The 65,297-nt window shown below is 43.1% G+C and overlaps 1 protein-coding gene, 4 non-coding genes and 1 pseudogene across 5 annotated transcripts; 4 read left to right on the forward strand and 2 right to left on the reverse strand.

The window, feature by feature from the left end:
• The first annotated feature begins 18,708 nt into the window (after nucleotides 1-18,708).
• On the forward strand, nucleotides 18,709-18,894 carry LOC114669687 (U2 spliceosomal RNA). Its single transcript, XR_003719105.1, has one exon. It is a non-coding gene; the product is annotated as a U2 spliceosomal RNA (small nuclear RNA).
• Nucleotides 18,895-25,344: 6,450 nt separating this feature from the next.
• Nucleotides 25,345-27,802, reverse strand: LOC114664919 (neurofascin-like). The gene is given in 5 exon segments (XM_028819276.2): nucleotides 25,345-25,902; nucleotides 25,904-26,301; nucleotides 26,304-27,097; nucleotides 27,099-27,227; nucleotides 27,229-27,802. Coding segments are annotated over 5 exon segments (2,229 nt in total). The 5' UTR covers nucleotides 27,579-27,802.
• A 4,572-nt stretch (nucleotides 27,803-32,374) lies between these two features.
• On the reverse strand, nucleotides 32,375-32,557 carry LOC114669615 (U2 spliceosomal RNA). Its single transcript, XR_003719086.2, has one exon. It is a non-coding gene; the product is annotated as a U2 spliceosomal RNA (small nuclear RNA).
• Nucleotides 32,558-43,960: 11,403 nt separating this feature from the next.
• Nucleotides 43,961-44,169, forward strand: LOC114669669 (uncharacterized; annotated as a pseudogene).
• An 11,207-nt stretch (nucleotides 44,170-55,376) lies between these two features.
• On the forward strand, nucleotides 55,377-55,573 carry LOC114669646 (U2 spliceosomal RNA). The gene has a single exon (XR_003719092.1). It is a non-coding gene; the product is annotated as a U2 spliceosomal RNA (small nuclear RNA).
• Nucleotides 55,574-61,705: 6,132 nt separating this feature from the next.
• On the forward strand, nucleotides 61,706-61,888 carry LOC114669676 (U2 spliceosomal RNA). The gene has a single exon (XR_003719101.2). It is a non-coding gene; the product is annotated as a U2 spliceosomal RNA (small nuclear RNA).
• The last annotated feature ends 3,409 nt before the right edge of the window (nucleotides 61,889-65,297 follow it).

The following is a 65,297-nucleotide window of genomic DNA, read 5'->3' on the forward strand; positions in this document are numbered from 1 at the left end:
CTTCATCAGAGGATATCAGAATGTAGTTTATAACACTCCTTAGTGCCGTTTCTGTACTATGACCAGTGCAGAAGCCAGACAGGAATTTCTTGAATTGTGATGCATACGGTGTGACTGAAGCTGATTGGTGAATTGGTAAAGTTTGATAAGAGTCAATAAGTGTATGTGGGTCTGGGTCTGACTTTAAGTAATGATTTGATGACTGACACTTTTAGTGCATCAGGTACTGTGTCATACAATAACTATTGAAAATGTTTAGAATAAGAATAGGCGCTGCAAGAACATCCATTGTACTGTTTTTACTAGTTTTATTGACACTGGATCTAGGGAACAAGTAGGTTTCATTTAAAAAATTAAAGACTTCCTGTTCTGTTACAGGATTAAAATTTCTAAAGAGTTGAATGAAATGCGAGACAGGGTCTGCCATGCTAGTATGTGGTTTGCACTGTGATGCTGAGATCTGGGGTCTTATTTTTAATTTTCTCCTTAAGTCTGTACTGCTAATATACTGTACTGTTGGTATTTTGCACTATAGATCTGAATTCCCATTTGTTAAATTAGCCACAGTTATAAACAGTACTGAGGATTATTCTGTTATTTTAGTCTGAGCGAGCTTTAGAGAGCTTTTTTTTTTTTTTTAAATATATTTAACACTCTCTTGGGCGGAGGTCAACCGAATGGTTTGAGCCATTCTTAACAATCTTTTAGGTTTCACTTGTGGTGATGACGCTTGGTTCAGAATGGGTTGTCCTGTCAAGAACAAATATGTCCTCAGGACTCCTGTGGGGAAACAAACACAAGAACATGTCCTTTAGTGGGAGGTGGAGTGCAGTGAAATTTCCATAATGAAAACGAGAACTAAAAATATTGTTTTTCATTTAACAAGAATGAGAACTGAAATTAAGGCAAACAAACTAAAACTCAAACTAAATAAAAACTCGAAACAAGAATGAAAATTGAGTAAAAATGAAAAAAAAAAAAAGCAATAGCATGTTTGTTCAATCAGGTTCAGTCGTGCAGAGCGGTTGTTTGTCGGTCGCCCTGAACGTTCAGTTACGTTGTGCTGTTCACTATGCGGTGATCTTGTAACTTGGGCTTACTAGAGTCACGTGGCGAAACTTCAGTAAAGGACTGTTGTTTGTTTGTTTGTTGAGCACATTTGGCTCATCGGGTTGAAGCAGTAAGCACATGTGGTTGACGATGGCGAGTTTTGCAGATATTTGCAGGTAGAAATCGTGTAAGTAGTGTGTAAAAATACTTTAATTACAGTGCAGATGGTAATAAAAGCAAGCGTTTATGAAGAAGAAAAGAGTCTTGGAGTTTCAGTGCAGGACCAGCTGGGTATACTTAGTGGAGGTCCAGTACTTCTCTAGCACCGTAACTGCACATCATGGCAACAGAGTGAAGCTGCAGACCGCAATACCTCTGACGTCAAAAAAAACCAAAACTAATAATGATAAAATGTGTCCACTGCTCTGTTCTATAAATTTGATTTCTGTATGATTCCAATAATTTTGATCATTTTTGTCAAAATCGCTGAATTGACGTATTTACTGTTCAAATACAGGGGAGAAACGTGAGATGTGGCACCTTCGAGCCTCACCTCAGCTGGGACTGCGCTCTCCCTCACGCTCTGCGTTGATGCATGTAGTTGGTGCATGCCTGTTGCTGTCTCTCTGTATGTCACCAATATAATGTTTGCAGACACATTTATTATACACCCTGACATTCCACAGTCTGGCTAATATCTTTAATGAATGTGTGTGACATATCTAGTCTTGCTTGATCAGCCATTAAAACCACAGTGAAAAGGCACCAGGCGAGGCAGATGGTACAGTGCCGCATTGTAAGGGGCGCATGTGAGCCCAACAGGTGCTTGTTGCTGCTGTTGTTCTACACAGAGGCTCTAGGTGGCAATAAGTTCAGAAAGTCAAGAGCACTGCAGCGGTCCGTTTTATTTTTATTTTTTATTCTGACTGACTGACAAAATGGAAGATTAAGACTTTTAAAAGTAAAGGAAAACAAGAAGGACTTTTATAAGAAAGTGATGGAGATTGTCATGGAGAAGGATAGGCTCATGGAATCCATCTACAAATAAAGGCAAGACCATAAACGATTTTCAATTTTATAAAAATTGGGATCAAACTAAGAAAAAAAAAATCCAATAATTAAAAACTAAATTTTGACTTTAAAATATTCTTTAGTTGTTATCCTTTTATTGAACAGTGTGTGTTAAATTGATTAAAGCATCAGAATTAAAAGCTTTTAAAAACAACTAAATATTTCAATTAAGGTCAAAATTGAAATCTGTGTTTTTTTTGTTCACCACTCTGTACTTTTATTTGTATTGAATGAGCATTAATTGAGGAATTGCAACGGCAAATTTAGAACACATGGAGGGTGCAGAACAAATGCATCTCTCCGCTTTCTCTCGCTGCTATAAATGTAACGTGCTTTCTTAGCCAAATATGTACCTTACCTATCTGTGTGTAAAGAATGCTGATGAAACATAAACAGTAGTCAATGTGCATGCTTCCAGCTGAATAGCTATCTTTTGGGTTCTTATATTTGTATATCTGACTCTGAACAAGTCCGTGCCTCACCAGCTTCAGTACTGGCAGCAGAAATCGTCAACATAGTCTGCTAGTGCCAGGACGTCGTCTGTGCACATGCATTACAGGCGTTAGTCACACAGTGAAAATACTCGCTCGACTATCTGCGCAACAGACGTCGTTGCAACATTAAGAAATCTCTCGAAATGCATGCTTCTTTAAAGCTTAATAGTAACGTGCTTACACAGACTGGTTTCTTGGGATGAAACATTTGATCTTGTTGACTGTACACATTAGGCCACTTAATCTGTTTGCTCATTGATAGTCAAGTTGTGTTTAACGGCATTTTGAACTGTGAGTGCATTTTGTTGACAGAAACATAACTTGCATTGAAATGTGTAGGCTGGTTTGTTGTGGTCTTGCAACAGAAAAAAAATAAAAATAAAATTGTACTAATATTATGTAAAGACCAGAAATAAATAAAATAAAAACTAAAATTTTAAACACAGAAATAAAAAAAATAAAAAAATTTTGACTCCACTAAAAACTAGAATGAAATAAAAATTTTATAAAATAAAAAAAACTAAAACTATAATATCAGAACTGAAATATCACTGGTGGGGTGTTGCTGGAAGTGGGATCTTTGGGTTGTGCTGGACGGCCGTATGAAACAGTAAATGCTGTAAACCTCTTGTCTTGAGCACCAAGGAACACTTTTTTTTTTTTTTTTCCCCCAATATGGTTTGATCAGTCTGGTAAAATTCACTTCATGGGAGTTTCAAAAAACAAAGTTTGGATCAGTAAAAACAAAGACAGAGTACATCATGTAAAGACCATTTTAATTGAGCAAATTAAGAGGGGTATAGAAAGGTATACCTTTGCAGCTAAAGATGGAAAACAGTAATTGATTTTAAGAACATGGTGTAATTATGGTTATTTCACAGTGAGAGAATTTGACAATTTTATGCAAACTTTGTAATACTCTAATTTACTCTACTAAATGAAGGTAGACATATGCATTTTATTTTTTTTTACTATATCCATCCATTATCCAACCCGCTATATCCTAACTACAGGGTCACGGGGTCTGCTGGAGCCAGTCCTAGCCAAAACAGGGCACAAGGTAGGAAACAAACCCCAGGCAGTGTGCCAACCCACTGCATAGCGCATGCACACACACACACACACACACACACACCAAGCACACACTAGGGACAATTTAGAATCCCCAATGTACCTAACCTGCATGTCTTTGGACTGCGGGAGGAAACCAGAGTACCAGGAGGAAAGCCACTCAGACACAGGGAGAACTGCGCCACTGTGCTGCCTTGTTACTATATGCTTACATTTATTTTTTGTTTAAACTTTATTTTTGCTAATCCCTGTCGTTGTGGGGCATCTTATACATTTAGTCTTGATGCAAACCTTAAATTACTTGATAACCAAAAAAATAAGGTGTATAATTAGACCAAGCAATAAAACCAGACTCTCCATCAGGGGCACCTGTAATAGTAACTTCGTTCAAATTAAAATCAAAAAAATATATCACCAGTTCAGAAAGAACTAATGCAGTTTTTACTTACTGAACATTTGCTCTTTTGGCAATAAAGCTGTTTTGGTAAATGATATTATATTAAGTACAAAATCTGATCTGTGTCTTCTCACTGAAACTTGGCTTAGTAAATGTGACACTGTTCCCCTAGCTGAGGCGTCACCAGATGGATACTCGTTCCTTCATAAGTCTAGAGATTCTGGTCGAGGAGGAGGCCTTGGAATAATTCATTGTAACAAAATGCAAATCATTTCTAAAAATTTAGGAGACTTTACATCCTTTTGAGGCATTCATTTTAAATATTAAAACTGATTCCAACACAATTATAGTGCTAGTCTACAGACCACCAGGGCCATATTCATTGTTCATGACTGAATTTAGCAATCTTTTATCTGATTTGGCTATACATTTTGATCACGTAGTATTGATGGGGGATTTTAATGTACACATCGATGTGGAAAACTAACACTTTTAGCAAATTTTTTACTTGTTAAATTCAGTAGGACTTTGTCAGATAATAAAAGAGAATTATTGGACTAAAATTGAAACTAAGGGGAGAGGAATACGAAATTTTAAATACAGTATATATGCTCCAAGCGGAAAACATGAAAGATTTGATTTACTCCAGAAGCTTAACCTGATAATTGCAAAGAAAGCAGGTGTAATAATAGTCAGGGACTTCAACTGTGTAGTAGATGAGCACCAAAGGAAGAGATTCGATAAAACCTACAGGTTATTGAGGCGAATCATGCAGGACCATCAATTAAAGCACAGTTTTAAGGAAGGAGATGGGAAAGGTGCGGAATATATGTGGAAAGGAGGAAGTGGGGGGGAGGGAGGGGTGTCCCATACAGACTACATATTGAAACCTTTTTTTTTGGCCCATCGCTGTATAACAGCACAGCTGGAAAGGGGGGAAAAGAAAGAGAGGGAAAGGCTATTGGAAATTTAAATAGAGTTGTTAAAAGACCTCAAAATACAAGAAGAGTTTAAGGTGGCCTATCAAGAATGGGCTTAAAGATTGTTTTAAAACAAATAGCAAATGGTGGGACTTAATGAAGGAAAAAACTAAACTTTTTCCAGAGGAAAAGGAGGCAAAGAATGGAAAAGCAACAAGAAAAAATGGTACAACTGCAGGAAGAATTAGAAAAAAGGTATAAGCAAAGGGGTAAGGAGGAATAAGTAAAAAAGATAAAACAGCAAATAGAGAAGCTTTACAAGCAAAAAGAACAAATTTCAAAGTACAGTGCAGGAGAAAGAAGAAAACAAAAAGCGTTCACGATTCTTCTTTTAGAAATGAAAAGACCAAAAGGTGAAGGGCTACATCAAAGTATTAAAGGATAAGAAAGATAAAGAATACAAAAAAGGAGAAAAGAGAGCAATTATTGAGACCTTTTATGGTGAACTTTATGGGAGGAGAAAGAGTACAAAAAGGATGGAAGTTTTTGAGAGGTATGAAGGTGAAGGAAAACCTAAGATGAAAAAAGAGGAAATAAGGCTGAAAGAAGTAGAGGAGGCTTTAAAAGACAGCCCCAAAAATAAAACACCTGGGATAGATTGTCTTCCTGCAGAATTCTATGTACAGTTTTGGGAACAAAAACTAGACCTATTCGAGGTCATTAAAGAAGTAAGCAAAGAAGGAAAAGGCCTAGAATCGTGGAAGAAATGATTTTTAACTTTACTCCCTACAAAGGGAGACCTCAGAGGTCAAAAACTGGAGACCAATCTCCCTACTGTCTGTTGATTATAAGCGCTGGAGTAGAATATTGGCAAAAAGATTGAGAAACCTGCTGGGTGATGTAATACAAGACCAAGTCTGTGCATTGCCAGGGAGGCAGATAACGGACAATCTCCTGCTGTTGAGAGAAGTGCAGAGGATAGAGGTATCCCTAGGACAGTTTTAAATATAGACTTAGAAAAAGCCATATGACGTTCTGGGCCACCAGTATATCTGGGAGGTCATGGAAAAGATGAATGTACCAGAGCAGTTAAGAAGGTGGATCAAGAGCTGTTAAGAAAAAGTGACAAGTCAGATAATAAGTGGGAATCTCTCTAAGGAAACAGAAATTAAAAGAGGAGTCAAACAAGGTTGTCCGATGTCTGACAGTCTGTTTGTCTTGTCTATAGAACCATTGTTGGAAAGTCATAGGTTGGAAACTGCAACAGAAGGTTTTAAAATACTTGGAAGTCAAGGAAAGGAGGCAAAGGTTATCGGATATATGGACGATGTTACGATCATGCACAGAAATACCACCTCAGTCCAAAAAGCGATTGAATGTGTAAATGATTTCTGCGGGGCATCAGGTTTAAACATGAATTTTAATAAAAACGGATTGTTTGATAAAAGGTAACTGGAGAGACATTGAGGAAATAGAAATAGTAGGAGTAAGTATTAAAAGGACGGAAATAAAAGTATTGGGAATGTCTTTTGGAAGGAAAAAAAAGGAGAAAGGGAAGATTGGAAAGAAGTAATAAAGAAAATCAAACAATTCGTCAGATTATTGAGGGGGAGAAACTTGATTTATGAGGGAAAGATACTACTTATTAAAGTGATCTTAATACCAAAACTGTTGTATCTGGCAATTATCCATCCACCAGAGAGAAAAATGTTAACACAGATAAAAAGATGGATCTTTTATTTCTTTTGGGGTTCATTGAATGGAAAATTGATGCGAGAAAAGGTAAAGAAAGCAAATAGAAAAGGGGGCAAAGGACTACCAAACATAAGGGCACTAATACCATTACAATTGATGGCACACATAGTAGTTCTAATAAAAAAGAGCCAAACGAAAGTAGCAGATATGATGAGATACAAGTTAGGGCAAGCGTGTAGAAAGTTTGGAATCTTTGAGCCACCCAAGACCAAGCCCACTGCATTAAAGACAAGCCAGACATCTAAGAACAGTGGTTGCTTGCCTAACAGAATGCAACTTTGCAAGAGATGAAAATGAAATTTGACTGAATTGGAAGCATTTAAAAAAGAATATTGAGGAGAAGCAAAAATGTATCAGGATAAAAGGAATATCCAAAATAGAATCAGAAAAAGCATGGGATATGGTGAAGAAAAAAGAACTGCCAAATCATTTAACACAGTGTTTCTCAACCTTTAAGTATTTGCAACCCGAGTTTCATAAGTTTTAATCGCGCCCCCCATAACATGTTTTTGAAAGGAGCCCACTAATACCAATTTGTTCTTTAATGATATATCCATCCATTTTCCAACCCGCTGAATCCGAACACAGGGTCACGGGGGGTCTGCTGGAGCCAATCCCAGCCAACACAGGGCACAAGGCAGGAACCAATCCTGGGCAGGGTGCCAACCCACCGTAGGGCACACACAAACACACGCACACACTAGGGCCAATTTAGAATCACCAATCCACCTAACCTGCATGTCTTTGGACTGTGGGAGGAAACCGGAGCGCCCGGAGGAAACCCACGCAGACACGGGGAGAACATGCAGACTCCACGCAGGGAGGACCCAGGAAGCGAACCCAGGTCCCCAGGTCTCCCAACTGCGAGGCAGCAGCACTACCCTCTGCGCCACCGTGCCGCCCTAATGATATATCATAGATGAATATTTTATTATACCTACTTAACTTTTATCGACATTTATCTAACTCTATATTTATTTTTCTAGTATCAGAATATACTTTAAGTTAATTTGTTTTGGTTTCAATAGATGTATTTTTCATATTTGATTCTTGTTTTCTTTTTTTCACATCTTTGCACCCCCCTTTTTGTTACTTCGCGCCCCACAGATTGAGAACTGCCACTAGAGGCAGTTTTATGCACAATTTACATAACATTTCTATTATTATTAAGCAGTTCGCATACGTTTGCACCCCGAGATTTTTCTTCTTTTTTTGCATATAACAAAGACATATGCTTTGCATTTGCCATTCCAACAGATTGCACATCACAAACATTAACACTGTTATCGTTTTTTTCGTGTCTGCCGTTTCTATAGGAGGGTGACAATGAGTTAAATTCCAATGGATGTTTTTCAAATGTTGACAAGCAATAAGCAAAAGGTATCACTGAAAACCACAGAAAACAAAAACAGCAACAAAAAAAAACAGTACGAGGAAAGTTCGAAGAAAGAATTTTTTTTTACAATGTTTCTGTTTGGGGATCGTTGTGCAAACGTGCACATCTGAGCTGCGACCACAGATCTAACTGCTCTGTGGATGATTCATTCAAGGCATTTCAAGGTCACTTCGTTGTAATGAAAGCATCTGCTGAATGTACTTCGTAGTAACGCGATTTCTATAGACTCGTGTCATATTGGGAAACTATCGGGACCATAGCAATACTTTGTTGTAATACTCTCTCCTCTCTCTGCGCCGCTGCAAACACCCGCCCGCCAAGCGTTCTGAAAAGTCTGAGTGAGTCTCCGTTGCCAGCAGTTCTCTCGCGGCCCTGTCTGTCAGACGGCTGCAGCCCGGTAGTAGGTCGCGGACCGGTGGTTGGGGACCCCTGATCTACCCCACCCGGAAGTGCGATTGGGAACAGGTGAGCAAGCATCAGGAGCACTCCTGGGAGGACCATAAAAGTAGCCACCAACCACCACTCTGGGCCAGAATCGGAAAGAGGGGCTGCCGCCGGAAGGATTGCTGTAGCAATAGTAAGGTGCTTTGGGACTGTGTTATAACTGTGGGGTTCACGGGGAAGACGTGCCCCACAGGGGAACAGTGTTTGGGCTGTGTTTAAGTGCTTGGGACTGTGTTGGGCCTGTGGGACACGGGGAAGACGTGCCCCACGGCTGAAGAGAAAATAAGATTTCTGTTCAATTGCCACGTGCCTCAGTGTGAATCTGTGCCGGGTCGGGCGCTTATAGAGCACCTTATTCACAGCTTGTACGCCGCTTTTGCTTGTAGTACTTCCTGCATTCCAACAGATGTCAGGCGAGGCTCGGAATTAGACAGCTGCTGCTGTGCGGTGAGTGCAGTAGTGTTGGACGCCCAAGCCTTTAACGCCAGCAGGAAGCCTTATTAAGCTCCCAGGAGCCACGAAGCAGTCCTGCAGGCTGTCTGATGTCGCTGCAGCACCCTCTGTGTTCGAGGCCTTGTTCACACAGGCAGGCTTGGATGTATGAGGGGCCAAACAGGCCAAAAATCATATATTTTTGTACGTAAAGTATTGGTTTACGCATGAACATTATTGGTTTATGGATGATTACTATCGGTTTGCGTGCATACTTAATTGGTTTGCGTGCGAACAATACTGGTTTCATTCATATGAACCATATTGGTTCGTGTCCGTATATTATCGGTTTGTGCGTGAACTATATCCGTTTGTATATGCATAGCACTGGTTTGCATATGAACTATATTGATTTGAACTTTATTACTGGTTCACGTGCGTTTGCTATCGGTTTGTGAGGGAATTGCATTGGTTTGCGTGCGTATGCAATCGGTTTGCGTATCAACTATATTGGTTTGTGTTCGTATACTACTGGTTTGCTTACGTATAGCACTGGTTTTTCATATGCAATATACTGGTTTCACGTGGGTAATATATCGGTTTCGCATATGAACGCTATTGGTTTTGTGTATGTACTACATTGCGTCCTTGTCAGTCTTCTACCGGTTTTATGTGTGCGTACTATGTCGGCTTTGTGAAAGTAACATGCTGGATTTATGTGTGTACTATATCGGTTTTGCGTATGAAACATACTGGTTTGCGAACGCACACTATCGGAATGTTGTGTATGAACTATATTGGTTCTGCGTGCGAACTATATTGGTTGTTCACGTGATCTTCAGCGGAAATGGGCGGGGCAATAAACAGGAACTCAGGGGCCGGTAGTGTCATGGAGCGTGTAGAGAAGCTGACTGGAGACGGATCTGGGTTTACTTTAAACAGCGCCGTATTTTTTTCCACACGATAGGTTTGGGAAAGGACTTGGTGGTAATTCTTACTATTTAATAGAATCAGCCATTGAGTGTGTAATGAACACAAAGCTGAAGTTAAGTACGTATTTGGTCCTCTTTTTATTCGCTTCCAGCTGCATGCTCGCTTGCAACCCGCGACTGTACTTTTTCACACAGCTTTTGCAAACTAGTTACTTATTCTAAAGGCAAAATATTCTACATTTACGACTGACGCCTTTATCCAGTATAACATTTAGTTTACTACTGGTTACATTTATGATGCCCAGCGATCCCGCACCGTGCCGCCTAGACAGGTGAAGTGACATGCTCATGGTCACACAGTGTCACTATCAGGACTTGAACCGACAAATGTAGGGTTTAGAGGACAAAGCCCTAACCACAATGCCCCACTGCTTGCACATCTGCAACGTGCATATTATTTGACATGATATGATCGTGTCCATTCTTTGAAAAGCTAGATGTTCCATATTTAGGACCAGTATATGTGAGTTACATCATATTGGGCCACCTTACCTTTCACAGTTTTGTGACAAGGCATATGCTTTTTTTAAGATGCAGCCGATTTTTGCCCTGCCAGATACGAGTACCTGTGTATTTCCACTCCAATATCTGATAAATACGATTTACTGTGCTATCATGGGCACTGTAAAGTGTTAAATCACGTTCAGCCACTTTAATTTTCACAGTTTTGTGACAAGACAGATTCCTTTGTTAAATTAAAGTTGTGTTTAACATTTTTGACCTGTGCAGAACCAAAATGTGGAATATTTATTTTTTCAAATAATTGATCAGTTTGTAATGATTCTGATTAATGTACATGCTGTAGAATATTTTGCCATGCTGTTAGAATAAGAAGCTGGTGTGCAAAAGCTGTATGAATAAGTAGCTGACTGCAAGCATATACTGGATGTAGCTAGGATTGAATAAAAAGCCAGCAGAATGTGCACCTCACGTCAGCCCCGTGAATATTTCAGAATTACGGGAAAATACTGTTAAAAATAATAACCACCAAGCCCTTTCAGAAACAAACAGTGACATGCAAAAGTATTCATTCACTTTAAAAGTCATCCTAATTTTCTGTATGACAAAAGATTTTTCCACGTTTATTCATTCTTTTTAATGTGAACTCTTGTGCTGTAACAATACATTTCTAAATAAACCATTTTCTGTAGATATTTAACTGAAGAAGAAAAACTCCAAAGTTGATGTTTGCATTAAGTATTCAAGCCCAACACATTCATACTTTGTCAAGAACCCTTTTGCTGCCGTAACAGCTTTCGTTCTTTTGTAAGTAGGCCCCAGTTCTGCACACTGCTCAGGAGTGATTCTGCCCCTTTCTTCTTGGCAGGATTTCTAGAGACCCTCTATGTCGGTGAGATGGCACCTCTGAACAGCAGTTTTCAAACAGTGCCACAGATTCTCAACAGGGTTAAGCTTAGGGCTTTGACTTGGCCACTTCAAAACATTCACCTTTCTGTTTTTGAGCTATTAAAGTGTCACATTGTCCTAATGCTTAAGGTCATTATCATGTTGAAAGATGAAGCTTCTCCTGAGCTTTCATAGAAGACTGGAACAAGTTCTCTTGCAAAATTGTGCAGTATATGTGTCCATCCATTGTCCCTTCAACTCTGACAAGATTCTCAGACCCAGCACATGAAAAACATCCCCATAGCATGAGACTGCTACCACCATATTCCACTGTAGGGATGTTGTTTCTTGAGGCCTGGGCAATGTTAGTGTTACACTTCACATACCTCTTGCGTCTGTCCAAAAACTTCTATTTTGGTCTCATATGACCATAAAACCTTCTCCCACATTTTAACTGGGTCTTTTTAATGCTTTGTGGCAAACGCCATACATTGTTTTATGTGGACCTTCTTAAGGAATGGCTTCTTTCATGCTACTCTCCCATAGAAGCCTGTTTTATGGAGAACTCTTGAAATTGTGGACCCCTGCACCTTTACTCCAGCTAAAGATCGTCGCAGACATCTGAGAGTGACAGTTGGATTTCTAGTCGCCTCTCTCACCAGTTGATGTCTCACTCTGATGTTGAGTTTTGAGGGACAGCCTGTTCTAGTCAGAGTCTGTGTACTTTGATGAACCTTCCACTTTCTGGTGATGAATGCAACAGTGCGCAATGGGACATTCAAACTCTTTTGATATTTTTATAGTCATTCCCAGTCTTGTGCATTTCAATAACTTTGTTTCTCACATAATAATAATAATTCTTTGCATTTATATAGCGCTTTTCTCACTACTCAAAGCGCTCAGCAATTGCAGGTTAAGGGCCTTGCTCAAGGGCCCAACAGAGCAGAGTCCCTATTGGCATTTACAGGATTCGAACCGGCAACCTTCTGATTGCCAGTGCAGATCACTAGCCTCAGTACCAGTACAATGCTTCTTTGTTTTCATTTTTGCAGTGACTGTCCACCAAAGATTACGGCCCTTACAAAGGGGGCTGTTTATATCCAGAGAGACAGAAAGGACTCACAAGTAGCACCTCATCATGTTTAATTATGACTGTTAAACGACTGTCACCTTTGTAATTAATTTGTCATTGGTGTAATGATGGAGCTTCCAAAGCACAGAGGTTTAAATACCTATGCAAACATTAACTTTGGAGTTTTTCTTCTTCAGTTAAACGTCTACAGAAAATGGTTTATTTTGTCTTTGGAAATGTTTTGTCACAGCATAAGAAAAATACTGAATGAATAAATGTGTATACATCTTTTGTCTTGCAGAAAATTATGACTTTCAAGGGGATTGAATACTTTTGTATGCCACTTAATGTTTGTGAAAGGGCTTGGTGATGATTAACGTTTAACATTTGAAATGATCACGGGACTTAAGTTAGGTACACATTCAGGTGGCTTTTTATTCACTCCTAGCTACACATATGCTTGTAGTCAGCTACTTATTCACAAACCAGCTTCTTCTTCAATGTTAAGTGCATGGTAAAATATTATACAGCGTGTACATTAATCTGCAAACTGATACATTATTTGAAAGAATAAATATCCCAGATTTAGCTCTTGAACGGGTTAAAAATGTTACACTCAACTTTAACAAAGGAATCTGTCCTGGACAAGATTATATTATGTCAAATAATATACACATTGCAGATGTGCAAGCATTGGGGCATTGTGGTAAGGGCTTTGCCCTCTAAATCCTACATTTCTCGGTTACAGTCCTGATAGTGACACTGTGTGACCATGAGCATGTCACTTCACCTGAATAGGCGGCACGGTGCGGGATCGCTGGGCATCAGAAATGTAACCAGTAGTAACTAAATGTTATACTGGATAAAGGCGTCAGTAGTAAATGTAGAATATTTTGCCTGTAGAATAAGTAACTAGCTTGCAAAAGCTGTGTGAAAAAGTACAGTCGCGGGTTGCAAGCGAGCATGTAGCTGGAAGCGAATAAAAAGACGACCAAATACGTACTTAACTTCAGCTTTGTGTTCATTATACACTCAATGGCAGATTCTATTAAATAGTAATAATTACCACCAAGTCCTTTCCCAAACCTATTGTGTGGAAAAAAATACTGCACTGTTTAAAGTAAACCCAGATCTGTCTCCTGTCAGCTTCTCTACACGTTCCATGACACTACCGGCCCCTGAGTTCCTGTTTCTTGCCCCGCCCATTTTCACTGAAGATCACGTGAACAACCAATATAGTTCGTACGCAGAACCGATATAGTTCATACACAGAGTTGCAATAGTGTTCGTTCACAAACCAGTATGTTTCGTACGAGAAACCGACATGGAACACACATACAACCAATAGAGTTCAAGCGCAAAACCGATATGTTACCCACATGAAACCAGTATAAGACGTGCATGAAACCAATATAGTGCATACACAAAATCATCGTTAGACCGGCACAGAACGCAAGCCAATATAGTTCATACGCAAACCGATAACATACAACCGAAAACCAATGCAGTTCACTCACAAACCAATAACAAACGTACTGGAACCACTAATATACACACGCGAATCAATATAGTTCATATGCAAACCAGTGCTATGCATATACAAACGGATATAGTTCACGCACAAACCGATAATATACGGACACGAACCAATATAGTTCATATGAATGAAACCAGTATTATACGCACGCAAACCAATTAAGTATGCACGCAAACCGATAGTAAATATTCATAAACCAATAGTGTTGATACGTAAACCAATAGATTACACACAGAAATATATGATTTATGGCCTGTTTGGCCCCTCATATGGATGTGCCTTTTCATCTTCCATCTCGAACAGGTGTGAATGTGGTGTCTCAAGGGATATCTATATTGTAAGAAGTGCGATCTTTGCGGAGTAGGAGGAGGCCATCTGTTCAGCGCCTGCCCATCCCGCTTTGCTGATTGGGGTGGTGTGAGTGCTAACGAGGGTGGAGGAGGTGTGAAGGATGTTGCAACGATTGCAGACGCTGTGGAGGGGACTACTCCTTCTGGTGGGGTTTTGGATTGTCACTGAAGTTGGAAGCTCTGGTCGTGCCGAATCATTGGGAAGCCTTCCGGGAGCTGAGATGGTTGAGCTTCGCGACGAGCAGTGGAAGTTGCGAGTAAAATGAAACCCAAAGGAGGAGCCGGAAAGAGCGCCAAAATGGTGGATTCTAGAGAGGAGAAGAGCGGTGTGACCAACGTGAAGGCCCGAAGCCAGGTAGACTCGGATGGGGGGGATGGGGGATTTAACCCAAGGAGGTTTGGTGGTGCCTGAGTCACCTCTGGGTGGGTGGGAGTAGGTTGATGCAGGCCAGGGAGTTTTGGCCTCAAGTTCTGGCGGGGGGGGGGGGGGGGCGCAATGGAGTTGGTCATAGAACGGGGGCTTTTTGGGTTTTCTGAAACTGGTTTGGAGTTGGAAGAGGGTGGGGAGGGTTGATTGGTTTAGTGGGGTTCATTTTTCATTTTCAATTTGTTCTGTGTGACGATAAATGTGAGGGGGTTGCGGGGAGGGATAAGAGGCATGCTGTTTTTTTTGGTTGAGCTCCTTGCCTTTCCAGGTCTGTTTTGTCCAAGAAGCGCATGTTCTGGATGTGGCGGAGGGGAAGAAGTTTAGCGAAGAGTGGAAGTGGGGCCCATCTCTGGGGGGTGGGGTGTGGGAAGTGCGCATTCAGCAGGGGTGGGAATTCTGTTTAAAGGAGATCAGTGGGCGATAACTGAGGTGGTGGTGGAGGGTCGGGTCATCATGGTTGATGGGGAATGGGCTGGGAGGAGGTATCGTTTTATTAATGTTTATGTTCCAACAGACATGAAGTATAGAGGGGAAGTCTTCGATGCACTACGCAATGTTTTGGTAACATAGGGATGTGGTTCTGGGTGGGGATTTCGATGTGGATATGGAAAAAACTGGTTTTGGATTATACGAGGGTGGCTTTGGGACACCTCATTAGTAAGTTTGGACTGCGATGTGTACCGCAAAACAGTGGTGGGGACGACAGGACATACGGAGTAATACTGGAGGGGCGTCTAGTAGATTGGATTATTTTTTTTGTTGCGTCTACTTTGGCAGTGATGACTTGTTTGTGTCTTGTGTGGTTCTCGGACCACTCTGTTTCCGTGCATTTTGCAAGGGGGAGGGCTGGTTTTTAGAAGGGGGTTCTGGAAGTTGAACACTGCATCTGCAGGAGAGACAGTTTAGACTAGACTAGACTTGAGTGTGCTGCTGAAGGGTTGGATTACTGAGAGTCATCGGGGTAGGTACATTTTGGATTGGTAGGAGAAATTGAAATTGAAAGTGGGTTTGGTGGCGAGGGGCTATGGGATTAGTAGGTCTCGGAGGGAAAGGGGGGTGGTTGTTTGCCTCCAGAAATGTTTGTGTAAGAAATATGGGGACTTGCATAGGGGAGGGGGTTTGGACTGCGAAGTAGTGGGGCAGGTTAAATGGGAGCTGGGAGAAATAGTGAAGGGGAGGGCTTTCAGGTTTTTTTCTAGGTTAATTGGGGAAATATTGCAGGGGGAGGTTTACAGGGGGTCTGGTTTCTTTCGGGCAATTAGAGCAGCAAAATTAAGGAAGGTGGTGGGTGGTTTTAGAACAGCTGATGGGGTTATTTGTAGGGACAAGGAGGGGGTATTGGAGGTGGCGTGGCAGTTTTACACTAAGCTCTTCTTGCCCAGGGAGGGTGTGGTGCAGGAGTTTTTGGCATCAGTGCAAGTGTCTGTCCGGGAGGTGGATGTGGCCGCTTTGGAAGAGGGGGTGACGCAGGGGGAGCTAACTGAAGCTTTGAAGTCTATGAAGAGGGGTAAGGTGCCTGGGAAGGACGGGTTGCCTGAGAAATTCTACAAGACCACCTTGGATTTGCTGGGTCCGCTTTTGGTAGAAATTTATAAGGCAATTTTTGATGAGGGACAGTTGCCGGAATCGATGGCGACGGGGGTTGTCTCCCTGCTTTATAAGAAGGGAGACGAGTTTGATTTGCGGAATTGGAGACCGACTACCTTGCTTGGTTTTGATTATAAGTTACTAACCAAGGTCCTTGCAAGGAGTTTGAGGAAGGTTTTGGTGGATATAATTGGGGCTGATCAGACCTGTGGCGTGCCGGGTCAATCCATTTGGTGGAATCTAGCTTTGGTGAGGGATTCGATTGCGTGGGCTGAAGAGAGGAACAAGCCGTTAATTGTAGTTTGCCTGGATCAGGACAATGCTTTTGATAAGCCCAAAACGTTCCAAAACTCGAAACAAAGGCATGGTTCACCCTAAGTTTGACATAGTTGAGGGTTTTTTTATAAGGGGGTTGGAAACGTGATTAATGTGAATAGGTGGTTGAGTGTACCGGTGGCACAGGGGGCTGGGGTGAGACAGGGTTGCCCTTTACCTCCTTTGCTGTACATCATGTATTTGGAACCTGTGGCGGTGCGGATTAGGGAGGAGCAGGCTTTTTTGGGTTTGGTGTGACCTGGGAGTGGTGGTGTAGCTGCTAAATTTGCTCTTTATGCGAATGATGTGACTTTGTTTGCTGCCGGGTGGGTGATGTGCTGAAGGGATTGGTCATTTTAGCCGATTTTCAGAAAGCTACAGGTTTCCAGTGAACTGGAACAAGTTGTGCATGATATATTTTGGGAAGTGGAGAGAGAGAGAACGGAGAGTTAATGTGGTATGAACTTGGGTAGTGACTCTTGCTATTTTGGGGGGTTCATTTCTTTAGGCAGGAGAGTGGTCAAAGGAATTGGGACAAGCGGCTGCAGATGGTGACTCGTAAGCTGGGTCTGTGGACAGCTAGATCGCTATCCTTGGTGGGGAAAGCGCCTGTTGTGAAGACAAATTCTGCCATGTTGCTTGTATTTGGGGTTAGTATTTCCCATGTCTAATAGGGTGGGTAGAGCTGTGAGGGAAAAGGTGTTTCATTTTGGGGGGGGGGGGGGGGGGGGGGGATATGTAGGGGTAAGAAGGGTTGATATGGAGAGGACGATGGGGGTAGGGGGATTGTGAATATCCCTTTGAAGGTGGACTGCATGTTTTTTGCTTTTTTGTGTAGGGCTTTGAGTATTTTGTAAGTTTGTGATTGGCTGCTTGGATGTGGGGGTTGGGGGGCTGGAACAATGCTGTGCCACATGCAGAGTGCTTACCGTGGCATTATCAAAGGGCTGTGGATATGTTGGGTTGTTATCAGTTTTTCAAAGACACTGCAGTTTGCAGGAATCCTAGGGAGTTGTATCGATTAGTGAGGGCGGTGGTGGAGAGGGACGCAGGCTGGCCAGGTGTGTTCGGGAGGGAGGTTTGGGTGAGGGTGCAGCCAAGGAACCTGGAGAATAGATTAAAGGACCTTAATTGGTTGACAGATATGGGGGCGTTTGACGTGTGTCCACATGTGGGATGTGGTTCGGTGGAGACAGTCCCTCGTGTTTTGGGATTGCTCTTGGGCTCAGCAGGTTTGGTGGGAGGTGCAGAGGATGTTGAGGATGGCTGGAGGCCCTGTTATGTTGTCATACGAGATGGTTCAGAGAGGGGTTGGTTTAGAAGTGTGGGCAAGCTGTTTTTTTGTCTGATATGGAAGGTGATGAGTTTGACCAAACAGGGTATTTGGGATGTGAGGAGACCGCTGGTGGGGAAGTGCAAATTGTTCGGTACAAGGAGTGTGAGATATGGCATAGAGGGCGCTATAGCTGTTCGGGTTAAGAGGGATGTGGAAAGATGGGGTTTTGCAGCAGCAAAGGAGAGGTGGAAGGGTCTGTTTTGGTTGGGTCTGTTCGGAGGGGGGCTTTCTGAGGTTTTCTGGTTTGAATAGCTTCTGTTTTGTATTTGCTCGGGAGGGTGGGGACTGTCTTCCGGAGTCGGCGGTGCAGGCGGATTTGGAGGGCACCATCCAGTGCATGACGACGTCCGACTTTGCAATTGTCCCGGCAAGAGTATCAGAAGGAGCAGTGTGGTTCGATCTCCGCAGCGCCCATGATGGGATAGTTCCGGCTAGGGGAAGGTCATTTGTATGGACGGACATTTGCCCGAGTCTGCCAAGTGGGTGTTATGGCAGGATTGCCCCGAGATCCAGATTGGCAGCAAAATGGTTTTTGGATGTGGGGGCAGGGGTGATTAACGGGGTTTTGTTTAACTTTGGTAAAGAGGGGGGGATAGGGTGGCTCAGTTAATTTGTGAAAGGATTTTAGTTCCATCTGTTATGCTGTGTGACTCTTTGGGTGATTGTTAGGGGGATGGGTGGTTTTGGGTCTGTGGAAGTGTGAATGGTTTGTAAAATTCTTGTGTCTGTTTTTGATTAAAAATAAAAAAAAAAAAACTGTTCTTTAATATCTGATACGTCCCCTATCTGGGGACCATATATTAAATTGATTTTTGGAACAGGGAGATGGAATAGGGGCTTGCTCCGTCCACTCCACGCATCGACCTGGTATTGCAGTACTTCCAGGAGCGGTGCACTTTCTCCTTTATTGGTCTAAAATCGGAAAAGCAGCCTTGGCTGGGGGTTAGTCACTATGGGGGAAAGGACAGAAACTCTCGCCAGAGCAGGATTGATTGGATAAATCAATTAGATAAAATCAATTATTTAATTAATCAATGTGTGCCTGTACGCCGCTTTTGCCTGTACTACTTACTGCATTCCAACAGATGTCAGGCGAGGCTCGGAATTAGACAGCTGCTGCTGTGCGGTGAGTGCAGTAGTGTCGGACGCCCAAGCCTTTAACGCTAGCAGGAAGCCTTATTAAGCTCCCAGAAACCACGAAGCAGTCTTGCAGGCTGTCTGATGTCGCTGCAGCGCCCTCTGTGTTCGAGGCCTTGTTCACACAGGCAGGCCTGGATGTGCCTTCTCCTTTTCATCTTCCATCTCTTACAGGTGTGAATGTGGTGTCTCGAGGGATATCTAGATTGTCACCACCCTTCGCTGACGTCTCCTTTGTTTTGTGGGCATCTGGGGGGGGGGGATGTGGGGGGGTTGTGGTGGTTTTAAGTTGTCCTCTTCCTTGCCTGGTCCCCGCCGACACACACACGCAAGCACCCCCGAAGGGACTGACTGTCTGTTCCCCTCCCATACTTCCAGGCCTACTACGATCTATAGCGACTACCTCGTTTCTGCAAAAGTTCGAAAGGTTTTTTCGCTGTTGTGGCAACCCTTGGGCTTTGTATTAGGCCTTGGCTCCAAGGTGGGCCGCTTGGTCACGAGGACGTGGAATGTCACATGGGTTCCTGTCTCTGTGCTTGCGTTAGGGTGGCTGTTTCCTTCTGCCAAGTGGATGCTTACCATGCAGTTGACGCATGGGCAAGACGGTGGGGCTGGCTGGCCTGGGAAATTGTGTTGCATCGCTTCTCGGTCTTTTTGGCTAAGATTAAATGTAGTATTTTTAGTCACGGACTTCAGGGAGTCAAGCCGGACCTGTGGAAGCCGAAGACACGATGGAGACTATCGGAACCCAACCATCCGCGACAGCCACGGTGGTCTGGGAGAACATAGCCTCCAAGGAACTGACAAACAGGCACAGGGACCTGGCGTGGATGGCCATATGGTGGGGACTGCCTCTCCGCTCATTCATGCACGCCAGGAATCTGTGCAAATGCAGACCTTGTACGTGGTGCATCCTGCGGGAAGAAGACTCACTGCACCTCTTCTGGGAATGCCCAGTGGCACAGTCACTCCTTGACGCCGTAGAAGAGGAATTGGAAGAGTTTGTACCCAGAGACAATCTTTCGCACCATTCGGTTCTCTATGGACTTTTCCCGGGTACCCACTCACTGGAAGCCACCGAGGAGGCATGGCATCATGTGCTGCGTGAAGGACACTGTGTCGCCAGGAACCGCCTCGTCCTCAGGAGGGAAAGGATGACAATCCAGGACTGCTGCAGATACATCCGCAGCCTCCTCAGAGACTATTCTATCCTGGACTCCTTAAAGAACTGAGGATATGCAAAGCCACCTCTCCCTCCAAGAGGTGTTGTAGCTGCGTTTTCTCAAAGTTTCCAAAATTCCGCAGCTCCAACTCAAAAAATGGGATTCAGCAAAGGCCTGACGCGCAGAAATGATTCCACAGACAAAATATCTTTGTTTTTAAAAGTTTAGTTGAGTTTCAAGGTAAAAACAGTTCACACAAAAAAGAAAATTAAAATAGCAAAACAAAGGAAAAATTTATAATAAGAATTCAGTTCTAAGCTTATATTGTTGCATCTTTAATCGTTACTAATCACTTATAATTTCTGAACCATTTCAAAGTGGTCAGAAAACTGTATGCTTATCCCATTTCTAACTGAAAATGGGTTTTTCAAGTCCCTGTTTACTGGGACCTGTTCTAAACACAACTGAGTTTGTCACACTGTTTCTCAGTTATAGCAAGAAGGTTCTATCTCTTACTAACTTATAGGGGGAAAAGACCATACCATTGTCTATGACTATGTTAGATATTGTATTCTATTCAAATAAAGTAAACATTTAATATGAGTTTAACTCAACTTTAACTTTCTATGATTGGCTCTTACATTTCCAGCCCCTAATTGGCTATGCAGGAGCGGCGACAATTACTATACTTCAATATGAGCCAGTTAACTTTATATTAACTATTGTTTTCAAATCGGTAGCAATAACACTGCAAACAAACATTTAAAAAATTTCTAATTTTAAACATTGACTGTTTCTTGAAGCAGGCACAGTTTATTCATGGGTCTGTCCAGTGTGCTGGTTTTGGTTTGCACACAAACTCTTCTAAATGCACCTTTGGCATCTGGCATTGTCTTGAAGACTCGACCCATTACCCAGGAATTGCGAGGCGTTTAGCTTCTTTTGGCATTGCAGCTTTGCAGAGTCTTCCTCCAACTCTCAGTAGTCCATCTTGTATGATTGGGTCAAGTTTAAAGAAAAAGACTTGTTTAAAAGAACAGTCAAATCTATAAAGTCTTTAGTTCTTCTGGAAATTCTTGTTGTTGACTGAGGCGGATAAGCTCTGTTTCGGCTTTAAAAACAAAACCAATTTCACTAGACGATTTAGTCAGTTTATACCTTTTCATGTGCTTTGCAATGAGTTTTTTTTTTTTTTTTTTTTTGTCCTTCTGGATTACTTTTAGTCTGACTTCTAGTTGGAATGTTTTTCTTTTATTAAGTTCAGCATTAAGTCTTTAAACTTGAGGAACCAAGCCACTGCTTTCTTCAAGCGATGCCAATCTGAAAAATAGGTGATTAGTTTGTTGATGGGCTCGGTTGCTTCCTCTATTTTTGTCATGTTGACTGCACAAGTTTTAACTTCTTGATCATCTTCAGTGAGTAAATCGTTTGGTTGATCTGGTCTTTTTGGCCACTCCCTTTCAGGCTTCAATAAGAAACTTGGACCTTGTGACCATGTGGTGCTTTTGAGAAAGTTTTCTATGCGTAGCCCTCTGGATGCTTGATCAGCCGGGTTAAGGGCAGATGTGACATACCTCCACTGTGAAGGTTGTGAATGATCTCTGATCAGAGATTCTGTTAGCAACAAAAGTCTTGAATCGAGTGCTTTCATTTGAAATGTATTTTAGCACACTGTGGTGCTGTCAGTCCAAAATGTAGATTCTTTTAAGGGCATTTGATGCTCACCTTTAAGCATTTTGTCCATTTTTACTGCCACAACGGCTGCTGTCGGCTCCGATCTTGGAATAGTGACCTGTGTCGATGGTACAACTCTTGACTTGCCCATCAGGAATGAACAATGCTTTTTGCCCTCTTCATTGGTTAAGACAAGTGACAGTGCCATATCCATCTTCACTAGCATCTGCAAAATGGTGCATTTGTGCTGTCTTTATGGTTCCAAACCTGATGGGTTTGAAGCATCTGTTCACTTTATAGTCTGAGTAACTGCAGATCCTCCATCCACTTTTTTCATTTCTGAATGTGTTTGACTTCTACTTCTTCATCCCACCCAAATTTTTCTTTGCATAAGTCTCTTAGAATAAGCTTTGATGGCAGTAAGGCGGGTGCTAGAAAACCAAGTGGATCATAAACTGAGCTAACAACAGATAGAATACCACGCCTTGTAGTGGGCTTGTTTTGTAACTTTAATCTGAAATTTGAAACTGTCCATTTCTGTGCACCACTGGATACCCAGGGCACGCTCTGTGGGAAGGAGACTGTGGCTCAAGTCGAAGTCCTTTTGTTCATGAGCTCTGTCGTCTTCAGTCATAGACAATAAAACTTCTCTGTTGTTACTCACCCACTTAGTCAAATGAAATCCCCCTTTGAGGCATAGATCTTGGAGGTCCTTTGCCAGCTTTATTGCTTGTTCTTCTGATGTCACTGACCTTAAATGGTCATCCACGTAGAAGTTGAGAACGGTGTTAACAGCTTCCTCAGGAAATGTATCTCTGGCATCTTCGGCTGTTCTACGCAAAGCATAAGAAGCACAACTGGGTGAAGAAGTAGCACCAAAAAGATGTACTGTCATTTTGAGTTCTTCAAGGTCTTTACTTGGATTACCTTCAGGCCACCATAAAAAAAAAAAAAACACATAAAAGATCAGTGTCTTTATGTGGTACTTTAACTTGGTAGAACATTGACTTAATGTCTGCCATTAATGCTACTGGCTCCTTTCTGAATCTTGCAAGGACGCCAATGAGTATGTTAGGTCGGGACCTTTTAATAATTGCTCATTAAGTGAGATTCCCTGGTAGGTGGCTGTGCAGTCAAAGACCACACAAATCTTATTCTTCTTTAGAAGATACACACCGTGATGTGGAATGTACCACACTCTGCTTTCATTGCAATTTAGGTTTTCTTTGGGTACCTTGACAGCGTAACCCTTGTCTATAATGCAGGGGTGTGCAAAGTCATTCCTGGAGGGCCGCAGTGGCCGCGGGTTTTTGTTCCAACCCAGTTGTTTAATTAGAAAACAATCCTTGCCAATAATTACATTTCATGGCTTGTTAGTGCTTTAACTCTATGTCAAGTCATTCTCAAATCCTAGATTTTTTTTCCCATTCTAAAGATATCATCCAAATATTTTGAAGTGTAAAACAGATGGGTAATTCTCAATCCTTCACTTTTTTCTCTTCTCTTTCCTTCCAAGTATTTAATTAAACCAAATAGTGCCTGATAAATACACACAGGCGTAAAGGGTAACAAGCAAAATGGATAACTGCTGGTTTCTTTTGTCATTTGCATCTTATTGCTAATAAGGAGCAATTACAAACCAAGAATGCAGCTGTTTAAGACTTAAATAAGCAATAAGGGTTCAAAATCTTATCGAGGGAGATAACTAAAATGAAGCAGAAGTGTTTCTAGAGCAATTAGTGCTTCTTATTAAGCAATTGGGTTGGAACAAAAACCTGCAGCCACTGCGGCCCTCCAGGAATGACTTTGCACACCCCTGCTATAATGGTCTTTCATGAAGGCTTTGAAGTCTCCATGGAAACCTGCATTTTTGCTCAGTTTTCTTCTGAGTCCAATAGCACGTTGTTCAGCAATACAGCGATTGTTTGGCATTTTCAGTGTTTCATCCTTCAAAGGCAAATTTAAAGAATAGTGGCCACCTCCCAGTCTCGCAGATTCTGAGGCTATGGGCATGAACTTGATGTCCTCCTGTGACATCTCCTCCTTTTCTTCACAGCTGCGTTCTGGAAAATTTGTGTTATACTGTTGCAGCAACATATCCACAATCTCTGTTATGGACACACAATTGGTTGAATGTTTGGACATCTTACCACGTTTTGTGAGGTCATCTATCTTTGTATGGTCCGCCAACCACCCATCCAAGTGCAATCTTCGTAGCATAGGGTCCACCTCCTTGACTAGGTATGATTCGTGATTGCTCGAAGATTTCTGGATAGTTGATTCCTATTAAAAGATCAACTTCAGAGTCGATATGAGTTCGACGTACCTCTAAGATATGCCCACTTATTGATATCTTCTTGTAGTGGAATATTTTCTCTGTCCACTGGAATAGACCTGCGTAAAGACCTTTGGCAAATCAAAATATTTATCATCATTTAGACCACAGACTTGTAAATCTGATAAGACAGAACTTTGAGTTAGCACTTTTGAATCATCATCATAGTTTTGAGAAATACTTGAGTTCTCTTCCCTTGAAGGTTTAATTGTCTCTGGATCCTTTCTGTGCAAATTGTTACTGTACTGCCTTGGTCTATAAAAGCATTTTTCTACATACCTTTCACTTTTCTTAGATTTTACCTTTTACAGGAACTACTTGCAGTGCACACTCTTCTCCGGCCCCAGTAAATGCACAAGTTCCAGTCTCTGTTTCCTTTTCAGTAGGTGTTACCACATTGGCTGCAACTTTAGATGTTGCTCCACTGTCTTTTTTGATGTGCAGGATGTCTGGGTGCTGAAAAGAACATGTCTGACATTTCATTCTTTACAGTTCTTACCAAGGTGCCCCTGTTTGAGACAGTGAGAACATAAACCTTTAGATTTCAAAGTCAATTCTTTCTTTATGTGGCAGTTCTTTGATTTTACTACATTCAGCAAGAGTATGCTGGCCCATGAAGGATTTTTTTTTTTTTTTCATCCTCTTCCACATACTTAACTGTTGCACCATCTTTAAATGTTTATTTTTTATGAACACTTCCAAATTTTGTTTAAAACAAAAAAAATGCATAAAGGGAAAATGTTTGTCAGCTGCTGAATGTGCTATTAGGGCAGCGTCATCATTACATCCAACAAAACTGCTTTGCAATCTAGTTCTTGTTAAAAACGGCAAGTAAAAGTGAAGATAATTTGCTTTTTTTTCCTCTTTCATTTTCTGGATTTTTTTGTTTTCCTCAGGCCTCGGAGTTGTGATTTACTTTCTTCCAATTTTTTACTTCATGTGTTCCCATTTCTTTTTCTCCTGTTTTCCAGCTTCCTTGTTTGTCGGAGGAATGACTGTAGTTGGAGTTTCAACTGTTGTAGGCACTGCTGAAGGAGTCATTTCAACAGGGGTTGCTGAATCTACCAGAACCGTTGCAGTGGTTATCAATGGAACTGTCATCATCTTGGAAATGTTTGAGTTGCACAGATCTGAGTTGCAATAACAAATTGCGTAGTTGAGGGGTTTCAGACTGGTGAAGACAACTTGCAACTCCCAACAAGTTATCAACTTCAGTGCAGGCTTGCATAACAGGTATGACATGGCCATCCAGCAGTTGAAATGCCCCATAGCAGCACTTTGTCCTCAGGCAGTGCTGGACAGAGCCAATGATATTTCCATTCTGAAGTGTTGGGAGCTCTGCTGGAGGTTCCAAATAGGCACACCTTCTACCTTTCATGGGACTGTGGTTGTCTTCTCCTGGAACCCAGGTAGGTCGCACACTCCTTTCTGAGGGGTCTGTGAGCTCTAGATCTGTAGGGGGCTCTGGACGGTCTTTAATTTCAGGCACAATGCGAGAAGTTGGATCATCCTGGACAGTAAGGCGGGCTTTGGCAGAATCTGAATCAAGTTCAGTGCTCACAATACAGGTATAAACTCCCTCATCTTGCTCGTTGACATTTGGTAACTGTCAATGACTCATCTTTCTTCATCCTCCAGCCAGACAGGGGGTTGTCATCTTTGAGCCAGGTAACAGTTAAGCGAAGAGAGAGGTCATATGAGATTCGACAGTTAAACCGAGCATTCTCCCCACGTTTTATGACCAAGTTCTCTGGGGCTCTCACAATGCGTGTTGGGTCTTTTACTTCAAGCCGGACTTGCTTCTCAGCCTTGCCCAAAATGTTTGGTGCCACACATGTGTAAGTGCCCTGGTCCTCTTTCCGTGCCCGTTTGATTTCTAGTGTTCCATTGTCATAGGTGCGGTACTGTCCTCCATCTAAGTTACTGCCCTGACCATTCTTAAACCAATGTAACATGGGCAAGGAAGAGCCAAAAAATGGGCAGTCCAAATGAGTCCGACCTTGCTCTGTGGAGCTAGCATGCGGGGCTGAACATCTAGGATATTGACGAAAGCATTAGCTAACAAGTACCCATGTTCATTTGAAGCATTGCACTGATAAACCACACTACTACCAATCTGAACAGAGCAGAAAATGATGGTGTCGCCTGCAACACGACAGCTTGGATTTGGAGGAGCACTTTCTATAGGATCTCCATTGATAAGCCATGTAATCTCCGGTTTACGCAGTCCATTTGCTCGACAAATAAGATTTCCATCTTCCTCCGGAGCAAGGATCAGATTTTTCGGTTCAGACAGCCAGTATGGTGAAGCTTTGTACCTAACTGAGATGGTGTGACGAATGCTGCCCATTTTGTTACTGGCCAGGCAGGAGTAGTCGCCTGCATTAGCTTCAGACACCCCAACTATGCGTAATGTCTTGAAGTTTTCAAACTTAACCTTCTTGCTGGGAGGGTCTCCTCCTTTCTTGTACCAGGTAATGCTAGGAGTAGGTACTCCTGCTGCAATGCACTCCAGAAGCAGTTCATCACCACGCAGAACAGTCTTAGAACTAGATGTTCCAGTAGGGGAAAGAAATGTCAGTGTGGTCTCTGTGATGCCTCGTGTGGTCAATACTTTCAGAGTGAATGGATTCTTTTGCTGAATGGTATGTGCGAAATGGAAATGGACATTACAGCTGTAGTCTGTTTCAGCATCCTTGGCTAGAACATTGGAGAAGTACAAGTCTCCATTCAGCCCCATCGAGACTCGTCGATCCTGAGTGATGGGTAACATGGCACTATTCATCCAAAAGGTGAGGTGGTGGGAGGCCAGGCGGTGGATTACATGTCAGAATGGCATGAGAGCCTTCATTGACAACTGCTGGCTCCAGATACGCTTTGGACCAAAGTGGCGATTTTGAAACACGGAGCAATATTTTGTTAGAGTGCAGTCCCAAATTCATTCTTAGCAAAACATTGATACTCTCCCCCATATTCATCAGGACGCCCTCCACTTCGGAAACCAATCTCTAGTGTACCAGAATTACGTCTCATTGTTACACGAGGATCCTTTGCCACATTGAAGAACTTTCTGTTATGTGTCCATGTGTAGCTGGGAAGGGGGTTTCCTTTAGCTTCACACTCAATTATGATGTTATCCCTGGGGTCGACAATGTAGTCTTTAGGTGACTGCTTTGTGATTGTTGGAGGTTGCTTGAGCTCTTGTTGAATCTTTGGATTGAGGGGGAACCTCAATGCTTCCCAGCAGAGCAAGAGGAAGATTGCCACTCTGCACATCTGACATCATCCTTATGATTCACTCAAAAGAAGCTCTTTGTGCCAGTGATTGACTGTCCCGACCTCTGACCACAGCTCTTGGTTAAGTATTCTGTTTTTCTTCTATGGCTTATGAATCTTCCATCATGTTTTTCTTCAGTGATCCTTTTTTATTTCTACTGGACAATACAGATGAAGGGATTCCCTGAGGTCATGCAGCTCTGTCTGGTTTGACACTTTTCCTTTTTCTCTTTGCTGCCGTAAATATGATGCATAAATATCTTAGCCTGTTTATGTAAAAATAGTTAAATCGTGAATTTCTATCTTTTTTTCTTCAATTTCATAAGCTATGTCTCCCCACTTATTTTGTAAAGGATATGGGAGCTTGGAAAGTGTAGTATGGATATTTTCATTGCTATTAAATGCTGCTCGGTTTTTAGCTTTAGTCATGGAGTCCATACAGTTATCGAGAGAGGTTGCATAGTCTCAAGGCCTCCCCATCTTTTTGTTTTATTTGAGGCCACTTTGATGCTTTACTAATGTATGCATCTACTACAAACGCTTGGTTGCCATAGTAACTTTCAAGCTGCTCTCTAGCCTTTTTATAACCTTCATCTGATGGCAATGTACAACCATTAATCATTTCTTGAGCTGATCCTCTTGTATATTGAATCAAATAATCTAATTTATGTTGTGGGTATGTTAGTACGTTACCTATGTCGTGATCGAAGGCTCTGATAAATTTCGTATTAGTCATTGGGTCACCTGAAAATAAAGGGACCTGTCTGTGTGGTACAACATGCTGAGCTGGAGGTGGTGGAGTAGTAGCTGTGTTTTGTTGAGTTAGCGATTTAGCCATTTCAATGATTGCTTTCTGATATTCAGCTTGATTCTGTCGTTCCTGCCTTTCCGACTCAAGTTAATCCAACTTTCGTAGGATTCTATCGAGTGTCGATTGTTCAACCAAAACTGCTGTAGAAGGTGATGATGCTGCTGCAGCGCCTTTCTGGGCTAAGGAGTCACATTTAATATCTAAAGCGCGCTTTAACTGCGAAGTAGCCTTTCGCTCCTTTGACTTTGAGCATTTCCGTTCTTGCAATTGCATCTCTTCGAATTGGTTAACTAGCTGTTTGTCGGATTTATGTGATAAGTCTATTTGCATCTTTCAGCCATAGCTTTGTAACATTAATAAATTCGTTCCAATTCTTAGAGCTTTCAGCGAATGTCCTTTTCTGTTTCTTAATCACGCCTTCTTTACTCAGCATTGATATTAGCCTTTGATGTAACTCTTCTAATTCATTGTGCGTATCGCAAAAATTTTCAAGTCTTTCAGCTACTTCTGAATGATTTTCTGGAGTATCTTTAAGACTTTCTATTTCAGCTATAAGCAAAAAATTTCTTTCCTCTAACTTATGTGACCTTTAAGATCTCCAATTACATTCTCTGGCTTCGAATCTGTACTCAAATCGCTACTAATTTCACTGGAGTTACGCTTAGACATTGCCATAACTGACAGCTGGTTCTCTTGACAGCAACAAACGTCACAATAGGAACGTTCCAACAAAGCAGATACTTCCTTATAGCAAGGCTTCAAAAACTCTGGCAAAAGCGATCATCCACAAAGTCTTTATAATATCAGTCTCTTAAAATCTTAAGTTCAGGTGCGGCAACCTTGCATTCATTACGATAACGCAGAGATAGAAGGTAAGAGCACAGTACCTCAGAGTGACTTCGTTGACGAGTTCAGGAGCAGAAGTGTCCTCAGTCCTCAGATGGTAGATTCCAGTTTCAAGGCCTTAAGACGGCAAGTTTTCTGACGAAAATGTAGCTGCGTTTTCCCAAAGTTTCCAAAATACCGCAGCTCCAACTCAAAAAATGGGATTCAGCAAAGGCCTGACGCGCAGAAATGATTCCACAGACAAAATATCTTTGTTTTTAAAAGTTTAGTTGAGTTTCAAGGTAAAAACAGTTCACACAAAGAAAATTTAAAATAGCAAAAAAAAGGAAAAATTTATAATTCAGTTCTAAGCTTATCTTGTTGCATCTTAAATCGTTACTAATCACTTATAATTTCTGAACCATTTCAAAGCGGTCAGAAAACTGTATGCTTATCCCATTTCTAACTGAAAATGGGTCTTTCAAGTCCCTGTTTACTGGGACCTGTTCTAAACACAACTGAATTTATTGACACACTGTCATCAGTTATAGCAAGAAGGTTCTATCTCTTACTAACTTATAGGGGGGAAAGACTATACCATTGTCTATGACTATGGAAGATATTGTGTTCTATTCAAATAAAGCAAACATTAATATGTATTTAACTCAAAACTTTAACTTTCTATGATTGGCTCTTACAGGTGTATTAATGTGACGTTTGTTTTTACTGCAGCCCTTGGCAAAGCCCCCTCCTTGAGGACAGGCCTTCAAGGACGGGGACCAAGTCGAGACTGCAATAACTTTTGAAAAGTAATAGAATGTAGAACACTATATTGAATGTAGCAAATACCAAATGTTATCATGGCTTATAAGATTGTAAAGGTTTTTTCTTTTTTTTTTTTTTTTTTTTCATATATATGAGCAATGTATATGTAAATAAGGAGTAGTAGGAATGGGGTAGAGTAAGACTGTAGTAGACTATAGCTGAATACAGTCATTTCTATTTGAATTAGTAGACCGTTTATAGATTGTAATTGCACTAGATTGTGTTTTATATACAGGTGCTGGTCATAAAATTAGAATACCATGACAGTTGATTTATTTCAGTAATTCCATTCAAAAAGTGAAACTTGTATATTAGATTCATTCATTTACACACAGACTGATGTATTTCAAATGTTTGTTTCTTTCATTAGTTGTCAGTTATAAAAAAAAAAAAAAAAGTCCCAAATTCAGTATCACGGAAAATTAGAATATCAAGACCAATGCAAAAATTTTTTAAAAATGTTGGCCAACTGAAAGTTATGAACATGAAAAGTATGAGCATGTACAGCACTCCATATTTAGTTGGGGCTCCTTTGGCCTGGATTACTGCAGCAATGCGGCGTGGCGTGGAGTCGATCAGTCTGTGGCACTGCTCAGGTGTTATGAGAGCCCATGTTGCTCTGATAGTGGCCTTCAGCTCTTCTGAATTGTTGGGTCTGGCGTATTGCATCTTCCTCTTCACAATACCCCATAGATTTTCTATGGGGTTAAGGTCCGGCGAGTTTGCTGGCCAATCAAGAACCGGGATACCATGGTCCTTAAACCAGGTACTGGTAGCTTTGGCACTGTGTGCAGGTGTCAGGTCCTGTTGGAAAATGAAATCTGCATCTCCATAAAGTTTGTCAGCAGCAGGAAGCATGAAGTGCTCTAAAACTTCCTGGTAGATGGCTGTGTTGACCTTGGACCTCAGAAATCACAATGGACCAACACCAGCAGATGACATGGCACCTCAAACCTGTGGAAACTTTACACTGGACCTCAAGCAACGTGGATTCTGAGCCTCTCCTCTCTTCCTCCAGACTCTGGGACCTTGATTTCCTAAGGAAATGCAAAATTTACTTTCATCAGAGGACATAACTTTGGACCACTCAGCAGCAGTCCAAAAGCAAAATGCTTCTGACGCTGTCTCTTGTTCAAGAGTGGCTTGACACAAGGTATGTGACAGCTGAAACCCACGTCTTGCATACGTCTGTGTGTGGTGGTTCTTGAAGCACTGATTCCAGCTGCAGTCCACTCTTTGTGAATCTCCCCCACATTTTTTGAATGGGTTTTGTTTCACAATCCTCTCCAGGGTGCGGTTATCCCTATTGCTTGTACACTTTTTTCTACCACATCTTGTCCTTCTCTTCACCTCTCTATTAATGTGCTTGGACAGAGAGCTCTGTGAACAGCCAGCCTCTTTAGCAATGACCTTTTGTGTCTTGCCCTCCTTGTGCAAGGTGTCAATGGTCGTCTTTTGGACAACTGTCAAGTCAGCAGTCTTCCCCATGATTGTGTAGCCTACAGAACTAGACTGAGAGACCATTTAAAGGCTTTTGCAGGTGTTTTGAGTTAATTAGCTGATCAGAGTGTGGCACCAGGTGTCTTCAATATTGAACCTTTTCACAATATTCTAATTTTCTGAGATACTGAATTTGGGACTTTCATTAGTTGTCAGTTATAATCATCAACATTAAAAGAAATAAACATTTGAAATACATCAGTCTGTCTGTAATGAATGAATCTAATATACAAGTTTCACTTTTTGAATGGAATTGCTGAAATAAATCAACTTTGTCATGATAGTCTAATTTTATGACCAGTACCTGTATATCACCCAAACATGTATGTAAAGTATATTTTTTCAAAACAAATTTAGTCATTTGAGTTGCGCAACCTTGCTCTTAGAAGACATGGCTCACCCTGCTTATAGGCAAAATCCTCCACTACCTGTTATGGGATGGAAAAATACAGTTCGTTCTTGGTGGATAGATGAAAAGGGAGGAGAGATCTTAATGAACAGAAAAGAATTCATGGATATGGTTCTATTCGAACAACTACAAGTAAATACAGAGGATATTTTCTGTTCACGACTCTTTATTTAAATTTGTGGATGTTACTTTTGCTCCTGGTGATTTTTTTTTTTTTTTTTTTTTTTTTTTTCTCCAATCAATCTGGGTGAAGATTCTGGCTCAGCAGGATACTTACCGCAAAAGCGGCATACAGGCACACATTGATTAATCAATCAATCACTTAATTAAATCAATCAATCCTGCTTTGGCGAGAGTTTCTGTCCTTTCCCCCATAGTGACCAACCCCCAGCCAAGGCTGCTTTTCTGATTTTAGACCAATAAAGGAGAAAGTGCACCGCTCCTGGAAGTACTGCAATACCAGGTCGATGCGTGGAGTGGACGGAGCAAGCCCCTATTCCATCTCCCTGTTCCAAAAATCAATTTAATATATGGTCCCCAGATAGGGGACGTAGCAGATATTAAACTGATAAGAACAGATATATTTTTTTCAAAAAAAAAACAACTTATTTACATATATGTTTGGGTGATTTATATATAAAACACAATCAAGTACAATTACAATATATAACTGTCTACTAATTCAAATAGAAACAACTGTATTCCGCTATAGTCTGATAGTCTTACACTTCTCCATTACTACTACACCTTATTTACATATACATTGCTCAAATATATGAACACAAAAAAACAAAAAAAAACCTATACAATCTTACAAGCCATGATAAGATTTGGTTTACAAATTGGATAACATTTAACACTACATTCAATATACTGTTCCACATTGTATTGCTTTTTACAGGATATTGCAGTCTTGACTTGGTCCCCGTCCTCGAAGGCTTGTCCTCAAAGACGGGGCTTTGCCAATGGCTGCAGTAAAACAAAAGTCACATTAATACACCTCTTGGAGGGAGAGGTGCCTTTGCATATCCTCAGTTCTTCAAGGAGTCCAGGAAAGAATAGTCTCTGAGGAGGCTGCGGATGTATCTGCAGCAGTCCTGGATTGTCCTCCTTTCCCTCCTGAGGACGAGGCGGTTCCTGGCGACCCATAGAGCGTCCTTCACGCAGCACATGAGTTGCCATGCCGCCTCCGGTGGCTTCCAGCGAGTGGGTACCCGGGAAAAGTCCATGGAGCACCGAATGGTGCGAAAGATTCTCTGGGTGCCGACTCTTCCAATTCCTCTTCTAGGGCGTCAAGGAGTGACTGTGCCACTGGGCATTCCCAGAAGAGGTGCAGTGCGTCGTCTTCCCGCACGATGCACCATGGACAATGTCTGTACTTGCAGATTCCTGGCGTGCATGAACGAGCGGAGGGACAGTCCCCCAACGCACAGCCATCCACGCCAGATCCCTGTGCCTGTTTGTCATTTCCTTGGAGGCTATGTTCTCCCAGACCACCGTGGCTGTCGCGGATGGTAGAGTTCCGATAGTCTCCGTCGTGTCTTTGGCTCTGATGAGCTTGTAGATGGTCTTTGGCTTCCACAGGTCCGGCTTGACTCCCTGAAGGCAGTGTTCCCTTACGAAGCGGACGACATCCGTGTAGGACCATGGAGTGTCCCAGTTGTAAGGGTAGGAGCTGTCCCACTTGTCCCAGCCGAGCCTCTTCCAGACTGGCAGGAGAAAGAGGCGGGACATGGAGTTTCCAGATGATCCGCTGCTGTACTCCGTCAGTGTCCTGCGGATGCAGTTGCAGGCAAAGGCCCTGAGCAGGGTGGGGATGTCGGGGATGCCTTTCCCACCCTTTTGGGGTTCCTTGTACATGACTGCCTGCTTGACTCTATCCATCTTGGAGCCCCAGATGAAGTGGAAGACTGCTCTGGTGATGGCTCTGCAGACAGTGGCAAGGGGTGGCCACGCCTGGGCCGGGTACTGCAGGACCGGGAGGATCTCGTTCCATAGCACCAGCGCTTTGCCGTCCAAGGTGAGGTCCCTGAGGCTCCACAGCCCGATCTTCTGCCTGACTTTGGCCAGTCTCTCGTCCCACGTCTTCAGGGCCGCTCCGTGTCCGCCGAACCAGCTGCCCAGGATCTTGATGGAGTCCCGTCTGATGGTGAAGGGGAGGGGGGTGGAGGGCGTCAGGTGCCATTCCCCAAGGAGCATCGCCTCTGACTTCCCGCAGTTGACTTTAGCCCCCGCAGCTCATCCGAAGTCTTTGCAGATCTCCGCCAGCGCCGTCATCGATGTCTGGTTCGCGCAGATCACGGTGACGTCGTCCATGTAGAGGGAGCATCTGATCTCTCGCCTGTCTGGTCCCAGTGTGGTGATCCCTCTGAACACTGGTCTTCCTCTGATCCGTTCCGCCAGGAGCTCTATGCAACAGACAGAGGGGAGAGAGGGCAGCCTTGTCTGATCCCGGACAGGACCGGGAAGGGGTCAGTTTTCCAGCCGTTCACCAGCACCATGCTGGAGATGTCTCGGTACATCAGGCTGATGTACGAGCAGAACGTGTCACCCATTCCGAGACCTCGCAGAGCCCCGATCATGAACTCGTGACACCCGGTCGAAGGCTTTTTCTTGATCTAGGCTGACCAAGGCCACGGTGATGTGGCATTCCTTCATGTAGTGCACCGAGTCCCTGATCATGGCTAAGCTGTCGGCGATCCTGCGTCCGGGGATGCCGCAGGTCTGGTCTGGGTGGACGACCTATTTGATCACCACCTTTTTTAGCCGGTTGGCTATCACCTTGGCCAGGATCTTGTAGTCCACGTTCAGGAGGGTGATGGGGTGCCAATTCCTCAGCTCGCATCTCTCTCCCTTCTGTTTGTACAGGATCGTGATCATTCCTTCTCTCAACGACGGAGGCATCCTGCCCTCCGCCAGCATCTCGCAGTAGAGCTCCAGCAGGTCCGGGCCGATGAGGTCCCACAGCGCGACGTACAGTTCGGCCAGTTGTCCGTCACAAGCCGGGGTCCTGCCGGCCCTGAAGGATCTGGCGGCAGAGTGCAGTTCCCCCGGCGTCAAGGGTGTGTTCAGGGCAGACTCACCTGTGGGATCCAAGGTTTTGTTAATACCTGCTAGGAACCAGTCGGTCGCGTCTGCTTTGGTTGTCTTTGGCGAGTAGAGGCCGCTGTAGTACTCCCGGACCACTCCCATCACTGCCTCCTTCCCCGTTTTGACGATCCCTCCCTCGTCTCATAGTTCTCTCAGGGGCGTGTGGCCGGAGTGCAGTTTCCTAAAGAAAAAGGAGTTACACTTCTCACCCTTCTCCAGGTTCTCCACTTTGGGTCGAAAGACGATGCGTTTCGATTCCTCCTCGAAGTGCCTCCTCAGGCTCTCCCTGGTCTCCTCCAACTCATGTCTCACGTCCCAGCCGCACTGGTGAAGCTCTTGCAGGGACCACAGCTCCTTCTGCAGAATTCCCTTTGCCGTTGGCACGCCTGCCGTCTTCCTTTGGCCTGAAAGAAACTGCGCAGTTTAATTTTTATAAATTCCCACCAATCACTTACCTTCTAGAAGTGGCGTTTCTCGTCCTTCCAAGCGACGTAAGCGGTCCTTAGCTCCTGCATGACGTCTTCCCTTTCCAGGAGGCTACAGTTCAGTTTCCACAACCCCGGGCCATGCGGAAAGTTTTGGCTGAGGGATCACTGGAAGTGAACCGCCGTGTGGTCTGAGAAGAAGCACAGGACCAATGTGTACTTCTCGGTTGTCACTGCTCTGGAGACGAAGACGAAGTCGATCCAGGAGCGGGTCGAGCCATTGGGCCGGCTCCAGGTGTTGTTGGCCGAGCCCGTCCCATTAGTCCCTGCCGCGTCTGACAGGGATGCTTCCGTCACCATCTCCTTGAGCAGCCTGGATGTGGTGTCCAGTCGGTTGGATGTGCCGGAGCTGCGCCCGTCCTCCTCCAGGGGGCAGTTGAAGTCCCTGGCCATCACCACCGCCCTGGAAGTGGCGAGTTGGGGCCGCAGGGTCTGGAGAAGCTCCAAGCGCTCGTTCTTCCCAGGGGGTGCGTACACGCAGATGAGCCCGACGGGCTCCCCCGCCCACGAACCATCCACGACCATCAGTCGGCCGCAGACGAGCTCCCGGACGGAGTCCAGCGTGAAACGGTTCCCCCTGACAAGGACGGGGATCCCCGCTGCCTTGTTGTCGCCACCTCCCGACCAGTAGGAAGGGCCGTGAGACCTAAAGGACTTCCACTCAAAGCCTCTAAATTTCCTAAAATCATACCTACACTAAATTTGTTCTCTGTATTACAGCATGAAGACTGTATGGACCTTACTTCTGAGAACAGCATAATCCCAGATGCTGCATCAGATCACGTTCTGATTGGGCTCAACTTTCAGAAAAAGAAATAAAGAAGAAGATTGACATTGGAGGAGGCTAATTCGCATAGCTCCGCCCACTAAGAGGAGAGCTGATATCTTCCTGAAGGATTCATCTTTCAACTTCAGAGGACCTCCAACTAGAGATATTAAGAAGAAAATTGATTCAACAAGCCTGGCTCCTGTTTCTGCTGATGCTTTTGCATCATCTCTTCCTCCTGCTTCAGCTTCTGCCCCAGATAGAAAGACCTCTGAAGAAGCTGGGAGAGGGGAAGGCAGCTACCTCTAGCCGGGAAGATCACCCTTCTGGCCCCTCTACTTCCCAGGCCGCCGCTCACCTTCCTCCAGCCCGGAAGATCCAGGAGGCCCCCCCAGCTCTGGAACCTTGGATGAAGCAGATGGTGGTGCTGAAGCTTAAGGAGGTGGAGGGAAGGATTCATGCAATGAGCTCTGAGACTTTTGGGCAGAAGATGATCATGGAGCAGGGATTCTCCAGAGCGGATACCCTGAGCATAGTCATTCACTCTGGGCGTCTTCTACGTCATGTTTTCCTCCATTGCAATCTGCAAATGCTACTGGGAAATGGTCCAGAATGCTGTGCCGGACTCCCCCTTTGCTCGCTTTGTTGGGAATTGCCCCATACAGAGAGAGGAAAGGAGAGTAACAATCTCAATGAGAAATCCCCATACGCCTGGCAAGGACATCTCCACGTTCCTGAAGCGCTTCTGCACCGTGGTGAGGGAACCCATCCAGATCAAGGACGGGTAAGTGGGCTGTCATTGTCAAGTTATGGAAGGACAACGCCTCACCAAACGGCCTCCAGCACCTACTGCAGAGCTTCTTCTTGGGGAACTCGGCGGCAATCCTGCACTACCCTGACCAGCCAAAATCCTGCAGGAGATGTGGAGCAATGGGTCATGTGCTGAAGGACTGCAAGGAGGCCGCCTGCAAGAACTGCCGTGTGACTGGCCACGAGACCAAGGACTGTCCCAGGAAAAAGACCTGCAACCTCTGCGGACAGACCAGCCACATATACAAAGACTGCCCTCAGAGACAGAAGTCTTACGCCGCTGTCGCCTCGAACAGTCTGCACACAGGAGGACCGAAAACCAGCAGAAACTGAAGAAAGCCTCCCCCCCCACCCCCCCCCGCAGCATCGGGTGCGGCACAGGTAAACAAAAAAAAGGACAAAGGAGGAAAGACAAAGCACTCCACTCCTCCCTCCTCGACCCTTCCTTCTCCCACCACTGAGGCAGCTCTCCCCTCCCCCGCTGCTTCAGAGCCCTCATCTCCATCCACCCTCCACCTGGAGGAATTTCCCTCTCTTGTCACTGCCACAGGGAAGCAGACAAGGAAGTAGAGAAATCCAAACAGCCCAGAGGAGGAAAAAGACAACGGAGCCCCAATTGGGATGCCCCCAAAAAGAAGACGAGGAGACCCAGATGGAAGAGGAGCTGTTCTTCGAAGCAGCTCTAAACTTCCAACCAGCCCACAATGACATGGACAACCTGGCACAGATCAACCGGCTGCTCCAGGTTGAGGATCCCGAAGCCGGCAAACCCGAAGACCCGCCTGACCGAGGCGACGACTAGGGGTGCCTAGGACACACTAACCAATGCATTTTACTCCCCGTGATGGCTACTTTTTCTTTATTTTCCATCAACGTGAGGAACATCAAGGACAAGCGGAGGAGACAGACGGTGATGACCTTCCTGTCTGCTCAGAACTGCGATGTGTACATGCTGCAGGAGTGAGAGAACGGGGAAAAAATTTAAAGGAGATTATAAAGGATTGTCAAATGGCAGATGCTTTCCTGGTGTTAAAAGGAGAGGAAAAAGATACTTGGAGAGGAACAAGAGGAAGATCCTCCAGGATAGATTACGTCCTGGTTGACAAAAACTTTGAAACAATGACCTGCTTTTTAAGGCCAGTTTTTTTTCTCAGACCATTGAATGTTAGAGGTGGAATTAAGAAAAGGTAACGAAGATGGATTTGAAGATTTCATGTGGAAGTTAAATGCAACATTGTTGGAAGATCAGAGGATATAAAAACAGTATAAGCAACACCTATAAAGGATGGGAAACTTTGAAGGAGTGGTGTGGGAGCCAAAAGAAATGGTGGGAATTAATGACAGAAAATACTAGTGTTCTTTCAGAAAGGAGAAGAGTAGAGAGGAGAAGGAAGAAGTACAAAAATTGCAGAATGAATTGGAAAAATGGCATAGGATCGACGTGCGGGATGAGAAAATTGAAACAGATGAGAGGAGGAATTGGAGGGAGTTTATAAGAAGAGAAATTGAAGTTTCAGAGTAGAGTGAGAGAAGTAGAAGGAGAAAAATGCTCTCGGGTTTTTGTTCAAGAAAATAAAGGAAAGGAGAAGAAAAGCCAACATAGAAGTAACGGATAAAGATGGAAAGGTTAGGAGAGGAAATAAGGACATAATGGAAATAGTAACAACGTATTATAAAGAAATATATGGAAAGGAAGAAATAAGCTACGAGTGCATCAACAAATTGGAGGGAGCAATAGATCGTGTTTTTACAGAAGAACAAAAAGAAATGCTGTGTCGAGAGTTTGAAATGCAGGAGGTAGAGGAAGCTGTTAAAATGTGTAGTAGGGGTAAAACACCAGGAATCGATGGTTTACCCATAGAATTTTATGTGACCTTTTGGGATATAATAAGACGATATGCATACTGTAGTCTATTTTTGGAAATTTCGAGGGATGGAGAGATGACGGAGTCAATGAAAAAGGGTATAATAACGCTGATACCCAAATAAGGAGAGATGGTCAACATAAAGAATTGGAGACTGATAACACTACTCTGCCAAGATTACAAAATATTAACAAGACTCTTGGCAAATAGAATAAAAGATAAGATTGAAAATGTGATTCAAGAAGAGCAAGCATGTGTGGTGTCGGGTAGGAGTTCATTAGAAAATTTGTGTGTAGTGAGAGATTGTATATATTTAATGCAAGAAAGAAAGATGTACATGGGGATAATTAATTTAGATTTAGAAAAGGCCTTTGACAAAGTGGCCCATGAATATATGTGGAGGATTTTCCTGAGAATGGGGGTACCAGTGGAATTTTTAAATTGGATAAAGACCGTGTACAAAGGTATTACAAGTAAAATCAGAGTAAATAACAAATTGTCAGATGAAATAAAAGTAGAAAGAGGAGTAAGGCAAGGGTCTCCCTTATCAGCGGTTCTATTTATTTTAAATATTGAGCCATTAATAAATCTTGTGAGAGATGATACAAATGTACGGGGTGTGGAAGTCCCAGGAAGTGGAGGGCAAGAAGTTAAAGTATGCGCGTACATGGACGATGTGAGTATAATAGTCAGAGATGTTAGCAGTATAAACCAGGTAATCGAATATACAGAAACCTTTTGCATGGCATCAGGATCACAACTGAACTTGGGAAAATGTAATTGTGTTCTATGGGGCAAATGGAAAGAAAAACCTGAGGGAAAGATAAGGCTGTCCAATAGTGTTAAAATATTGGGAGTAACACTAGGGGAAAATAATATAGAAAGGAAACAATGGAAGGAAATGTTAAAAAAAAGATAAACAAGAAAACAGGGTTCTGGAGGCTAAGAAACCTGACTATGGAGGGAAAGATTTTGCTGCTGAAAGCAATAATAATCCCGAAACTATCATATTTGGCCACCGTTTTTTTCCCCCCAAAATAAATATTAAAAAAGATTATAAGAAGTTGTTTTGTTTTCCTATGGGGTTCAAAATGTGAACAAATTGCTAGAAAAGTAATAATAAAACAAAAAGAAAATGGAGGGAAAGGATTTCCAAATAGAGGAGTTGGTATTAAAACATACAGCTCCGGTAATTAATATGGCTTTAAATAAGAAAGATAAAATGGCAGATATGATGAGATACCAATTGGGTACGGAGTTGAGGAAAGCAAAACTGTTAAAAAATTACTAACAGACCCATCACTTTTAATGTGTCAAAGCATTATAAGACAGTGATAGAATTTTTAAGGAAACACAGATGAGGAAGGAGAGGTAACAATATGGGGAAGGAAAAGAGACCTAAAAGAATATATAAGGAAAGAAGAAACAATGTGTAAAATACAACATATGACAGAAGAGCAACCAAAGAAAGTATGGCAACAGAATAATGAAAAGGAGTTGACAAATAGACAAAAGGATCTGGGCTGGCGAAATAATACATGAAGTATTACCGACAAATGCCATGATGTATAAAAGGTGGGTAGCAAAAACATCAAAATGTCCGAGAGAGAACTGTATAAAAGTAGAAACATCGGCACATGTGTTTTGGAATTATGAAAGAGCACAAGAAATTTGGAAGGGAGTATTAGAGAAATGGGAAGGGTTATTAAGGAGAGAAGAAATTACAAAGGAGGGAGTACTGTATGGATTAGTGGGGAAAGAATTGAATGAGAAAATGGCAAAAAGTTAATGGGAAATAATTTATATAGTTAAAGAAAATATATGGTGGGAAAGGAATGAACTGGTGATACATAAGAAATGTCTCAATTCAAAGACTGTTACAGAAATGTGAGAAAGAAGTAGATGTGGCATGGAAAATAAAAGAAGACCAATTGAATAAGAACAAGGTATGAAAGATAAAGGTAAAGACTGTTTAATAGAGTTTTGGAGGAAAAAAAAAATTGTCACGGTGGTGGATAATAGTGAATTAGCAAATTGGCCAGACTTTGTGTGTGTGTGTGTGCTCAAAGCTAAGACACTGAAAAGAAAAAGTAAATGTAAGTGAAAAGGGGACAGGCTAAATAGTGTTTGTCCAAAGTAATGGATTTTAGACATTAAAAAAAAAAAAAGGCTGAGTCCTCTGTTTGGTTTCTTGTGCAAAAGGTTTTGAGACTAGGGAACACCTCACGGCCCCTGGCAAGGTGAAAAGCAGGCAGGCAGGTCCGCCGCTTGGATCGGAGTCTTGGGTGCGCGGCAAAAATATATTTTTTTTCTTTTTTTTTTTTTTTTTTTTTTTTTGTGTGGACATCCCTGCGGAAAAGAACGTATTTCTGGTTGATCGAGAGAAGAGCCCACGAAAGTCAACGGTGCAGATCCTGTGGTTTTTTTTTTTTTTTTTTTTTTTTTTTCCCTTTGGACTTGGAGCAGTACTGAACAATGGAGGATGGACGAAGAAATGTGGTGCGTTTCAGCCTGCTGAAAGGAGATAGGATAGACCGGAAGGACTTCACCTCTGGCATTCTTCTTGGAAAATTGAACTTTACTCCCAGGCAAGTGGATTTTATTTTCGCACTTCCAAGTAAGGAAGTGTTTGAAGTGGTTTTTATTAATGCAGCAATGGTGGATAGATGCATGCAAACTGTAGTTGAGAAAAAGAAAGGAGATCCAGTGCTAGATAAATTTTTAATACAAGCCTTTGGGCAAAAAGAGGACAAGTTGGTAAATGTGGCCATGTTCAATGAAAAGGTTCAGATGGAGGACAAAACTTTGGTTGAGCAAGTTTTGCTATGTTCAGGGAGCAACAGTAGGTAGGGATGAAAACGGGATAAAAACGAGATACTACAGCTTCCAGGTTAAAATGAAAAGGTGAGAAAATGGTATAGTAAAACACTTACCACCCACCATTCAATTGGGAGCTGCCAAAGGAGTAATATTCTATCCTGGACAACCTAAAATGTGTAGGAAGTGTGACCAAATTGGCCACATAGCATTAGAATGTAAATGGAAAAGTAAATAGAAATGTTGTAAATGCAACCAAATTGGACACAGTGGGAAAGCATGCCAGGAAAAAGTAATTTGTAACCTTTGTGGAGACCCCTCTCACAGCTTCATGGAACTGCCCAAAGTCCTTTGCGAATGTTAGCAAAAAGGGGGGAAAATAAAGAAGTAATGATACAAATAAAGACGTAGACAGTAAGGAGGAGGATGAAGAAGAAAGTATCTTCCGGTTTCAAACTCCAATTGGAGAGGAAAACAAAGAAAACCAAGAGTGCTCTCCTTGGTAGCAGTGAGGAACAAGGGGCAGAAAAAAGCAAAGACCTCATGGAAGTGAAGACCAAAGATGATAGGATAAGTGAGAATGAAAAGAGATTAGAGGAAACAATAAAGAAGACCCAGTCCCAAATTGAAGATACACAAAGTATCTTGGAAAAAACACCTTCAATAAGGAAAGCAATAGAGGGAACAAAGGAAGGAAAAGGGGAAAACGAAAATGAGTGGTGTGACCTCTCGAGTGAAGAAGAGGGTTCGTTACCAGTGTTAGAAACAGAAGAAGTGTCAGAAAGCAGCAACCCTTTTTTAAGCAAGGACATAGTGGAGGCGTTTCAGAAAATCACGCAAATCAAGGAACAAGGACATAAAAGGATAGGGAAAGAAAGAGAAAGAAAGAAAGATGAAAGTAGCATCCATACATGTAAGAAGTATTCTAAGCAAGAGTAGAAGAAACGTAATTTATGGATTTATTTATTTAAGTTAAAAAGGAGAAAGAGAGGATTGGAAGAAGGTAATAAAGAAAATCAAGCAACTTGGATTATGGAGGGGGAGAAACCTGACATATGAGGGAAAGATACTACTTATTAAAGCGATCTTAATCCCAAAACTGTTGTACATAGCAAGTATCCATCCACCAGAGAGAAAAATGTTAACACAAGTAGAAAGATGGATCTTTTTTTTTTCTTTTGGGGTTCATTGAATGGAAAGCTGAAGCGAGAAAAGGTAAAGAAATCAAAAAGGGGGCAAAGGTCTACCAAACATAAAGATACTAATAGCACTATCGACGGCAAAGACAGTAGCTCTAATAAAAAAGAGCGAAAAGAAAGTAGCAGACATGATGAGGTATAATTTAGGGCAGGTGTGCAGACAATTTGGAATATATGAGCCACCTAAGACCAAGCCCACTGCATTCAAGACACCTAATAACAGTGGTTGCTTGCTTAACAGAATGTAACTTTACAAAAGATGAAAATGAAATTTGGTTGAATTGGAAACCGTTAAAGAAAATCGAGGAAAAACAAAAAGGCATTAAGATTGAAGGAATATCTGAGTCGGAGAAAGCATGGGATATGGTTGCAAAAAAAGAGCTGCCCAACAATTTAGCAGATTTAGCATAGGAGGCAGCACACAACATAATGAACAATAATGAAAGTCTGAAGAAAAAGAAGATAACACAAAGTGGAAAGTGCCCAAGACAGAACTGCCAGATGACAGAAAATGCAGAGCATGCTCTATGGGGATGCACCTTTGCAGCAAAGTTGTGGAAAAAGACAAAAAAGGTTTTACTTCCAGGAATAAAACTGGACAAATATGTTATAATACATGGTAAGTTTCAGGAAAGCATGAGAGAAAAATAAAAAATAAAAAATGGGTAAGAATTAATAAAAGAAGTTATATGGAATGCGAGAAACTTACTGGTAATTAAAAGAAAAAGTATGTCAGTGTTTAGTGTTTTTTCAGATGGTCCAGAAGAATAGAAGGAAAAATGAAGAATAAAGGTAAGGAAAGAGTATGAAACCTTTCCAATATCCCCATATTAGAGTTTTAAGATGTAAAATTAATTAATTTTTATTTTTTTTTTGTGACAGGTAATCAGTTAAACCTTTTATCCCTGAGTTATAAGTACACTTGTGAGAGAGGTAAAATGCAGAGAGAAACACAGTTAACAGCTTTTAAAAATGATATTTTAATTTTTGTGAAATATAGAATGATCAGTAGTTAATACAAAAAAACAAAAAAACATCTGTTCTTATCAGTTTAATATCTAATAGGTTCTCTATCTGAGTGCCTTATATTAAATTGAGTTTTGGAACAGGGAGATGGAATAGGGGCTTGCTCCGTCCACTCCACGCATCGACCTGGTATTGCAGTACTTCCAGGAGCGGTGCACTTTCTCCCCCCCCCCTCCCCCCACCCAGAAGGGACTGACTGTGACTGTCTGTTCCCCTCCCCCACGCCTACTCCCATCTGTAGCGGCAACCTCGTTTCTCCACAAGTCTGAAAGGTTTTTTCGCTGTTGTAGCAACCCTTGGGCTTTGTATTAGGCCTTGGCTCCAAGGTGGGCCACTTTGTCACGAGGACGTGGAATGTCACATGGGTTCATGTCTCGGTGCTTGCGTTAGGGCAGCTGGTTCCTCCTGCCAAGTGGATGCTTACCATGCAGTTGACGCATGGCCAAGACAGTGGGGCTGCCTGGCCTGGGAAATTTTTGGCATTGCTTCTTGGTCTTTTGGCTATGGTTGAACTGGATGGCTGAGTCTTCTGTTTTTGATTTGGTTGAAAGTTTGAGAGAAGGGAACACCTCACGATCCTTGGAGAGGTTGAAATTATGTTTGCAAGTCCACTGCTTGATACTGATCCCTGGTTTCACTGTGGTTTGAGTTTGCAGGATTTGCCATGTGAGTAAAAATCCTGAATATGAAGAACAGAGAAGTGTTTCAGCACTACCTGGTCCCAAGTGGAAACAAAGGAGAGATGGTGTTTGAAGAAGAAAGAAAGAACACGGTGCATTTCCAGTTAATCCAGGAAAAGAAGATGGAGAGAAAGACCTTCACATCTTCAATTCTTCTAGGGATCCTAGGCTTTCTTCCAAGGCAAGTGGATTTTGTTTTTGCCTTACCGTATAAAATGACCTTTGAAGTTGTGTTTACAAATAATATGCTTGTAGATAAGTGCCTAAAAATTTGTAGAGAAAATGTAAAAGAGGAGAATATACTTAAGGATTTTAGTGTATACCCCTTGGCTCAAAGGGATGTAAAATCAGTTACTGTAGTTATGCTCTCTGAAAAAGTTAGAATGGAAGACATACAGCAATGGTTGGAAAGGTTTTGTAAAGTGCAGAGGAGTACAGCGGGTAGAGATGAATTCACTATCAAAACTGACTTCTGTAACTTCCAGGTCAAGTTAAAAACAGGGGAAGGAGGCGATTTAAAACATTTGCCACCTTCAATACAAATTGGAGTTAGAAGAGGAGTACTGTTTTATAATGGTCAGCCAAAAATGTGCAGGAAATGTGAAGAGGAGGGTCATGTTGCGGCTGAGTGCAAACAAGAAAAGTGTAAAAACTGGAGAAATAGGACACCAGAGTAGAAATTTCAGAGAGAAAACAGTGTGCCACCTATGTGGGGAAAACGCGCCGCTTTAAAATGTGCCCAAAGGCCTATGCAAATAGGTGTAATAAGGTGGAGGTAGTTAATATCCAATTAGAAGAAGAGGAAGGGGAGTCAAGTGAAGAAGAGCCACACAGTGAAAATAGGGAAGTTCTAATCCAAACACCAATTGGAAGTTCTGGTAAATTAAAAGAAGTAGCTGAGAAGAAAAAAACTCCCCTTGAATCCCTGGAAAAAGAACGTCAGGAAGAGGCAGAAGGGGCACGAACAAAACAGCTGAATGCCCTACAACAGAAAAGAGGATAATTTACATCTTGAGCTGGAAGAAATGTCAAACCTGCTGTTTAGTGCACCATCACTTAATATTTGCAGTGAAAATAGATGAAATAAGATTGGTACCATCTAACACAAGAGGAAGAAATAGAAGGAAATGATCAGGATGCAGGAAGAACAAATACAATTAGAGAAACAGTAGCCAGCCCAAAGGCTGCCTTCCTAAGAAAAGAGTTGGTGGAGGCCTTTGCAAAAGTTACTCGGATCAAAGAAATAAATAAAAAAAGGCAAAGATTCTCCGAGAGCGAAAAGAGCAAAAAGAAAAGAACAGATGAGGAAGAGAAACCACAAAACAAAAAATTATGATAAGAATAGCCTCTGTAAATGTACGAAGCATTAGAAGGAAAGGAAGATGAAGGATAAGATAATCTTTAGGGCATTAAGAGAAATCCAAACAGATATCATATGTGTGCAAGAATGTGGGTTGTCATTCCAAAAATCATATAGTGAGATAGACTGGGAAGAAGGGCAGGCGTATTTCTCTGCGTCAAATGAAAACGTAAACAACGGAGTAGGATACCTGATTAAGAACGGGAATATAAAAGTGATAGAATTTGAGGCACTCCTCCAAGGGCGACTAACAAATTTAAAATTCAAACTGGGTGGACAGTGGCAACATTTAATGAATATATACGCCCCGCCAGATAAAAATGAAAGGATTGATACGTTTCAAAAGTTAAGAACAGAAATACATGAGAAAAAAGAGGTAATCATTGCTGGAGATTTCAACTGCCAGATAGAAAAAGTAGGAAAGGAAAAACTGGATATAACCTCAAAGTACTTTATCAATATAATGAAAGATCATCAATTGAGAGACAATTACAGAGAGGTGGAAAAAGGAGAAGGGTATACGTGGAGATCAGAAGGGGGTAAATGGAAGTCTAGAATTAACTGTGTTGAGTAGCTCGAGATACAAGGTAAGAGTTTCAGATCAAACCGACTCCCTTTTCCGACCATTGCCTAATAATAACAGAATGTGAAGGAGAGAAGATAGAAAGAAGAGGAAAAGGAGTATGGAAATTAAACGCACAACTGTTAGAGAAAGAAGTAAGAGCAGAATTTGAAAGGAAATACAAGCAGTGGAAAACCATAAAGGAAGGATGCAAAACAAATGGGGAATGGTGGGAAATCATGAAATTTAGAGCAAAAAAGTTCTTTCAAAAGAAGGGAAAAGAAAGCAATAAAGCTAAGGAGCAGTTGAAGAAACGTCAAGGAAAATTAGAACAGATGCTGGCAACAGAAAAAGAGGGGAAGTGCAAAGGACAGCAGGTTGAAGACATTAAGTCCCAAACAATGAATATCTACAGGAAAAAAGAAGAAAAAATAAAATTCCAGAGTAGAGTGCAGGAGTTGGAAGAAGGTGAGAAATGCACCCGCTTTTTTTTCAAAAAAATAAAAGAAAAAGAATGAGATTGTGGGGCTGAAAGATAAGAGAGGACGAGTACAGAAAAATGAAAGAAACAACAAATCGTGGAAAAGTTCTTTAAGGACCTATATGGGTTCAAAGGAAGGGATCGGAAAAAAGAACAACAAATTCTAAAAAAAGGTGGAAAAGAAGATCACAAAAGAACAACAAAGAAGAATGGAAAGGGAACTAGAGTTATGGAGCAAGCCTTAAAAAATATAAAGAACAAGACACCAGGGATAGATGGGATTACTGTGGAATTTTACACTACCCATTGGCAAATAATGAGAGGATTAGAGAGAGGTCTTCAACGAGACACTACATGGGGTGGAGATTCCTGAAACCTGGAAAACAGGAGTTATAACCCTAATTCCAAAATCGGGAAAACCGACCAAAGTAAAGAACTGGAGACCCATAACCCTGTTATGCCAAGACTATAAGATACTAACTAAAATTTTAGCAAATTGCTTTAAGGAAGTCTTAGCAGACCTGATAGAGGAAGAACAAGTATGTGCAATACCTGGAAGATCAATCAGTGACCACTTGATCCTGATGATGGACATCATGGAATACACAAAAGAACGGAATATTCCATTAGGTGTATTAAATATAGACCTAGAAAAAGCCTTCGAGACTATAAACCACAATTTTGTATGGAAGATGTTGAAGAGAATCGAGGTGCCGGAGAAGATTATGAACATTATCCAAAATTGTTACAGTAGAATAACAAGTAACATTGATAAATGGGCACTTAGAGAGAGGAATACGTCAAGGATGTCCGATGTCAGCCGTATTGTTTGTGCTTTGTATCGAAGCAGTGGCAAACATGATAAGGAAAGAAAAACAAATTAAAGGTATAGAAATTCCAGGAAATGAAGGGAAACAAAATGTATTATGTACATGGATGATATTACAGTGGTAGCAAGAGATCCCACATAGATAAATAAAGCCCTGGAAAAAATAGACCTTTTCTGTGAAGGCACAGGTACAAAAATTAAATATGGCAAAAACAGAGTGTAGGATACAAGGAAAGTGGGTGGAAGGAAATAACGGAAAAATACAAACGCACTCGAGGTCAATTAAGATATTAGGAGTACAGTTTGGAGAGTTGGAGGGAGAAAAGGACTGGAAAGATATGCTGGAATATGTTAAAAAGGTGACTGGGTTTTGGGGATTAAGAAAATTGAGTTACGAAGGGAAAATCCTCCTAATGAAATCAGTAATACTGCCGAAATTAATGTTTTTAGCAGCTATTTATTTACCAAAAGAAGATTTTAAATGCTATAGAAAGACAATTTTTTATTTTTTGGGGGGCTCGAGTCTTGAACGTGTCACAAGGGAGAAAGTGAAGAAAACGGGAAGAAAAGGAGGGAAAGACTTTCCAGATTTTAAAGAAATCTTAACATTAAGATATGCATTGATATATATAAAGGCAATAAGGGAAGGAAGAGGAAAAATGGCAGACATGGCAAGATATATGATAGGAGGAAGTTTGAAAAAATTTAAATTATATGACACAACAAATGCAAAACTGACATCCTTCAATACACCTAGGATATGGAGAAAGATAGTAGAATGCATCAGAAAGAATAAGTTTGAAGATGAAGAAATACAGTGGTGTGAAAAACTATTTGCCCCCTTCCTGATTTCTTATTCTTTTGCATGTTTGTCACACAATGTTTCTGATCATCAAACACATTTAACCATTAGTCAAATATAACACAAGTAAACACAAAATGCAGTTTGTAAATGGTGGTTTTTATTATTTAGGGAGAAAAAAAAATCCAAACCTACATGGCCCTGTGTGAAAAAGTAATTGCCCCCTGAACCTAATAACTGGTTGGGCCACCCTTAGCAGCAATAACTGCAATCAAGCGTTTGCGATAACTTGCAAAGAGTCTTTTACAGCGCTCTGGAGGAATTTTGGCCCACTCATCTTTGCAAAATTGTTGTAATTCAGCTTTATTTGAGGGTTTTCTAGCATGAACCGCCTTTTTAAGGTCATGCCATAGCATCTCAATTGGATTCAGGTCAGGAATTTGACTAGGCCACTCCAAAGTCTTCATTTTGTTTTTCTTCAGCCATTCAGAGGTGGATTTGCTGGTGTGTTTTGGGTCATTGTCCTGTTGCAGCACCCAAGATCGCTTCAGCTTGAGTTGACGAACAGATGGCCGGACATTCTCCTTCAGGATTTTTTGGTAGACAGTAGAATTCATGGTTCCATCTATCACAGCAAGCCTTCCAGGTCCTGAAGCAGCAAAACAACCCCAGACCATCACACTACCACCACCATATTTTACTGTTGGTATGATGTTCTTTTTCTGAAATGCTGTGTTCCTTTTACGCCAGATGTAACGGGACATTTGCCTTCCAAAAAGTTCAACTTTTGATTCATCAGTCCACAAGGTATTTTCCCAAAACTCTTGGCAATCATTGAGATGTTTCTTAGCAAAATTGAGACGAGCCCTAATGTTCTTTTTGCTTAACAGTGGTTTGCGTCTTGGAAATCTGCCATGCAGGCCGTTTTTGCCCAGTCTCTTTTTTATGGTGGAGTCGTTAACACTGACCTTAATTGAGGCAAGTGAGGCCTGCAGTTCTTTAGACGTTGTCCTGGGGTCTTTTGTGAGCTCTCGGATGAGTCGTCTCTGCGCTCTTGGGGTAATTTTGGTCGGCCGGCCACTCCTGGGAAGGTTCACCACTGTTCCATGTTTTTGCCATTTGTGGATAATGGCTCTCACTGTGGTTCGCTGGAGTCCCAAAGCTTTAGAAATGGCTTTATAACCTTTACCAGACTGATAGATCTCAATTACTTCTGTTCTCATTTGTTCCTGAATTTCTTTGGATCTTGGCATGATGTCTAGCTTTTGAGGTGCTTTTGGTCTACTTCTCTGTGTCAGGCAGCTCCTATTTAAGTGATTTCTTGATTGAAACAGGTGTGGTAATAATCAGGCCTGGGGGTAGCTACGGAAATTGAACTCAGGTGTGATACACCACAGTTAGGTTATTTTTTAACAAGGGGGCAATAACTTTTTCACACAGGGCCATGTAGGTTTGGATTTTTTTTCTCCCTAAATAATATAAACCACCATTTAAAAACTGCATTTTGTGTTTACTTGTGTTTATATTTGACTAATGGTTAAATGTGTTTGATGATCAGAAACATTTTGTGTGACAAACATGCAAAAGAATAAGAAATCAGGAAGGGGGCAAATAGTTTTTCACACCACTGTAAGTTTGGAGTAATTGGAAACAACTCAACAAAACACAAAAGGAAAAGAAAGTTAGAGAGGATAAAAGCTAAATCAAAAGAACAATCTGGGAAGATCTGGGAAATGGCTGTAAAGAAACAACTCCCAAATAAACTGAAAGACCTAATATGGCAGTCGATACACGACGTACTAAATACAAATAATAACCTCTGAAAAAGGAAGTCGGCACCGAATGGAAAATGTCCTTACAGAGGCTGTAATGAGGTAGAAACTGTGAAACATGCGTCGTTTGAATGTAAGAAAGCTAGAGCAGTATGGGAAATGGTAAGGAGAAAAAAGATCATCAATGCAACCTTAAGTAAGGACATTGTCATGTACGGGATAGAAAAACAACAAAATATAAATTTAACACAGTGGGTAAGAATAAACTATATAAAAGAAATGATATGGTTAAGGAGAACTCTATGTAAGAAAGAGGAAACTACTGCCGTGTCAAAGTGTTTTACAGATGGCTAGAGATAACATCACCCTCTTTGAAGAATGGAAAAAGAAGAAAAGGGAGGAAAAGGTGAGCAAAGATGGAAATACTTTATTCTTGGGTTCTCTTCTCAAGTTCCTCCATCCATCCATTTTCCAACCCGCTGAATCCGAACACAGGGTCACGGGGGGGTCTGCTGGAGCCAATCCCAGCCAACACAGGGCACAAGGCAGGAACCAATCCCGGGCAGGGTGCCAACCCACCGCAGGACACACACAAACACACCCACACACCAAGCACACACTAGGGCCAATTTAGAATCGCCAATCCACCTAGCCTGCGTGTCTTTGGACTGTGGGAGGAAACCGGAGCGCCCGGAGGAAACCCACGGGGAGAACATGCAAACTCCACACAGGGAAGACCCGGGAAGCGAACCCAGGTCCCCAGGTCTCCCAACTGCGAGGCAGCAGCGCTACCCACTGCGCCACCGTGCCGCCCATAATTAATATAGTTAAAGAAAATATATGGTGGGAAAGGAATGAACTTGTGATATATAATAAGAATGTCTCAATTCAAAGACTGTTACAGAAATGTGAGAAAGAAGTAGAGGAGGCACGGAAAATAAAAGACCAATTGAATAAGAACAAGGTATGAAAGATAAAGGTAAAGACTGTTTTTAATAGAGTTTTGGGAGAAAAAAAAAATTGTCACGGTGGTGAAACGGTGGTGGATAATAGTGAATTAGCAAATTGGCCAGACTTTGTGTGTGTGCTCAAAGCTAAGACACTGAAAAGAAAAGGTAAATGTAAGTGAAAAGGGGACAGGCTAAATAGTGTTTGTCCTAAGTAAAGGATTTTAGACCAAAAAAAAAAATCTTAGTCACTGGAGTCTGATTTGGGCTCAACTTTCTCCATCGCCAACTGTAGATTTTGATGAGTTCTTTAGCCCACAAGAACCCAATACAGACAAATATGTGGATGATTCTGACCTCTCTATCTTGGCAGGGGAAGGTAGGAAACGAATAATTTTTATACAGCCTCTAGGTTTCCTTTTCCCTTACCCTTCTCCTTTTCTTTATTGACCTATGTCGCTCACAGTTTCTACAATTAATGCTCATGGTCTTCAAACCCCTCATAAGCGTAGATCCTTATTTTACTGGCTCAATACTTTTTTATTTCATGTCTGCTTTCTTTAAGAAGTCCACCTTAAAGATCAAAGAGATGCTAGGATTTTTGCTCAAGATTGGGTTTGGGGAAAGTCCAAATGGTCTTTTGGTAATTCCTTCTCTGCTGGAGTAGGTATTCTTTTCAAAACTAACAAATGGCAGATCGAGCAATCCTTCGTTGTTATACCGGGACGAGTTTTAGTGGTGGATGCTACCTGGGAAAAAATGAGGTTTTGCTTTATATGCCAACACAGAGCTTGCAGCTAGACGTGAACTGTTCCAATCCCTCCCTAATCTTTTTCTTACAAATAGACATCTTATAGTAGGAGGAGATTTTAATGTTGATATGGGGAAACAACGTCCAGACTACACCAGACAACTACTCCGGAATGTACTACGTGATCATGATTTAACAGATGCTTCAGTCACAACAGATGGTCAAAAACCTCCACCTACGTGGCACAACTCTCAGGGTCACGCAAGTCGTTTGGATTATTTTTTTGTCCACAGAGCAATTAAGGTTCTGAGCAGTAAACTCCAGCCACTTTGGTTCTCTGATCATACCATGCTGACATGCAGCATCCTTCTGGACCTTCCCTCGTTTGGGAACGGCTTTTGGAAATTCAATGTCTCCCTCCTCGAAGATGCTAATTTTTGCACTCCGCTCAAAGATCTGTTGTTGTATTGGACTGAAGCAAGGATTCCTGACACATCCATATTCCTCTGGTGGGATAGTTTAAAAGATAAAGTACAAACTTTCGCTATCCATTACAGCAAACAAGCCAGTATGAAAGAACGTTTTAAGCTCCAAAAACTCTACAAATCGTTGGAGCGACTCTATGCACAGGCCAATAAAGGTGGTAATTTTGATTTTCACAAGGCAGCACGCATAAGTAACCACTTGAAAGAGTTTTTGCAACAGAAGTCCCAAAAATTTTATTTTACTTTTAGACAGCGTTTTCAGAGAATCTCATGAACGCATGTCCGCTACCTTTTTTAAAGTAGCCAAAGCGGACCGTAAACGTAAAACGCTGCATGGCTTAAAGGACAGCTATGGTACAGTACAGGTCTCTCCTACAAAGATGCTGAGTGGCCTCTGCTTATTATAGTGAAATCTTTACCCAGCAACCTGTACTTAATCAGGAGACTAATCGATTTTTGCCTGGCCCATCTAAAATACTATCGCAAAGTTCTGTTGCCTGGTTGGACAGACCTATTACCCAGGAAGAACTTTATGAAAACCTTACCTCAATGAAAAAAGCAAAAGTGCCTGGCATTGATGGTCTTCCAATGGAATTTTGTTACATTTTGGCAAGAGCTTCGTTTTATCCTTTAAGAACTGTTTGTTACGATTCTCCATACTGGACTGATGCCACATTCCATGCGCACAGGGATTATATCTCTTATATATAAAAAGGGAGATGCTTTTGATCTGAAAAATTGGTGTCCTATAACTTTACTCTGCGTCGACTACAAATTAATTGCAAAAACTATAGCCTCCCGCTTAAAGAACGTGTTGCATGAAATTATTCATCCTGACCAAACCTGTGGAATCCCTGGGAGACGTATTACTTACAATCTCTCACTGGTAAAAGACACAATTACGTGGGCTGAAGACCGTCAACTCCCACATTTTTTTAGTTACCATTGATCAAGAAAAGGCTTTTGATAAAGTGCAACATGAATTTTTATTCAATACTCTTCTGGCTTTTGGGTTTGGACATAATTTTATTCACTGGATCAAAACTCTATACAATAAGGTAGGTAGTCTTTTAAACATTAATGGCTTCCTAAGTGATATTATAATACAAGAGGCAGGCGTTAGGCAAGGTTGCCCTTTGTCCCCACTCTTATATGTCTTATACATAGAACCAGTAGCGGACCTGATCAGACTGGATCAGCGGATTTGTGGCTTTCCCTTACCAGGGAGTGGAGGACAACAAGTTAAATTATCCCAATATGCGGACGACCTTACCTTTTTCCTATCTAATGAAAGTGAACTCCCTTATGTTCTTGAAACCCTACAATCCTTTGCAAAGACAACGGGTTCTACTATCAATAAGAATAAATCTTCACTTATGGAATTTGGGACGTGTATTACGACGACAAGTCATCTACATGGGATTAATCTAAATACCACCAGTCTTCGTATTCTAGGAGTTGATTTTTATAGAACAATGAGTGGCCCACAAAATTGGACTTCTCGTATAGAAAAAGCTCAATCAAAACTAAAATTGTGGACAAGTCGGAATTTGTCAATGACTGGTAAATCTCTTGTTGTAAAAGTTGAGATTTTATCCACTCTTTTATACCTGGCTCCTATATTTCCTCTTCCTAGAACTTTAGGTAGGAGACTAGGAAGTATGATTTACCGGTTTGCATGGGGCGGATCGTATCAGATCATCTCTAAGCAGGCTATGGAACAAGGATATCATGCAGGAGGAAGAAACTTCGTTGATATCCAACTGAAAATAGATTGCATCTATTTTGCCTCTTTGTGCGCAGGACTTTCTAGTCCCATTGTACATCCCTTTCAATTTTTTATCCTTTTATGGTTTTCCTTCCCCATGAGGCAGCTGATTCAATGGACAAACCACACTCCAAAGGCAGACAACATGCCTGAACATTTTCAATATGTTGTAGCCCTCAAAAAGAGGTATAGACCCTTTCAACAACTTGAAATTTGTAAAAACCACAAGGCCCTGTACCTAGCCGTACTGCAACAAAACAAAATTCAATGTGGACCACCAGGCTTACCTGCTCCTGTCTGGAACACCGTTCAGCCAAAATCACTAGACAACCATCTCAAAGACTTAAATTGGCTTTCAGTGTGGGGTCGTCTTTCTGTCAGGGAAAGGTTGTACAGACACGGCATATCCAGAATAGATACCTGTCCTCGTCACTGTTGTTCAACCACTGAAACTATCAAACACGCATTTTGGGACTGTTCTTTTGCACAAGAAGTGTGGACGGAGGTTTGTTCGCAATGGCCTGATCTTCTTCTTTTCCAATTTCTTACTTACAATTTTATCATATTTGGTGATGGCCTTCAAAAGCTTAACAAAAGTTCTAGATTCCTTCTCTGGTTGGTTGTCAGCCTGACTAAATGGGGAATTTGGGAGTCAAGGAAAGTTCTAATTAAATACAACACTGACTATGACGTCAAATGGGTGGTAGGTTGGGTTAAGAAAGAAATACGTCGGCGCATAAAGAGAGATGTACAAAAATGGGGCTTTGCTGCAGGTAAAGAACGTTGGAAAGACTGTATCACATGATTTTCCTTTGTGTCTATTCCTTTGTGAAAGTTCAGGTTTTTTGTTTTAGTTTTTTGTTCTGCTTTACATGTTGACTAAGTGATTGTATTTTTGTGATCCCTATGTACCGTTCATGTTCATGTCTTGTACCAACTTTTAATAAAAAATGAGTTTAAAAAAAAAAAAAAAAAAATCTGTTCTTATCAGTTTAATATCTGATACGTCCCCTATCTGGGGACCATATATTAAATTGATTTTTGGAACAGGGAGATGGAATAGGGGCTTGCTCCGTCCACTCCACTCATCGACCTGGTATTGCAGTACTTCCAGAAGCGGTGCACTTTCTCCTTTATTGGTCTAAAAACAGACAAGCAGCCTTGGCTGGGGGTTGGTCACTATGGGAGAAAGGACAGAAACTCTCGCCAGAGCAGGATTGATTTATTTAGTTATCCATCCATCCATTTTCCAACCCGCTGAATCCGAACACAGGGTCACGGGGGGTCTGCTGGAGCCAATCCCAGCCAACACAGGGCACATGGCAGGAACCAATCCTGGGCAGGGTGCCAGCCCACCGCAGGACACACACAAACACACCCACACACCAAGCACACACTAGGGCCAATTTAGAATCGCCAATCCGCCTAACCTGCATGTCTTTGGACTGTGGGAGGAAACCGGAGTGCCCGGAGGAAACCCACGCAGACACAGGGAGAACATGCAAACTCCACACAGGGAGGACCCGGGAAGCGAACCCAGGTCCCCAGGTCTCCCAACTGCGAGGCAGCAGCGCTACCCACTGCGCCACCGTGCCGCCCGTATTTAATTATTTATTTTTAATTAATTAATTAATGTGTGCCTGTACGCTGCTTTTGCTTGTAGTACTTCCTGCATTCCAACAGATGTCAGGCGAGGCTCGGAATTAGACAGCTGCTGCTGTGCGGTGAGTGCAGTAGTGTCGGACGCCCAAGCCTTTAACGCTAGCAGGAAGCCTTATTAAGCTCCCAGAAACCACGACGCAGTCTTGCAGGCTGTCTGATGTCGCTGCAGCGCCCTCTGTGTTCGAGGCCTTGTTCACACAGGCAGGCCTGGATGTGCCTTCTCCTTTTCATCTTCCATCTCCAACAGGTGTGAATGTGGTGTCTGAAGGGGTGTGAACGTGTTGTCTCGAGGGATATCTAGATCGTTACCGCCCTTCGCTGACGTCTCCTTTATTTTTTGTGGGCAGCTAGGGGGGGGGGGAAATGTGGTTTTAAGCCGTCCTGTTCCTTGCCTGGTCAACGCCCACACCCTCCCGAACCCTGTCAACTAACAACCCCCCCCCCCCCCCCCCCCGAAGGGACGGACTGTGACTGTCTGTTCCCCTCCCCTCCCCTCCCCCTTGGCTCCAAGGTGGGCAGCTTTTGTCACGAGGACGTGGAATGTCACATGGGTTCATGTCTCGATGCTTGCGTTATGGCAGCTGGTTCCTCCTGCCAAGTGGATGCTTACCATGCAGTTGACGCATGGGCAAGATGGTGGGGCTGGCTGGCCTGGGAAATTTGTGGCATCGCTTTTCGGCCTTTTGGCTAAGATTGAAGGCTGGAGATCCTGGGTGATGGTGTTTGTAGCAATCGGATTAGTACGGTGATGGAGCGGCCTGCTTTTACGCCGTTGAGTGGTCTGCGGCAGACTTTCCGTTTCTGGTGGAAAAAAGACTGTGCAGAGGAATTTTTGGACAGAGCATTCTTTAAACGGCAGGTGCTGACAGAAGCATTACATGTGCCTTTGGTGAGTTTGTTTTGTCTCCAAGTAAATTCTCATGAGAAATTTGTGGGTATAACTTTGATGGCCGGTGACATGTTCGACTCAGTGTTGCGGAGTGTGGAGGTGAAGAAGGATTGCAGCCCTGTGTCATTTTATTGTGTCGAAAGTTTATGAAAGAGGGATTGGAAAATGGTGACACTGCACATCTTTAATCCCTTTGTGGACGATGATGACATTACGGCCTTTTTGAGTAGGTACGGTACAGAAATCTCCTTGGAACGTTACGTGAAGGATGAGGATGGAGTGTGGAATGGGAGAAGACTGTTTCAGATGAAGTTGAGAAAGGACTCTTCCAGCCGCGACGGTCTGTGTCACCCTCCTTCCTCCTTTTCTTTGGGTGCTGATAGGGGCTATTTGTTTTATGGAGGCATGCCTTTGATGTGTGGGAAATGTGGACAAGATGGTCATGTTTCCCGTTTGTGTGCAGAGGTTGTCTGTCGAAATTGAAAACAGGTTGGCCATTTTGCTCGGGACTGTGGTGAGGAACGGAAGTGCAATCTTTGCGGAGAAGGAGGCCATCTGTTTAGCTCCTGCCCATCCCGTTTTGCTGATTGGGGCGGTGTGAGTGCTAACGAGGGTGGAGGAGGTGTGAAGGATGTTGCAACAACTGAAGACGCTGTGGAGGGGACTACTCCTTCTAGTGGGGTTTTGGACTGTGTCACTGAGGTTGGAAGCTCTGGTTGTGTCGAATCATTGGGAAGCCTTCTGGGAGCTCAGATGGTTGAGCTTCGGGATGAGCAGTGGAAGTGGGGAGTAAAAGGAAATCCAAAGGGGGAGCCGGGAAGAGCGCCAAAATGGTGGATTCGAGAGAGGCGAAGAGAGGTGCAGCCAACATGGAAGGCCGCAGCCAGGTAGACTCGGGGGAGTTAACCCAAGGATGTTTGGTGGTGCCTGAGTCACCTCCGGATGGGCGGGGGGAGGTTGATGCAGGCTGGGGGGAGGCAATGGAGTTGGTCATAGAACGGGGGCTTTTTGGCTTTTCACAAACTAGTTTGGAGTTGGAAGAGGGTGGGGAGGGTTGATTGGTTTAGTGGGGTTCAATTTCATGTTCAGTTTGTACTGTGACAATTAACGTGAGGGGGTTGCGGGGGAGGGATAAGAGGCATGCTGGTTTTTTTTGGTTGAGCTCCTTGCCTTTCCAGGTCTGTTTTCTTCAAGAAGCGCATGTTCTGGATGCTGCAGAGGCAAAGAAGTTTAGCAAAGAGTGGAGGTGGGGCCCATCTCTGTCGGGGGTGGGAAGTGTGCATTCAGCGGAGGTGGGAATCCTGTTTAAAGTGGATCAGTAGACGATTACTTAGGTGGTGGTGGAGGGGTGGGCCATCATGGTTGATGGGGAATGGGCTGGGAGGAGGTATCGGTTTATTAATGTTTACGCTCCAACAGACATGAAGTATAGAGGGGAAGTCTTTGATGCATTAAGGGATGTTTTGGTTACAGATAGGGATGTGGTTCTGGGTTGGGATTTCAATGTAGATATGGAAATAAATGTGGTTTTGGATTATACGAGGGGGGCTTTGGGATGCCTCATTTGTGAGTTTGGACTGTGTGATGTGTACCGCAAAGTGGTGGTGGGGACAACGGGACACACATGGAGTAATACGAGAAGGGCATCTAGTAGATTGGATTATTTTTTGTTGCGTCTACTTTGGCAGTGATGACTTGTAGTTTGTGACCTGTGTGGTTCTCGGACCACTCTATGGTTCAGTGCACTTTGCAAGAGGGAGGGCCAGTTTTTGGAAGAGGTTTCTGGAAGCTGAACATTTTGCATCTGCAGGAGAGACGGTTTAGACTAGATTTGCGTGTGCTGCTGAAGGGATGGATCACGAAGGGTCATTGGGGTAAGTATTTTGGATTGGTGGGAGGACTTGAAATTGAAGGTGGGTTTGGTGGCGAGGGGCTATGGGATTAGTAGGTCTCGGAGGGAAAGGGGGGTTGTGGTTCGGCTCCAGAAATGTTTGTGTAAGGAATATGGGGTTTTGAATAGAGGAGGGGGTTTGGACTGTGAAGTAGTGGGGCAGGTTAAACGGGAGCTGGGAGAAATAGTGAAGGGGAGGGCTTTGAGGTTTTTTTCTAGGTTACATGGGCAAAAATTGCAGGGGGAGTCTTACGGGGGGTCTGGTTCCTTTCGGGCAATTAGAGCAGCAAAATTGAGGAAGGTGGTGGGTGGTTTTAGAACAGCTGATGGGGTTATCTGTAGGGATAAGGAGGGGGTGTTGGAGGTGACGCGGCAGTTTTACTCTGAGCTCTTCTCACCCAGGGAGGGACAGGAGGATGTGGTGCAGGAGTTTTTGGCACCAGTGCAAGTGTCTGTCCGGGATGCGGATGTGGCCGCTTTGGAAGAGGGGGTGACGCAGGGGGAGCTAACTGAAGCTTTGAAGTCTATGAAGAGGGGTAAGGTGCCGGGGAAGGACGTGTTGCCTAAGGAATTCTACGAGACCTTCTGGCATTTGCTGGGTCTGCTGTTGGTGGAAATTTATAGGGCCATTTTTGATGAGACGGTTGCCGGAATCGATGGCAACCGGGGTTGTGTCCCTGCTTTATAAGAAGGGAGACGAGTTTGATTTGCGGAATTGGAGACCGATTACCTTGCTAGGTTTTGATTATAAGTTATTAGCCAAGGTCCTTGCGAGGAGGTTGAGGAAGCTTTTGGCGGATATAATAGGGGCTGATCAGACCTGTGGCGTGCTGGGTCGATCCATTTGGTGGAATCTGGCTTTGGTGAGGGATTCGATTGCGTGGGCTGAATAGAGGAACAAGTTGTTTGTAATTAGCCTGGATCAGGACAAAGCTTTTCATAGGGTGAACCATGCCTTTTTGTTTCAAGTTATGGAACTTTTTGGGCCTAAGTTTATGACGTGGTTGAGGGTTTTGTATAAGATGGTTAGAAGCATGATTAATGTGAATGGGTAGTTGAGTGTACCGGTGGCACAGGGGGCAGGGGTATGACAGGGTTGCCCTTTATCTCCTTTACTGTACATCATATATTTGGAACCTGTGGCAGTGCGGATTAGGGAGGAGCAGGCTTTTTTGGGTTTGGTTTTGCCTGTGAGTGGTGGTGTAGCTGCTAAACTGGCTCTTTATGTGGATGATGTGTCTTTGTTTGCTGCCGGGGAGGGTGATGTGCAGAAGGGATTGGTCATTTTGGATGATTTTCAGAAAGCTACAGGTTCCACAGTAAATTGGAATAAGTCATGTATGATGTATTTTGGTAGGTGGAGGGATAGAAAGGAGAGGTTAGGTGGTATGAACTTGTGTAGTGACTCTCTTGCGATTTTGGGTGTTGATTTCTTTCGGCAGGAGAGTGGTCAATGCAATTGGGACAAGCAGCTGCAGGTGGTGACTCGTAAGCTGGGCCTGTGGACAGCTATATCGCTATCCTTGGTGGGGATAGCGACTGTTGTGATGACAGAGATCCTGCCCTGTTGTTTGTATTTGGGGGTAGTTTTTTCCAATGTCTAGTAGGGTGGGTAGAGGTGTGAGGAAAAGTTTCATTTTGTGTGGGGGGGGGGTGGAATATGAAGGGGTTAGAAGGGTTGATATGGAGAGGGCAAAGGTGGATGGGGGTAGGGGGATTGTGGATATCCCTTTGAAGGTGGATTGCATGTTTTTTGCTTTTTTGTGCAGAGCTTTGAGTCCGGTGGTGGTGCACAAGTGTCAGTATTTTGCAAGTTTGTGGTTGGGTGCTTGGTTGGGGGGGTTGGAATAATGATGTGCCACATGCAGAGTGCTTACCGTGGCATTATCAAAGGGCTGTGAATATGTTGGGTCGTTATCAGTTTTTCAAAGACACTGCAGTTTGCAGGAATCATAGGGAGTTGTATCGGTTAGTGAGGGCGGTGGTGGTGAAGGGTGCAGGCTGGCCGGGTGTGTTCGGGAGGGAGGTTTGGATGAGGGTGCAGCCAAGGCACCTGGAAAATAGGTTGAAGGACCTTGGTTGGTGATATGGGGGCGTTTGCCAGTGAGGGAACGACTTCGGAGGCATGGGTTGACACAGTTTGACGTGTGTCCACGTGTGGGATGTGGATCGGTGGAGACAGTCCCTCATGTGTTTTGGGATTGCTCTTGGGCACAGCAGGTGTGGCGGGAGGTGCATGGGATGTTGAGGATAGCTGGTGGCCCTGTTATGTTGTCATATGAGATGGTTCAGAGAGGGGTTGGTTTAGGAGAGTGTGGGCAAGCTGTTTTTTTGTCTAATATGGGAGGTGATGAGTTTGACCAAACAGGGTATTTGGGATGCGAGGAGACAGCTGGTGGGGAAGTGTAAATTGATCAGTACGAGCAGTGTGAGGTATGGCATTGAGGGAGCTATAGCTGCTCGGGTTAAGAGGGATGTGGAAAGATGGGGTTTTGCAGCAGCAAAGGAGAGGTGGAAGGGTTGGTTTTGGTTGGGTCTGCTGGGAGGGGGGCTTTCTATATGAAGTTTTCTGGTGTGAATAGCTTCTGTTTTGTATTTGCTCAGGATTGACCGGGGTTAACGGGGGAATGTGGGGGTTTTGTTGTTTGACTTTGGTAAAGAGGATTGTTACCAGGAGGGGGGATAGGGTGGCTCAGTTGATTAGTGAAAAGATTTTAGTTCCATCGGTTATGCTGTGTAATTCTTTGGGTGATTGTTGGGGGAATGGGTGGTTTTGGGTCTACGGGAATGTGAATTGTTTGTATATTTCTTGTATGTCTCTTTTATTTTTATTGTTTCTGATTAAAATAAAAAAATCTATTCTTATCAGTTTAATATCTGTCTCCTATCTGGGGACCATATATTAAATTGATTTTTGGAACAGGGAGATGGAATAGGGGCTTGCTCCGTCCACTCCACGCATCGACGTGGTATTGCAGTACTTCCAGGAGCGGTGCACTTTCTCCTTTATTGGTCTAAAAACAGACAAGCAGCCTTGGCTGGGGGTTGGTCACTATGAGGGAAGGGACAAACTCTCGCCAAAGCAGGATTGATTTCATTATTTATTTATTTAATTAGTGTGCCTGTACGCCGCCTTGCTTGTAGTACTTCCTGCATTCCAACAGATGTCAGGCGAGGCTCGGAATTAGACAGCTGCTGCTGTGCGGTGAGTGCAGTAGTGTCGGACGCCCAAGCCTTTACCGCTAGCAGGAAGCCTTATTAAGCTCCCAGAAACCACGAAGCAGTCTTGCAGGCTGTCTGATGTCGCTGCAGCGCCCTCTGTGTTCGAGGCCTTGTTCACACAGGCAGGCCTGGATGTGCCTTCTCCTTTTCATTTTCCATCTCGAACAGGTGTGAAAGTGTTGTCTCGAGGGATATCTGGATCGTCACCGCCCTTCGCTGACGTCTCCTTTGTTTTGTGGGCATCGGGGGGGGGGGGGGGGGGGGGGGGGAGGTGTATGGTGGTTTTAAGCGGTCCTCTTCCTTGCCTGGTCCCCGCCCACCCACATACACGCCCACAACCCCCCCCCCCCCAGGGACTGACTGTGACTGTCTGTTCCCCTCCCCTCCCCTCCCCCACGCCTACTCCCATCTGTAGCAGCTACCTCGTTTCTGCACAAGTTCGAAAGGTTTTTTCGCTGTTGTGGCAACCCTTGGGCTTTGTATTAGGCCTTGGCTCCAAGGTGGGCCGCTTTGTCACGAGGACGTGGAATGTCACATGGGTTCATGTCTCGGTGCTTGCGTTATGGCAGCTGGTTCCTCCTGCCAAGTGGATGCTTACCATGCAGTTGACGCATGGCCAAGACGGTGGGGCTGACTGGCCTGTGAGATTTGCGGCATTGTTTTTCCTCCCTTCTTGTTCATGTGAGTCGCGCGACTCTTCTCGCTTGCTCTCCTGCTCTCCAGACGCGCTGATGTTCTGGAGGCTACAAACCCTGCGGTACCTGAAACGGGTTTCGAAGATGCAGGAAGAAGTCAATGATTTGCCTTATTTGGGTGTGAGAAACACCTTGCGTTTTACTCGGAAGATTACAGCAGATTTGGACTGTTTCACTCATCGCGAGTTTAAAGATCAAGTCCTCCGACAAGTTTTGGGAGTGGACATGCAAATGATACTTTGCATACTAGATGGGGATTATGGATCTTTTTTCGACGTGACTTTTGAATCTGCAGCATCATTAGACTTTGCTTGGAAAATGCTTCAGGCACGTCACCAGATGGCGCCCTTGTCTCTTTTTAAAGTGCAGCCGTTGTGGAAAAGGGACTGGAAAGTCATTACTGTGCATATGTTTAATCTTTGGGTGGAAGACGATGCCGTCATGGCCTTAAGGAGATATGCTACTGCGGTTTTTTTTCTTCGGCGAGTGACGGATGATGAAGGGGTTTGGAATGGACGCAGGCAACTCAAAGTTAAGCTGAAAAAGGACTCTTCTGTGGATGGCCTGACTCACCCACCATCCTCATTTTCCCTAGGACCGAATAAGGGCTACCTTTTCTATGGTGGTATGCCCATGAGATGTGGCAAATGTGGCAGAGATGGACATGTAGCCAAATATTGTTCGGTAATGATATGCCGGAATTGCAACAAGGCTGGGCACAAAGCTAGGGACTGCCCAACTCCGAGATGCTGTCACATTTGTGGACAGACGAACCATTTGTATCACGCTTGTCCGGATAAGCAAAAGCCCCAAGAAGATGAAGCTGCTGTTCTCTTTGCGGAGGAAGTGGACCACCCCAGCACAGGGAACGATGTGGCAGAGAATGGTTTCGAGGACACTGCTGAGTTACCCTGTGGATTACCTACAGAACAGCCCGCCAATGAACCTGTTCATGAGAAAGAAAATGAGAAGCAGAGTCAGCTGGAGGCTGAGGACTTTTTGCAAATGTCGCGGACTGCAAAGAATTTTGCCGAGTTTGAAAGCAAAATGGATGATCTCCTCGACAGTGACAGTGTTGCTAAGAATACAGAAACAACAACAACGGTTCTGACAACCGCGAGTTCAACGGATGAATTGTGGGAAGAGTGCTTCACTGAAACCTCTCTGGGACGTGCCTTTTTCTTCCGTTTGGTCAAAGCCTGCACAGGAACCGAGCAAGAAACGACAATTTACAACTAATCACTTTGCTCCTTTGCAAGGTTTGGAAGAGATGGATCAGGCAAAAGATTTGGACATACCAGGAGGGGACTCTCTGGTCACTATCACTGAGGTGCCGGAGACTCAGATGCCAGCCCTCTCAGACCTGCTATTTAACCAGTCGCCTGCGTCGAGTGATGGCTATGGAGACACGCTGGTAGGACTTCATTTTAATGAACCAAATGCCCAGCACTTTTTAGACAGTCTCCATGGATGTTTTCACGGACATCATGGCAGGGATAGATGATGGGGGCGGTCTACGCTGACTTGTCATGACAAATGACACATTATTTGACTTGTGTGACTGTCAATGCTAGAGGTTTGCGGGGGAAACAAAAGAGGGAAGGGGTTTTTCTATGGCTAAGCACTTTTCCTTTTCAAATGTTTTTTGCAAGAGGTTCACCTAAAATCTGCAATTGATGTGCACAGCTTTTCCAGGGATTGGCAGTGGGGGCCATCTCTATGGGCAGTAGGTGGAGTTTTCTCCAGTGGGGTGGGTATTTTGTTCAGGGGGCACGATTGGACGATTGGCCCTCCAACTATAGTGGTGCCGGGGAGAGTGCTGTTGGTGGATGTGGTTAAAGATGGGACCTTTTATCGTCTTATCAATGTGTACGCATCACCTCACAAACAGCAGCGTGCTGCTATATTGGCGGTTTTGGAACCCTGCTTAGTTACGGACAGATTGGTCATAATGGGGGGGGGATTTCAATGTTGATAGACAAAACGTCTGTAGAGGCGTTGTCTTTCTGAGATTCTTCCCCATAGCAGCAGCCAGTTCAAATCCTTGTGCCGATTATCAATTTGAGTGGGTTGTGCTGGTTTCCAAACCGTTGTACGGACCGCCACTACGGGTGGACACTGTGATTCATACTGTTCCCATACTGATTAGTACAGAGTCTTCTGTGATCTTACCTTAGGCTCGTCTTGAAAGGCAGGGTAGTGCTTTTTCATGACTTCCAACTGTTGATAATGCCATGGTCTATCTTCAGCATGGGGGACAGCATTTGAACTCAGTGAAATCTGAAGAAGATCCTCACACCATAGTCTAACAAAATTATTTGTTTTACATTCTCTTGGATCATCAGTGTTTGACACACATTTGCATAGTAAATGCAGTCGATTTTCAACTGAAAATCAATGACACCCCTGCCACCATTATCCACTGACTGACTTCTCCATATCCACTCTACTGACCAATTCATAATTCCCTCCCCACATAAAGTGAAAAATTATCT

This window comes from Erpetoichthys calabaricus, chromosome 1 (genome assembly GCF_900747795.2).
Source record: "Erpetoichthys calabaricus chromosome 1, fErpCal1.3, whole genome shotgun sequence".
NCBI classification, from domain to species: Eukaryota; Metazoa; Chordata; class Cladistia; order Polypteriformes; family Polypteridae; genus Erpetoichthys; species Erpetoichthys calabaricus.